The 72,089-nt window shown below is 35.8% G+C and overlaps 1 protein-coding gene and 1 pseudogene across 1 annotated transcript; both read left to right on the top strand.

Annotated features, from left to right (window-relative positions):
• The first annotated feature begins 37,861 nt into the window (after positions 1-37,861).
• LOC128651644 (bombinin-like peptides 1) lies at positions 37,862-40,095 on the top strand (annotated as a pseudogene).
• Positions 40,096-63,436: 23,341 nt separating this feature from the next.
• LOC128651643 (bombinin-like peptides 1) lies at positions 63,437-65,774 on the top strand. The gene is made up of 2 exons (XM_053704645.1): positions 63,437-63,496; positions 65,270-65,774. Exons 1-2 carry the CDS (start codon positions 63,438-63,440, stop codon positions 65,622-65,624), a joined length of 414 nt encoding a protein of 137 aa, XP_053560620.1. The 5' UTR covers position 63,437; the 3' UTR covers positions 65,625-65,774.
• The last annotated feature ends 6,315 nt before the right edge of the window (positions 65,775-72,089 follow it).

The raw sequence follows: 72,089 nt of genomic DNA, 5'->3' as shown, positions 1-72,089 counted from the left end.
TGAAATCAAAAGCTATTTCAATCAAACTTTGAACAACATTTTAACTTTTTAAACATTTTAACAGGTCACGTTACATTTTAACATAGGACCCCTTATTTGATAGCAGCTTCACAAGTCTTGCATCCATTGAACTTGTGAGTTTTTGGACCGTTTCTGCTTGAATTTGTTTGCAAGATGTCAGAATAGCCTCCCAGAGCTGCTATTTGGATGTAAACTGCCTCCCATCCTCATAGATCTTTTGATTGAGGATGCTCCAAAGGTTCTCAATAAGATTGAGGTCAGGGGATTATGGAGGCCACACCATGACTTTCTCTCCTTTTATCCCCATAGCAGCCATTGATGCAGAGGTATTCTTTGCAGCATGAGATGGTCATGCATGAAGATGATTTTATTACGGAAAGAATAGTTCTTCCTTCTGTACCAGGGAAGGAAGTGGTCAGTCAGGAACTCCACATACTTTGCAGAGGTCATCTTTACACCTTCGGGGACCCTAAAGGGGCCGACCAGCTCTCTTCCCATGATTCTGGCACAAAACATGACTCCACCACCGCCTTGCTGACGTTGCAGCCTTGTTGGAACAGGGTGGCCATCCACCAACCATTCACTACTCCATTCATCTGGACCATCCAGGGTTGCACGGCACTCATCAGTGAACAGGACTGTTTGAAAATTAGTCTTCATGTTTTTTTCTGCCCAATGCAACCATTTCGGCTTGTGAGCATTGGTTAGTGGTGGCCAAATGGAAGGTTTATGCACAGTTGCAAGACTCTGGAGGACTCTACACCTTGATGTCCGTGGGACTCCAGAGGCACCAGCAGCTTCAAATATCTGTTTGCTGCTATGTAATGGTATTTTAGCAGCTGCTCTCTTGATCCGATGCATGGATCTGGCAGAAATCTTCCTCAATGTGCCTTTATCTGCACAAACCCGTCTGTGCTCTGAATGAGCCACAAATCTCTTAATAGTGCGATGATTACGCTTAAGTTTTTGTGAATTATCTAATGCTTTCATACCTCGTTCAAGGCATTGAACTATTTCACTCTTTTCGGCAGCAGAGAGATCCTTTTTCTTCCCCATATTGCTTGAAAATGGTGCTCTGCTTAATAATGTGGAACACCCTCCTTTAATAGTTTTTCCTTTAATTGGGCTCACCTGGCAATCTAATTATCACAGGTGTCCGAGATTGTTTTCAATGATCCAAAGAGCCCTGAGACACAAAGCCATCCATGAGTTAAACTGAAAAAAAAAATATTTAATCTTTGTGACACTGAAATAGAATTTGCATAATAATTTGGAACAGGGTGTATTAACAATACTGTTACAATAACTATGATTGGTGTAACTAGTTGGCAAGTGGGCCTTGCACACAGGCTGGCACTAGTGGTGGCAGGCTGGCCTGTGAACTAATATTAAATAACACTCGAAGAGTGATGTAAAAGTTTTTTTTTACAAGATTTAATGTTATGTTACAACAGATAGGAGTGGTGGACTGGCACTGAGGATGGAAGTAGGCACAGTATATGCTGGCAGCCTGACACACAGGCTGGCACTAATGGCAGCCTGGCAACTAAAATTTAATAACACTAGAAGAGGACTGATGTTAAAAAAACATTTACATAAAATTTACACTAATGTTGTTACACCAGATATAAATGGTGGAAAAATAATAATAATAATCTGTGCAACACTATATGATGTGGGGCAGAAACACACAGGCCTGATGGAAAAAGAAATTAAATTACACTAGCAAAATGATTTACATTTTTTTTAACTTTAAAATAATGTAAAGCAGATATGAGTCGTAGCTGGTAGGTAGGGCAGCAATTTACCACAGTATGCTGTGTAAGTGAGAAACACACAGGCCGGATAGAAAATTCAATTAGATTACACTAGCAAAATAATTTAAAAGCTTATCTTTTAAATTTAAAATAATGTTAAACAGATATGAGTGGTGGCACTGGCTGGCTGCTACGTAGGGCAGCAATTAACAACAGTATGCTCTGTAAGTCAGATACACACAGGCCTGATAGAAAATAAAATTAGATTACACTAGCATAATGATTTAAAGATTTTTTGGGGGAATTTAAAAAAAGGTTAAACACATATGAGTCATGGCTGATAGACTAGGGAGGGCAGCAATTAAAAACAGTATGCTCTGTAAGTCAGCAAAACACACAGGCCTGATAGAAAATGAAATTAGATTACACTAGCAAAATTATTTAAAAGTTTTTTTTTAAAATTTAAAATAATGTTATAAGCGGATATGAGTGGTGGCTGGCACAGAGCAATGAACCAGAGTATATGCTGTGTGAGCCTGAGAGACACAGGCCTGATAGAAAATGAAAATAAATTACACTAGCAAAATATTTTCAAATTTTTGTTGGTTAAATTTAAACTAATGTTGTTAGGCAGATATCAGTGGTGGCACTAATCACAGCATATGCTGTGAGCCTCACACACAGGCTGAAAGCCAGGCAAATGCAAATAAAAATACAAACAAAAAAAAAAAAAACGACTGAAGTTATAGCCCTAAAAAGGGCTTTTTGGGGTGCTGTCCTTGCAGCAGAGATGAGATGAGTCCTTCAGGACTGTAGTGGACACTAAATACACTAACCTAGCTATCTATTTCCCTATAATATCAGCACAAGCAACACAAAAGGTCCTCTCTCTAACAAAGCAAAATCGTTATGAGTCTAAAATGGCTGCTGCCAAGAAGCTGGGAGGGTCTGTGAGGGAGTGTCTGATGCTGATTGGCTCTAATGTGTCAGAAGGCTGTGACATACAGGGTCAAAGTTTCCTCAATGATGACACATAGGGGGTGGATCGAACATCACATATGTTCGCTCACAGCGGCGAACGCGAACAAGCTATGTTCGCCAGGAACTGTTCACGGGCGAACAGTTCGGGACATCACTATTCAGGACTACGATGCCTCCCCCCTTATCCGCAGGTTTTATGACCAGTCCTTTATTATTCTCCAAGGTTTTGATGGTTTGAATTTGGCGTTTGGATAAATTCTGTTTATGTTTAATAAGCTTGGTATAATTCAAGTTTTTCAGTTCACTACAAACAATGGTCTCAAATTACTCTATTGCACTCCCTTTACTCATTGTCGGATGGAATGTAGACTTTGTTTTTAAATCTGTGTGCTGATATGGATCAGTACCTGATTGTGTACTTGTCCCGAAGACTCTCTGTTGATGTTCCAGAGGTGATCTCATAAAGTGTCGTTTCAGTGTTAATTTTCTCACAAATTCTTTAACATTGATAAATGTCTCAAATGTATTGAGACTTTTAGAAGGGGCAAATGATAGCCCATAATTCAAGATAGAAGTTTCATTTTCTGACAGAGTGGTTGAGCTTAAATTGTATATCCCTTTAGTTGTGATATTGTCATCTATCGGCTTGGGATGTTCTTGTTTCTTCCCTCCATTTATTCTTTTTCCACCTCTCTTCCTCTGTGATTTTTCTTTTTTCGGTGGGGGTCTGAGATTCGTCTGTGTTTGACATCTTTCTTTTTGTGGATGTCCGTTCCAGTTCCTTGGTGGTTTTTTGATGTAATTCTAATAAAATGATCTTTAGATGTGGAGGCGATAGGACTGTCACTTGGGTTCTTAAAACCTACTCTGTTGTTTGGGGTCCTATTCCCCTGTGTATATTCTGGACGGGGAGTATTCCAATCTGTGGCAGCATCATTAGATCTTTTATTATAAGTATTAGGTGTCTCATTATGATTCTGGTAATTTCTATTTTTATAATGAGAATTCTGATTTTGATAGTTGGACTTATGATAGGTATTCTGATGATTGGGATGATAATGGTGTCGTGGTTCATAGAGATCCTTGGTGGTTTGTGACTCACCACTGAATCTTTCCTCCCGATTTCCATCACGGAAATGATGATAATGCTTGTTTTTATTGAAGAATCTTTCATTCCTGTTCCATCTTGGAGATTGATGATATCCATACGAGAACCTATCATCTTGATTCCATCTGGGAGGTTGGAAGCCATCCCTATAGTGGTGTGGTCCCTCATAGTTGGAGTGATAGCGCTCCCTGTTATGTTGTCTCATCCTATTATATGGGCCTGAGTTTCTATTCCCTTCCCAACCATTCCTAGTCTTATGTTGATGGTAGGTGTTCCACTGACCTCTATTATCATATCTATTTGGGGTTTGGCAATGGTTGTCTGTGTCCCGTCTATGGTTAGTAATAGGTTGTCTGGGATTGGGTTGATCATAAGTCTCTCTGATTATATTGTGTGCTTGTGTTATTGTGTCCCTCTCTTTTATGTTTTCGGGGTTGTGGTCTGTCTTTTTTATATGATACTGTAGTCCATTCTCCTTCATTTCTATGTGTACTGTTATTCAGATTATCCAACTGTGGGGGCTCTGTATTCGGGTCATTGGTGGTAGAGTTAACATCTTTATCCATGTTTTTAATAAGGTTAAGTTCCCTATTGAGTTTCTTACTTTTTTTCATTATAATATTGTCTCTAATCTTAGTGATTTTTTTATCAAGATTCTCTTTCTTATCCAAAATTTCTTTTGTCTCAATCACTAAACCATCTGGTCCAATCAGGTCATCCTCATTCTTTTTGATGTCTATATCTACCTGATGGAGTATGGCTTCCCTATGTTCTATAATAGCTAGCATAAGGGACCTAGATGCTGTGATTAATGTGTCAGACCATTTTTTTAAGGAAGATTTCATTGTTGGTCTGGTAGGCACACTCTTTCTTAATAATCAGCCCTTTCGGGATGATGTTGAGTTCTAAACATTTTTTGTAGGAAAGTTATTTCTGCTTTATACTTCACTTCTTGGATTAAAAGTTTTTCTAAGTTTTTGAAGATTGTGATATAATCAACCCTGTCTGAACCATCTGGATTTTCTGATGTTAATTGGACATTTATGTCCAATGTGATATCTTTTCTCATAGAATGAGTGATGTGAAACATTCTTGAAATTATGCTTAAATATATCTTAAAGATAATATAAAATGGTTTAAAAATAGTATATGGGTGTATACAAGATTGGATAAGTAAATAGAAGGAGGCGGCTAAAGGATACACTAGGGATGGGAGGTACAGATAAGAAAAAGGGGTATATCCAACAGCGCTAACTATTAATTGACCTCTGGCTCCTGGAACTAATGGGTCCCTAGTTACCCATGGGAAACAGAAAACTGCTAATTAGTAAGTAGTAGGAGCGCCTAAACTAAGGCCAGGTCTGTTACGATAAATATCGTAGGATACAAAAAGCGTAGAAACCAGTGAGTGAAGGTGAAAAATATGTAACGCTAGTTACAATGGATAACAATAGACAACAAATGATAGCCAATATAAATGTAATAACAGATATATTAAAAATGTAATATATATATAAATATAAAAACACGTCTATAGATAATTCAATTTAATAACAAATTCTACATGGATCCATGTTACAATAAAAAATAAAAATTAAATACAACAAATCAAAACAAATGCCAATGTTAAGAACAATAATTATGGGTTAAAAACGATAAATTGGGCAAAGGAGCACAATCCAATAAGATATGAAAAACGAGGGTGCACAATAAATACTACTCTAGAACAGAGCTTTCCAAACTTTTCATGTTGGTGACACACTTTGTAGACCTACATAATTTCGCGACACAGTAGTTCAGTTGTACTAGCAAACAGGAGGTTAAACTAACTTGTTTTAAGAGATACGGACACATACATAAATTATATAATAACAAAATGCATTTACAAGTAACAGTATGTATGTGCAAGAATTAAAAAAAAGTTTAATAACACCAATAGCTACTTACTATTTTAATGGGATGTATGAGGTTGATGGGATGAACACAGTTTTGGAATATTTGGTGTAATATTAGATAAAGACACTCACATTTCATCATCAAGCATTTTTAAGCTTCCACTTCCTATCCATAAATCAAGAGCAGGAGCAGCAATGCACAAAAAATCCCACTGACTTCTGACTTCAGCTCAGCATTTAAGCTGCCACCCTCAGAGCTCTGTGAGTCCGACTGACTACTGCCCGCGCTGCAAACACACTGCTGTCCCACTCACTGACTACACTTGCAGTCACAAGCCAATTAAGGAGACTAAACGTGCAGTCAGGAGCCAATGTGCCGCCAAATCCGCCAATGGGAATAGTTTCAGTTCCCACTGAGCTGTGCCAATTGGTTAAGATGATCTGTGACCCACTAGGTATCAATCACGTGTCAACCATGTGATATGCGTAGCAGGCAGGTGGAAAGTCAGAAACCAAAAAACAATTTAAAAAAAAATGTAAATTTAAAAAAATTGTGCTGAAGCAGTGACACACCTACACACTGCTGCCGACACACTAGTGTGTCCCGACACACAGTTTGGAAAGCACTGCTCTAGAAGGTTCTAAAGTGCATAAGAGTCTAAAATAATAAAATACAGTGCAATATGTTAAAATACAGTAAAATGTGTTAATCAATACGGATAATACAATACAATAGCACTCCAAATTAAAAAAGTGATAAAAGTGAATAGTTCATCGTGAAAATTCCAATTCAATTGAGTCCAAAATGTTCAAATATATCCAAATGTTCCAAAGATGGAGTGTAAAAAATAACGATTGAGAAATGATATAATAATATATCCAAGTGGGTCCAAGTTAAGAGTAGAGAAAAATGTGTATTAAAAAATGTATATTAAAAATATAAAAATACAAGAAAAAAGAAAAAATATATAAAAAATACATATAAAAATCAAAATCAAAAAATGTAAAAGGAGAAAAAGGAGTGTAGTGTGATAAAAACCTTGATTGTGATCAAATAGATAAAAATAGATAAAACAAAAAAAAGATAAATAAATCTAAATAATATTTCTCTTATTAACTAAATTAATCCTATTTAAAACTAAATACTTACCTTTAAAATAAACCCTAATATAGCTACAATATAAATAATAATTATATTGTAGCTATTTTAGGATTTATTTTTATTTTGCAGGCATCTTTCAATTTATTTTAACTAGGTACAATAGCTATTAAATAGTTATTAACTTTTTAATAGCTACCTAGCTAAAATAAAGAGAAATTTACCTGTAAAATAAAAACTAACCTAAGTTACAATTACACCTAACACTACACTATACTTTAATAAATTATTCCTATTTAAAACTAAATACTTACCTGTAAAATAAACCCTAAGATAGCTACAATATAATTAATAATTACATTGTAGCTATTTTAGGATTTATATTTATTTTACAGGTATCTTTGTATTTATTTTAGCTAGTTAGAATAGTTATTAAATAGTTATTAACTATTTAATAACTACCTAGCTAAAAGAAATACAAAATTACCTGTAAAATAAATGCTAACCTAAGTTACAATTAAACCTAACACTACACTATCATTAAATTAATTAAATAAATTAGCTACAAATAACTACAATTAAATTAAATTAAATATACTAACTAAAGTACAAAAAATAAAAAAAGCTAAGTTACAAAAAATAAAAAAAATAAGTTACAAACATTTAAAAAATATTACAACAATTTTAAGCTACTTACACCTAATCTAAGCCCCCTAATAAAATAACAAAGCCCCCCAAAATAAAAAAATTCCCTACCCTATTCTAAATTAAAAAGTTACCAGCTCTTTTACCTTACCAGCCCTTAAAAGGGCCTTTTGTGGGGCATGCCCTAAAGAATTCTGCTCTTTTGCCTGTAAAATAAAAATACAACCCCCCCAACATTAAAACCCACCACCCACATACCCCTAATCTAACCCAAACCCCCCTTAAATAAACCTAACACTACCCCCTGAAGATCATCCTACCTTGAGTCGTCTTCAGCCAGCCGACCACCGATGGAACCGAAGAGGAGATCCGGAGCGGCAGAAGTCATCATCCAAGGGGCGCTGAAGAAGTCTTCCATCTGATGAAGTCATCATCCAGGCGGCGCTGAAGAGGTCTTCCAAATGGGCGATGTCTTCTTCCAAGAGGCATCTTCAATCTTCTTTCTTCCGGATCCATCTTCATCCCGCCAACGCGGAACATCCTTCTTCCCCGACGGACTAACGATGAATGAAGGTTCCTTTAAGGGACGTCATCCAAGATGGCGTCCCTTCAATTCTAATTGGCTGATAGGATTCTATCAGCCAATCGGAATTAAGGTAGGAAAAATCTGATTGGCTGATTGAATCAGCCAATCAGATTGAAGTTCAATCCGATTGGATGATCCAATCAGCCAATCAGATTGAGCTTGCATTCTATTGGCTGTTCCGATCAGCCAATAGAATGCGAGCTCAATCTGATTGGCTGATTGGATCAGCCAATCGGATTGAACTTCAAACTGAAAACCAGGTACGCTGGGCCGGAAAAGTGCCGAGCGTAGCTGCTAGTTTTTTGATAACTAGCAAAAGTAGTCAGATAGTGCCGCACTTGTGTGCGGAACATCTGTAGTGACGTAAGAATCGATCTGTTTCAGACTGAGTCCGGCGGATCGAAGCTTGCGTCACTAAATTCTACTTTTGCCGGTATCTAGGGCTTGATAACTAAGGCGAATCAGCCTCGCCACAAATACGCTGCGGAATTCCAGCGTATTTGAGGTTGACGGCTTGATAACTAGGGGCCCATATATGTAATGTATATGTTTTATATATGCCCATTTTTTTTATTTTTTTTTACATATATATACTATATGTATTGTATATATATTCTTTTCATCACTAAAATCATCCTTTACAACTGCTGAAGATTACCCACAGTTAACTTGCCGGAATTGATTACAGCTTAGAGTTGTGAAAACAACATGACAATAATGAAATACCCTTTTAAGCGTCTGTCTCAAAATACTACCCTAAGAAATTGTAACCAATAGAATTACATGGAACTTGACCAATAGGAACTAACACACAGGTATGTAAAGGTGAGTCATCACAGCTGACAAATACTCTTGAAAAAGCCCCATAAAACAATGAAACACATTGAAGCACTGTCAGCAATTACCTGTGACCCATTCTGGAGACATTTACAGCATCTTGGAAGAGAGTTTGGCCAAACTCGTGACAAGTTTTTTGCAAATCGGCATACACCTGAATTGCATCAGGAACACAGCGAAAAACAATTTTAATCTGGTATCCGTTTGAAGACTGCGTGCATTGCGCACTAAGTGCAGAGTTCAACACACCTGAGAACCAGACGCCACAAGAAGCCTTCTCAAAAATCTCTAAAAGCGGAATCAGTAAAGAGAAAAAGGCCTCCGGAGTTCGCAATCAAGGACAAGAATTTTTACAAGGACATTTGAGCTGAAGGTATCCCGTATCATCTATTATTTATGGAAGGGTGAGTACCGTGCATTTGTATTGTTATGGATCGTCATAAAGAAACAAAGTTACTGATAAATATCACACCAAAGAACTGTGAGTTGAAGCAATTAACGGCACACAGATATGCACTGTGAATGACAGCACAAATGAATGCACTGATATATTTGCTAAAGTAAACTGAAATATCCAAGATGGTAACTTATATAGAAATTTTAAGACCCGAACTTTGAGCTCTTCTATAATATTGAATTTTATACATATATTTTTATATTTTTTCAAAAGAGTCGACATTCTTTGTACTTTTTTAATATTAAAAGTTGGTATATGCAATTTTTGGGAGACGCCCCCATATAATCTCTTATATATTATTTTCATGCAGGAATAAAATGTATTTTAATGCAGGGAGATAATTGTACCCTAACCCTTACCCTTATACTTAGTGCAAGTTGGTATTAGTACATTTACACATTTGGAGCCCTATGTCTGAAACGTATAGCATGCTGGTATAATTAATTTTAATAGTGAGATATTCAAATTCCGGTATTGTCTGGAATCACTTGTTTGCATCAGTTTTTAACAATTTTGTACCAATTCTGTTTATTAAAACATTTTTTACTCTAAATTACATGGGAGTTTGAAAGTAATTAATACACAATCACACATTGTTAGTTAAGATATCACCATTTGTGAACCTTCTTTGTAAGATTTAAGAATCTTATCTTTACACACTTATATACATTTTTTCGTTTCTTAAATTGATCGATTAACATATATACTAATTTTATATATATATTTGTATTTCACACTTTGCTGAATCACTTTTGCTTCAGCAAATTAATCAAGAGAATAAAGCAAATTAGATAATAGAAGTAAATTAGAAAGTTGTTTAAAATGGCACGCTCTTTCTAAATCAAGAATGAAAAAATGTGGGTTTCATGTCCTTTTAATAACACAAATCATGTTCAATAAATTCTTTTTATAACACTTATGAATCAATATTTTATTCTTTATATGTCAGATTTTAATGGAAATAAATAAATGTATTAAAGTTATTTAATAAAATGATCATCCATCTAATCTATCTATCATCTATTTATTCTATCTATCTATCTGTCTATCTATCATCCATCTATTTATCTGTAACACACACAAATAGTTAAAGACACATACTAAAACACACATGGACAAAAAGCTAACTAATCATACACTCTTTGCAATACAAATATATGAAACAAATCATAGTCATTTGTTACATCATGCTTTTTAATAAAAATCTGAATCTGTAATGTTTGGCTTTAATTAAGGTGATGCTATTATTTGCTTTTATAAAGTGAATGACTTTGCTAAAATCATTTAACACAAATATTAATTTACAATATTATTAGAAAATGTGTTCAGGACAATTTGAATATATATTACTAATTAGACACAGATACTGTATATAAGGTGTAAATCCCTCACACCTAAGAGATTATCACATCAAGATATCTGATAACCTATAACAATATCCTGAGATCCTGGTAAGCAAATGTTATATCTTATACTTATATATTTGTAACAACTTTATTTATACTTCTTATGAGAGTGACCTTTATTTTAAATTTAGTATAGATTTTTAATACTGGTAACTCACTTTTTTTATGGCACCAGAGTAAAGAAACAACACAATATTAATAACAATTAAATTAATCAAATGCTTATTTATAACATTACACTGAATACTAAACATTATAAGGCTTTGTGGTGTAATCATGAAAATAATTAGCAATAAGGGATATAGTAATCTTGTAGTTGTACATGACAGAACAATATCTATCTATAAATTAATACTGACATGATCTATGGAATTGTAATCAGACTAAGTGCTATTGCATTGTCTTGTTATCTTGCATTTGTTGATTATGCAAATCTACTGTGTTGACTGGTCCTTTAAGCTCAGTATTATGTTAAAAATACACTTCAGATAGGCCAGGTCTCTCCTCCTTGTAGTCTGACTGCCTGGAAGTTTTGTTAAAGTGTTTTCCAGGAGAATTTTGTTTACGTTGGGTGTGCGGCCTGGGAGCGATCCCTATTTTTGTATTTTTCTTTATCACTACTATGTATACCACTAGAGAGGATTCTTGAGAAATCCTCATTCCTCTTAATATTATGTGTACAATGATCTTTAGTTGGATGCAGTTTTTTTTTTCCTTTACATCGCTTTACAATAACCCCTGGACTTTAATAAGACTATCAACTTTGGTCCAAGTGTGACCTAACATATGGTTATAAGGGGATGTAAAATGAGGACTTTACCCAAATTTGCACAATCTTTTTCAGATATGACGTGAATATTTTCATAATGCCTATTTCATGTATGATGTATGTTATTATCTTTATGTCCTCAATTTAAAAAAAAATACACTTCAGATAATAGAATAAAACAGTTTGCAAATATCATAAACATTATTTTGTACAACTGAATGATTAAAAATCTATTTCATTAAAGGGACATGAAACCCCTAATCTCATGTAAATGCATTTTTAAACATCTTTGCAATTTACTTCTAATATCAATTTAGCTTTATTTTATTGGTATCCTTTATTGAAGGAGTAGCAGTGCACTATTTGGAGCTAGTTGAACACATCGGTAAGCCAATGACAACAGCCATATTTGTGCAGCCACCAATCAGCAGCTAGCTCCAGTCCCTGAGCCTACTTAGGTATGCTTATCAACAATGGATACCAAGTAAACAAAGCAACAGCAGTAAAATGGAAAGCAGTTTAGAATTGCATATGCTCTATCTGAATCATGATATTTTAATTTTGACTTGAATGTAATTGTGTTTTAATGTTTCTTTAATGAGATTTAAATCAACACATTTAGTAAAAATGTGATATGGTTCTAATTGTTTTTTTTTTCTTTACTTTTAACAGGTAAAGATGAATTTTAAGTACATAGTTGCAGTGTCCATTTTAATAGCATCTGCATATGCACGAAGGTAAAATAAATATTCAAGGAAAGAACTATCAAAACTATTTATTTTAGATATGAATATTTTATTTCAGAGAAACTACTAAATATTCAAAAGAGATACTAAATTCTTAAAAATGCAATGGTCATATTTCCATATGTGGTAATAATTTGGTGACATAAAGCTTTCAAAAAATGTGTCTAATGTAAAGTGCTATCTGCTTCCATTTTCCATCCATTACAAATACACATTACATTATATCAGAGCACAAAAATGTAGTAAGATGTTAAAAGGAAGCTAACTTTTTACTTTCAACTTGTAAAAAAAAGCTAAGCCACCCACTTAAAAAATGTACTCCCAGCGGTGTGCACTTGAACAGGAGAGCTAAATAGTGAGAGTGAGAGAGAGAGAGAGAGAGAGAGAGAGAGAGAGAGAGAGAGATAAATAATCAGTTTTTATTAACTTAAACTAATTTGGTACAAATACAAATGCCTAAATACCCAATTTAACCCCTTAAAGGACTGGGCATTTCAGACAAAAACTTTCCCAAAAGACCAGAGCATTTTTGGCATCACTACATTTAAACAGAAATAGAGCATTTTTTTATATTTACCTATCAAAACTATATATTTTTTTTAGAAGACAAACCTAATATTAACCTATGCCCATTTTGGTATATTTCATGCCACCATTTCACCAACAAATGTGACCAATTAAAAAAAAAATTGTTACCTTTTTTACAATTTTAGGCTACTCACTGAAATTATTTACAAACATCTTGTGCAATCATGGCACTAATCATTGTAAATGCTTCTCTTGGATCCCCTTTGTTCAGAAATAGCAGACATACATGACTTTGGCATTGCTTTTGGTAATTAGAAGGCTGCTAAATTCTGCTGTGCACCACACTTGTATTATGCCCAGCAGTGAAGAGGTTAATTAGGTAGCTTGTAGGGTTAATTTTAGCTTTAGTGTACAGGTTACCCTCCCACCTGACACATCCCCCCTCCCTGATCCACCCCTAATTACCCCCTATTGCCTCTCAAACAGCTCTCTTCCCTCTCCCACCACACAATGGTCACCCCCATCTAAAGTACTGGCAGAAAGTCTGCCAGTACTAAAATAAAAGGCTTTTTTATATATATAATTTTTTTTTATATATCTTTTCTGCAGTGTAGAATCCCCCCTTACCCCCAACCCTCCCTGATCCCCCCGAACAGTTCTCTAACCCTCTACCTATTAGACACCATCTTAGGTACTGGCAGCTGTCTGCCAGGTACCCAGTTTGACCTCATTTTAATTTATGTCACCCATTTTTTTCTGTAGTGTAGCTGCCCCCACTTATTACCATACCCCCTCCCCTTCCCAGATCTCTTTCCCTCAACGGATCCCACATAGGATCCCCCTCATTGCCCCTCCTCCCCTCCGTCCCCTTCTCTGACGCAGCTTTTTTTTCCCCCTCTCTGCATCGGTAACTCTGCAACTCTATTTTAGCAGTGCCCAATGTACCCCATGTGATCTCGCTATTTTTAGTGACATCGAGAGAGAAGCCCAGGACTGCAGCGACGTAGAGGGTACGGCGCTGGTTGTTAAGGGGTTAAAAAATGTAACTGTTTTTTTATAAGCAATTACTGATGTCTGTTATTTGCTCAGTGGTTACTACAGACTAAGCAAAAGCCCTCAGAGCACCAGGTGTGTCCGTCTGTCCTAATTAGGTAGAACTGTGCTTCAGAAAATAAAATATATTTTAAAAAAACAATAAGTAGTTTAATCTTAAAATGTTAAAGTCATAACATTAGTTTACCAATCTGATTTATTTATTTATTTATTTTTAGTGAAGAGAACGACATACAGTCTCTGAGTCAGAGGGATGTTTTAGAAGAAGAATCACTGAGGGAAATCAGAGGTATAGGAGCATCCATCCTAAGTGCTGCTAAAGTAGGTTTAAAAGGCTTGGCTAAAGGATTGGCTGAGCATTTTGCAAATGGGAAGAGAACAGCTGAAGAACGTGAAGTGATGAAAGACTGGAAGCCGCAATGCGTGATCTAGATTCCTTTCGAACATCCAGAGGAAGCTTCTGAAAAGGAAACCAGAGGCTTCAATCAAGAGGAAAAAGAGAAACGCATTATAGGGCCAGTATTAGGTTTGGTTGGTAGTGCACTTGGAGGTTTACTTAAAAAGATTGGATAATTATAACCAGTAAAATTTTGCTTTCATGAATATTTGTAAAATGATGCTAATCAGATAACATATAATAAAGCATAAATAAAGCACAAAAAAGCTATTTAAACAAGCTGCATGTTCTCTACTCTGCTATTAAATAAAAATCATATGAGCAAAACTTGTTTATCATTTGAAAGTATCATTAGCATTTCTGCTTAATATTTATGTAGTAAAGTTTATCTAATGATTTTTCTACAAAAAGCCCAACATAAAATCTATGGAAATATTTGTAGATAATAATTATATAATATTCTCTACAGGATTGTGTTTCACCCCAACATGTCGATACCTGAAAACTAGTTAATCAAACAATAAGAAGCATATGATATTTATTTACATGATTTTCATGCACCCTATTTTCTTATGCACACTTGTTCCTCTATATCTTAATATAAAAACAATGTAACAAACATGACCAAAATGTTAATAATTAAGCAGCTATACCTAAAAAACAGCAAAAAATGTAGGACAGGAAAATATATTAACATTTTCATTGATTTTCACATTGTTTAATTAGTATTTATCTCTTAAAAGCCCATTTATACCTATAATGAGTTGCATTTTTGTTGGTTTGCACAGCTTTTGTTCAATTTTAAATCTCTGGAGGAAATCTCGGAATTCTGCTGACTTTCTTCACTATAGTTCATCTTGAACTCTTACTATTCTGCCCTTAAAAGGACACTGAACCCACATTTTTTCTTTCGTGATTCAGATAGAGCATAGAATTTTTAACCACTTTCTAATTTACTCCTTTTAAAAAAAATTATTTATTCTCGTGGTATATTTATTTAAAAATGCAAGAATGGAAGTTTAGATGCCGCGGACCCATCCCCCTCACAACTACTCCCCTCCCTCTTTTCTACCCTTACCCCTATACTCACACTACATCTTCAACCTCTCCCTCAGCACTGGTATAGTTCCCACAATCTCCTAAACATGCATTAGTCACACCTATCCTCAAAAAACCTTCTCTCGATCCAACCTCCCTATCCAAATTCTGCTCTTTTTCCCTATTCCATCTTGCCTCAAAGCTTCTTAAAAAGCTAGTATATGCCACAGCTTTTCCATTTCCTTACATTAAACTCCCTCCTTGATCCACTGCAATCTGGATTTCACCCCCTGCACTCAATAGAGACAGCAATTGTTAAGGTTACCAATGACCTACTTACAGCAAAATCCATAGGCCACCTTTGTCTATTTATCCTCCATGATCTGTCCTGCAACCTTTGATACTGTTGACCACCCTCTTTTGCTCCAATCCTTCGTTACCTGTGACACAGCTCTCTCTTGGTTCTCTTCCTATCTGTCTAACCGTACCTTTAGTGTAGCCTTCTCTGGGGCAACCTCTGCCCCATTACCTCTTTCTGTTGGGGTACCGCAAGGCTCTGTCCTCTGTCTTCTTCTCTTCTCAATCTACACGCCCTCATTAGTCCCACAGGTTTCCACTATCATTTGTATGCCGATGATACCCAAATCTACCTCTCTGCACCAGAACTATCTCTTTCCTTGCTAACCCATGTCACTAACTGTCTCTCTCATATCTCATCTTGGATTTCCTCTCACTGCCTCAAGCTAAATCTCTCCAAAACTGAGCTCCTTATTTTCCACCCTTCTTCCAAAATCTCCACCCCCATATCTCTATAACTGTTGATAACTCAATCATTACCCCAACCTCACGATGCCCGATGTCTTGGGTTCACACTTGACTCATATCTTTTCTTTCACTCCTCACATTCAGTCCTTGGCTAAAGCCTGCCGCTTCCACCTTAAAAAATTGCTAAAATCAGACAATTTTCTTACACAAGACAACAACTAATATTTTAATCCACTGTCTCATCCTTTCCCACCTCTACTACTGCAACTTCATCCTCTCTGGTCTCCCTAGCTGCCACCTAGCTTCTTTACAATCCATAATGAATGCCTCTGCCAGGCTCATCTTCCTTACATGTCACTCTTCATCTGCTGCACCTCTCTGCCAATTCCCTTCACTGGCTTCCTCTTGCCTCCAGGATTAAACACAGATTCTCACTCTGACACACAAAGCCCTCAATTGCATTGCTCCCCCCTACATCTCAGACCTTGTCCCCAGATACTCTCCCTCCTGACCCCTTCTCTCCGCTCATGATCTACTACTTTCCTCTCTTGTTACCTCCTCACATTCCGGTTTACAAGATTTCTCCAGACTGGCTCCCATCTTATGGAACTCTCTGCCTTGCTCCACAAGACTCTCCCATAGTTTTGAAAGCTTCAAGTGCTCCTAAAGACTCTACTATTCAGGGATGCATACAACCGTACACTAACCTTCCTATCTCCACTGCTATCCCCTTAAACCCCATAGCATGTAAGCCTATGAGCCCAGCTGTTTGTAGTCCACCTTCATAAGAGCCGACTACAACAGTGCAACTCTCGGCAGGACCCTCTACTCATTTGATCCCTGTAATTGTTTTTTATTACCACCTATGTTCATAGCGTTTAGGAACCTGTTAGCGCTCTGCAAATACCTGATGATAATAATAATAATCTCTTGAGCACGCTCACACTATTTTTGAATTATTGAAATAGTTACTTAAGTTTACTTACATTTGAAATATAGCTCAAACACACAATTAAACTTTTACAAAACTTATTAATATTTGAAAAACTACATTTAAGGATTTTGGATATGGATCGGGGCGGAACTACCATTAGTGCAGCAGGATAAAATTGGAGTAAAATGTAGATAATTAAAAGGACAGTATACAATCTTAACTAACTCCGCCGGGCGTGAACACAATGTTATCGATATGGCCCCACATGAACTAGCAGTCTCCTGTTGTTAAATGCAAATAAGAACGCATGTGATAAAAGGCTGACTTTAGTGGTTTAGAAATAGGCAGAAATTTAGAGGTTTAAATTTTATATATATATATATATATATATATATAATATATATATATATATATATATTTATATTAATATAAACAATGGTGGGCTGTGCAAAACTGTGGAATGGAAAGTAAAGGCAATATCTATCTTTTTAAACAATAACAATTTTAGCGTAGACTGTCCCTTTAAGCAGCTATACTAATAAACAGAAAAAAACATAGTGCAGAATTATATAACATTATATTAGCGCAAACATTATACAACATAATTTCCCCTTTGAATTTTTTAAAAAACTGCTGTTTTACAGACCCGCTCTCTGTGATCTTCTGAGCGGGTCTGTTTTTTTTCAAACAGCGCATCGGGCCAGCTGTATAGTCAGAGCCCGGCCCGACCGCGCCATAACACTAAGTGCAGCTCACTCCTGCTGTCTGACAAAGCAGGAGCGAGCTGCACTTAGTGTTATGGCGCGGTCGGGCCGGGCCGGGCTGTGACTATACAGCGGGCCCGATGCGCTGTTTGAAAAAAACAGACCCGCTCAGAAGATCACAGAGAGCGGGTCTGTAAAACAGCAGGTTTTTTTTTTTTAAATTCAAAGGGGAAATTATGTTTTATAATGTTTGCGCTAATATAATGTTATATAATTCTGCACTATGTGCAGAATTATATAACATTATTTTTAAGGTTTACTGTCCCTTTAAGTTTACTTACATTGAAATATAGCTCAAACACACAGTTAAAGGAACACTCAAATAAAATTAAACTTTCATTTACACTGAGATAGAGCATTAAATTTTAATCAACTTTCCAATTTACTTCCCATTAACAAAGTGTGCAGTCTTTTTATATTTAAACTTTTTGTCACCAGCTCCTACTGAGCATGTGCAAGATTTCACAGAATAAACGTATATGCATTTGTAATTGGCTGATGGCTGTCACATGGTACGTATATGTATATATGTATTTGTGATTGGCTGATGGCTGTCACATGATACAGTGGGAGTGGAAATAGACATAACTCAAATATACTGTGTTTACTGGTCATTTAAGCTTTTGCACAAATTAAATATCAGAATTTGAAAATTACATTTATGGATTTTAATGAAGTGTTTGGATTAAAAAAACAATTAAAAATCTTGAACAAAATTATATTGAAATTAAATAAAATTGTTATTTGATTTTATTATTGGTTAAACAAAAATAAAAAAAACAAAAAAACAAGACATGCTTATTCTTTTATGCATATCTTATTTTACAATCTTGATTGACATAACGGGGAACTCTTTACACTATCATTAGAAAAAATATCATATTGCATGAGCTTCAGTTACACAGAAACAGCTCCGGCCTACATACAAATTAGTGCATCAGATTCTTAAGATAAGGGTACTTTCTTTTAAAAAACTTTTTTTTCATGTATAATTATGAAACTCCTTTCAACAATGACTCTCTCCCCAGAAATATATTAATTTTTTTTTTTTAACAAGGCCATCATACCAGACCTACCCACCTGTACACCGGATATTATAGTATAAAGCCACTCTCTAATTTAATAATAATAATAATAATGAGTTAAAAGGACAGTCAACCCAAAAATAGTTTTAACTTATATCTATAAAGTTGCCATAGATTATTTTTTACAAATATAGCCCAGTTTTTTTTACAGATATTCCGTTTGCAAGTAAAATCACTTACTTTTGCCGTTGCTGCCGTTTGAAAATGTCTGGCTGGCCCCGCCCCTTTTTTGTCATCTGTGACATCATGATCTTCTCGTTATCCCTGTAATTTTTCTAACTTACTCGTAACCGGCTTTAGCGCATGTGCAATCTGCCTATTGTACTGTTGGGGAACTTTTTACACAGGAACAAAAACGCTGGCTCATTATTTGAGCGGATCATAGTTGCAGCGGTATTAGTGTCCTGTGCTCCCCTCCGGCAGCAGTTCCCAGCAGTTATCAGTTCCCACATTGGATTATATTGCAAAGTGTATGGTAATTCTCTTCCACGTTGTTCTACTTATTTGCAGCACTGTTTAAAGCAGTATAACACAGGTGTCCCCAAGAACCATGTTAGAGGATCGTCAAAATAACTGTAAACTTGGTAGGAAAGATTTTCTATAATAGAGCAATCCTATTTGCTTCCATTTGCTGCTAGCCAGCCATTCCCCTCAACTGTTAGACATTAAAGGCTGTGACACACTGCAAGCGGAGCGGTGCGCAGCATGTAGATGCAGCTGTGCGCGCTCAGTGTGTCCTGCCTTTTCATCTCTGAGCACTCTGCTGCGTCAGGTCACGTAGCTGAGCAATCAGAGAGGAAATAATTGAACTTCAGAAGCGATGCGACGCGGTGCGAAGCAGCTGCATCGTCTCGCGCCGCATCGCTTGCAGTGTGTCACAGCCTTTACACTAACTGATAGCCATGCTTGTTTAACTAGAAACAAGTCCCCTGGGATTGAGCACATTACCATTTCACTAAACAAATAACCTATTTTTGTGCTTATTTTGTAAAATATCTGTTTATAAACCTACTGGTAGAATGGTCTGCTCCTATTTAGAGTTACTGGAGATACTGAAAGATAAAGCTGTTATTCAGATTTTTATATTAATTTGTTTTCCTATACTTGTATTTAAATACCAGCAATGAGTAATAATTATTGAAAAGTTAATAATGCATATAGAAAGTGTACCATATTTATGTATTATTTAATAATAACAACAAGTAAATGGCGTGTTTGCACACCCCAAAAAGTCATATAGCTCTACCCGTATGTTGAAATTTAAATGATACATGTTTATGTAGCCTTTGACTCAAGAATGAGCTACAGTTTTAACGTGTTATTTAAAAATAAATCACTGAAATATACTGACATAACTGTATGTTAGACATCCTCCAAACTAAGATAGGGGTAGACTCCTATCTAATTTGAGAAGCATATCCAGGTATCAGATAATATGTCTAAATAATTCTCACAGACAATTTCAGAGAATATAGCCCAGTAATAGTTCAGATGAACTACAATTGTTTATATCTATCTGATTTACTGTTGCTGATTTAAAGGGACATGAAACCCACATTTTTTCTTTTGTGATTTAGAAAGAGCATGTCATTTTAAACAACTTTCTAATTTACTTCTATTATCTAATTTGCTTCATTCTCTTGATATCACTTGCTGAAAAGCATATCTAGATATGCTCAGTAGCTGCTTATTGGTTGCTGCACATAGAGGCCTCATGTGATTGGCTCACACATGTGCATTGCTATTTCTTCAACAAAGGATATCTAAAGAATTTAGCAAAATAAGATAATAGAAGTAAATTATAAAGTTGTTAAAATTACATGCCCTATCTGAATCATGAAAGTTAATTTTGACTAGACTGTCCCTTTAATATAATATTACACACATACAAACACATAAATACACATACATACACACCACATAAATACACATACATAAATACACACACACATACAACACACACATACATACACACACACATACATATATACACATAAATTTACACACTCACACTACATACATACATACACATACACACACATAAATACACACACACACATACAGTACATACATATATACACATAAATACACACACACATAAATACATACATACACATGCATACACACACATAAATACACAAATATACACACACAAATAAACACATCAGCAAGTGTTGCATAATTATTCAAAAGTTGGACGTTTCACTTTACAATATTTTTAAGCATCAATAAATAGAAAGAGTCCTCTGCTGCCATTTTAAAGGGACACTGAGCCAAATTTTTTCTTTTGTGATTAAGATAGAGCATGAAATTTTAAGCAACTTTCTAATTTACTCCTATTATCAAATTTTCTTCATTCTCTTGCTATCTTTATTTGAAATGCAAGAATGTAAGTTTAGATACCAGCCCATTTTTGGGTGAACAACCTGGGTTGTTCTTGCTGATTGGTGGAAAAATGTATATCCACCATAAAAAGTGCTGTCCAGAGTCCTGACGAAAAAAAAGCTTAGATGCCTTCTTTTTCAAATAAAGATAGCAAGAGAACAAAGAAAAAATTGATACTAGGAGTAAATTAGAAAGTTTAATTTTAAATATTAACAATACTGTTACAAACAATTATGATTGGTGGCAGGAGGGAAACTGCAATTCAATGGCACTAGGAGACTGAAGATTCACAGTCAAAAAAGTTATGATTTAAAAAAAAATTCTATACTGTTACAAGAAATATGATTGGTGGCTCTAGTGGCTAGTGGGCCTGGCACACACGCTGGCAGGCAGGAGGAGGAGGAAAGTGCAATTCAATGGCACGAGCAAACTGATGATTCACAATCTAACAATTTTTCATTTTAAATATTAAAAATACTGTTACAAAAATTATGATTGGTGTAACTAGTTGGCAAGTCGGCCTGGCACACAGGCTGGCAGGCAGGAGGAAACTGCAATTAAATGGCACTAGGAGACTGAAGATTCACAGTCAAAAAAGTGATGATTTACAATTTTTTAAATACTGTTACAAGAAATATGATTGTTGGCACTAATTGGCTAGTGGGCCTGGCACACAGGCTGGCAGGCAGGAGGAAAGTGCAATTCAATGGCATGAGCAAACTGATGATTCACAATCTAACAATTTTTAATTTAAAATATTAACAATACTGTTACAACAACCATGATTGGTGTAACTAGTTGGCAAGTGGCGCCCTGGACACATAGGCTGGGAGGCAGGAGGAAAACTGCAATTCAATGGAACTATGAGACTGAAGATTTGCAGTCAAAAAGTGATGATTTACAATTTTTTAAATACTGTTGCAAGGAAATTTGATTGGTGGCACTAATTGGCTAGTTTGCTGGCACACAGGCTGGCAGGCAGGAGGAAAGTGCAATTCAATGGCACGAGCAAACTGATGATTCACAATCTAACAATTTTTAAATTTAATATTAACAATACTGTTACAACAACTATGATTGGAGTAATCTAGGTTGGCAAGTGGGCCTGGCACACAGGCTGGCCGGCTGGAGGAAACTGCAATTCAATGGCACTTGGAGACTGAAGATTCACAGTCAAAAAAGTTATAATTTAAAAAAATTCTATACTGTTACAAGAAATATGATTGGTGGCTCTAGTGGGCTAGTAGGCCTGGCACACACGCTGGCAGGTAGTGAGGAGGAGGAAAGTGCAATTCAATGGCACGAGCAAACTGATGATTCACAATCTAACAATTTTTAATTTTAAATATTAACAATACTGTATACAACAATTATGATTGGTGTAACTAGTTGGCAAGTGGGCTGGCACACAGGCTGGCAGGCAGGAGGAAACTGCAATTCAATGGCACTAGGAGGATGAAGATTCGCAGTCAAAAAAGTGATGATTTACAATTTTTTTAAATACTGTTACAAGATATATGATATGGTGGCACTAATTGGCTAGTGGGCCTGGCACACAGGCTGGCAGGCAGGAGGGAAAGTGCAATTCGAATGGCTAGAGCAAACTGATGATTCACAATCTAAACAATTTGTAATTTTAAATAGTAACAATACTGTTATAACAATTATGATTGGTGTAACTAGTTGGCAAGTGGGCCTGGCACACAGGCAGGCAGGAGGAAACTGCAATTCAATGGCACTAGGAGACTGAAGATTCACAGTCAAAAAAGTTATTATTTACAATTTTTTCAATACTGTTACAAGAAATATGATAGTGCACTAAGTGGCTAGTGGGCCTGGCACACAGGCTGGCAGCAGGAGGAAAATGCATTCAATGGCACGAGCAAACTGATGATTCACAATCAAACAATTTTAATTTTTAAATATTAACAATACTGTTACAACAACTATGATTTGCTGTAACTAGTTGGCAAGTGGCCTGGCACACAGGCTGGCAAGCAGGAGGAACTGCAATTCAATGGCACTAGGAGACTGAAGATTCACAGTCAAAAAAGTTATGATTTAAAAAAAATTCTATACTGTTACAAGAAATATGATTGGTGGCTCTAGTGGCTAGTGGCCTGGCACACTTGCTGTCAGCAGGAGGAGGAGAAAGTGCATTCATGCACGAGCAAACTGATGATCTCACAATCAACAATTTTTAATTTTAAATATTAACAATACGGTTACAACATATATGATTGGTGTAACTAGTTGGCAAGTGGGCCTGCACAACAGGCTGGCAGGCAGGAGGAAACTGCAATTCAATTGCACTAGGAGACTGAAGATTCACAGTCCAAAAAGTGATGATTTAAAACATTTTCAATACAGTTGCAAGAATATGATTGTTGGCCTGGCACACAGGCTGGCAGGCAGGAGGAAACTGCAATTCAATGGCACTAGGAGACTGAAGATTTCACAGTCAAAATTGATGATTAAATTTTTTTCAAATACTGTTACAAGAAATATGATTGGTGGCACTAATTGGCTAGTGGGCCTGGCACACAGGCTGGCAGGCAGGAGGAAACTGCAATTCAATGGCACGAGCAAACTGATGATTCACAATCTAACAATTTTTAATTTTAAATATTAACAATACTGTTACAACAACTATGATTGGTGTAACTAGTTGGCAAGTGGGCCTGGCACACAAGCTAGCAGGCAGGGGGAAACTGCAATTCAATGGCACTAGGAGACTGAAGATTCACAGTCAAAAAAGTTATGATTTAAAAAAAATTCTATACTGTTACAAGAAACATGATTGGTGGCTCTAGTGGCTAGTGGGCCTGGCGCACACGCTGGCAGGCAGGAGGAGGAGGAAAGTGCAATTCAATGGCACGAGCAAACTGATGATTCACAAATCTAACAATTTTTAATTTAAATATTATCAATACTGTTACAACAACTATGATTGGTGTAACTAGTTGGCAAGTGGGCCTGGCACACAGGCTGGCAGGCAGGAGGAAACTGCAATTCAATGGCACTAGGAGACTGAAGATTCGCAGTCAAAAAAGTGATGATTTACAATTTTTTCAATACTGTTACTAAGAAATATGATTGGTGGCACTAATTGGCTAGTGGGCCTGGCACACAGGCTGCAGGCAGGAAGGAAAGTGCAATCAATGGCACGAGCAAACTGATGATTCACAATCAAACAATTTTTAATTTTAAAATATTCAATGGCACTAGGAGACTGAAGATTCACAGTCAAAAAAGTTATGATTTAAAAAAATTCTATACTGTTACAAGAAATATGATTGGTGGCTCTAGCGGCTAGTGGGCCTGGCACACACGCTGGCAGGCAGGAGGAGGAGGAAAGTGCAATTCAATGGCACAAGCAAACTGATGATTCACAATCCAACAATTTTAATTTTAAATATTAACAATATTGTTACAAGAAATATGATTGGTGTAACTAGTTGGCAAGTGGGCCTGGAACACAGGCTGGCAGGCAGGAGAAACTGCAATTCAATGGCACTAGGAGACTGAAGATTCACAGTCCAAAAAGTGATGATTTAAAAAAATGTCAACACAGTTACAAGAAATATGATTGTTGGCACTGGTTGGCTAGTGGGCCTGGCACACACGCTGGCAGGCAGGAGGAAAGTGCAATTCAATGGCACGAGCAAACTGATGATTCACAATCTAACAATTTTTTATTTTAAATATTAACAATACTGTTACAACAAATATGATTGGTGTAACTAGTTGGCAAATCAGCCTGGCACACAGGCTGGCAGGCAGGAGGAAACTGCAAATTCAATGGCACTAGGAGACTGAAGATTCACAGTCAAAAAAGTGATGATTTAAAAAATGTCAATACTGTTACAAGAAATATGATTGGTGGCATTAATTGGCTAGTGGGCCTGGCACACAGACTGGCAGGCAGGAGGAAGAGTGCAATTCGAATGGCACGAGCAAACTGCTGATTCACAATCTAACAATTTTTTAATTTTAAATATTAACAATACTGTTACAAACAAATATTATTGTGTAACTAGTTGGCAAGTGGGCCTGGCACACAGGCTGGCAGGCAGGAGGGAAACTGCTATTCAATGGCCCTAGGAGACTGAAGATTCACAGTCAAAAAAGTTATGATTTAAACATTTTTCAATACTGTTACAAGAAATATGATGGTGGCACTAGTTGGCTAGTGGGCCTGGCACACACGTTGGCAGGCAGGAGGAAAGTTCAATTCAATGGTACAAGCAAACTGATGATTCACAATCTAACAATTTTTAATTTTAAATATTAACAATACTGTTACAACAAATATGATTGGTATAACTACTTGGCAAGTGGGCCTGGCACACAGGCTAGCAGGCAGGAGGTAACTGCAATCAATGGCACTAGGAGACTGAAGATTCACAGTCCAAAAAGTGATGATTTAAATATTTTTCAATACACTCACAAGAAATATGATTGTTGGCACTAGTTGGCTAGTGGGCCTGGCACACACGCTGGCAGGCAGGAGGAAACTGCAATTCAATGGTAACTAGCAAACTGGTGATTCACAATCTAAGAATTTTTTATTTTAAATATTAACAATACTGTTACAACAACTATGATTGGTGTAACTATGTGGCAAGTGGGCCCTGGCACAACAGTCTGGCAGGCAGGAGGAAACTGCAATCAATGGCACTAGGAGACTGAAGATTCACAGTCAAAAATGTTATGATTTAAAAAAATTCTATACCTGTTACAAGAAATATGATTGGTGGCACTAATTGGCTAGTGGGCCTGGCACACAGTCTGGCAGGCAGGAGAAAAGTGCAATTCAATGCACGAGCAAACTGATGATTCACAATCTAACAATTTTTAATTTTAAATACACCCTGTTCCAAATTATTATGCCAATGATATCTTTCTCATTTACCTAAATAATTGATGTAAACAACAGTCAGCATAATTTTCATGTTATCAACTATTAAGAGTACAAATCAAAATTTTATTGAACAAACCTCCTAATGATAACAGTATTTTTTTCAAATAAAAACTTACAATGCACTGTTCCAAATTATTATGCACAGTAAGTTTCAAAACACTTTATAGGTTGTAAGAACTGAAATGGTCATTTGTTGTGTTTGCAGCATATTTACTGAAATCAAAAGCTATTTCAATCAAACTGTTGAACTAACATTTAACTTTTAACATTTTAACAGGTCACGTTACATTTTAACATAGGACCCCTTATTGATAGCAGCTTCACAAGTCTTGCATCCATTGAACTGTGAGTTTTTGGACCGTTTCTGCTTGAATTTGTTTGCAAGATGTCAGAATAGCCTCCCAGAGCTGCTATTTGGATGTAAACTGCCTCCCAACCTCATAGATCTTTGATTGAGGATGCTCCAAAGGTTCTCAATAAGATTGAGGTCAGGGGATGATGGAGGCCACACCATGACTTTCTCTCCTTTATCCCCATAGCAGCCATTGATGCAGAGGTATTCTTTGCAGCATGAGATGGTCATGCATGAGATGATTTTATTACGGAAAGAATAGTTCTTCCTTCTGTACCAGGAAGGAAGTGGTCAGTCAAGAACTCCACATACTTTGCAGAGGTCATCTTTACACCTTCGGGGACCCTAAAGGGGTCCGACCAGCTCTCTTCCCATGATTCTGGCACAAAACATGACTCCACCACCGCCTTGCTGACGTTGCAGCCTTGTTGGAACAGGGTGGCCGTCCACAACCATTCACTACTCCCATTCATCTGGACCATCCAGGGTTGCACGGCACTCATCAGTGAACAGGACTGTTTGAAAATTAGTCTTCATGTTTTTTTCTGCCCAATGCAACCATTTCTGCTTGTGAGCATTGGTTAGTGGTGGCCGAATGGAAGGTTTATGCACAGTTGCAAGACTCTGGAGGACTCTACACCTTGATGTCCGTGGGACTCCAGAGGCACCAGCAGCTTCAAATATCTGTTTGCTGCTATGTAACGGTATTTTAGCAGCTGCTCTCTTGATCCGATGCATGGATCTGGCAGAAATCTTCCTCAATGTGCCTTTATCTGCACAAACCCGTCTGTGCTCTGAATGAGCCACAAATCTCTTAATAGTGAGATGATTACGCTTAAGTTTTTGTGAAATATCTAATGCTTTCATACCTCGTCCAAGGCATTGAACTATTTCACTCTTTTCGGCAGCAGAGAGATCCTTTTTCTTCCCCATATTGCTTGAAAATGGTGCTCTGCTTAATAATGTGGAACACCCTCCTTTAATAGTTTTTCCTTTAATTGGGCTCACCTGGCAATCTAATTATCACAGGTGTCGAGATTGTTTTCAATGATCCAAAGAGCCCTGAGACACAAAGCCATCCATGAGTTAAAACTGAAAAAAATATAAATTAATCTTTGTGACACTGTAATAGAATTTGCATAATAATTTGGAAACAGGGTGTATTAACAATTCTGTTACAATAACTATGATTGGTGTAACTAGTTGGCAAGTGGGCCTTGACACAGGCTGGCACTAGTGTGGTGCAGGCTGGCCTGTGAACTAATATTAAATAACACTCGAAGAGTGATGTAAAAGTTTTTTTTTACAAGATTTAATGTTATGTTACAACAGATAGGAGTGGTGGACTGGCACTGAGGTTGGAAGTAGGCACAGTATATGCTGGCAGCCTGACACACAGGCTGGCACTAATGGCAGCCTGGCAACTAAAATTTAATAACACTAGAAGAGGGACTGATGTTAAAAAAACATTTACATAAATTTTACACTAATGTTGTTTACAACCAGATATAAATGGTGGAAAAATAATAATAATAATCTGTGCAACACTAATATGATGTGGGGCAGAAACACACAGGCCTGATGGAAAAAGAAATTAAATTACACCTAGCAAAATGATTTACATTTTTTTTAACTTTAAAATAATGTAAAGCAGATATGAGTCGTAGCTGGGAGGTAGGGCAGCAATTTACCCACAGTATGCCTGTGTAAGTGAGAAAACACACAGGTCGGATAGAAAATTCAATTAGATTACACTAGCAAAATAATTTAAAAGCTTTTCTTTTAAATTTAAAATAATGTTAAGCAGATATGAGTGGTGGCACTGGCCTGGCTGCTACGTAGGGCAGCAATTAACAACAGTATGCTCTGTAAGATACACACAGGCCTGATAGAAATAAAATTAGATTACACTAGCAATAATGATTTAAAGATTTTTTGGGGGAATTTAAAAAAAGGTTAAACACATATGAGTCATGGCTGATAGACTAGGGAGGGCAGCAATTAAAAAACAGTATGCTCTGTAAGTCAGCAAAACACACAGGCCTGATAGAAAATGAAATTAGATTACACTAGCAAAATTATTTAAAAGTTTTTTTTTAAATTTAAAATAATGTTATAAGCGGATATGAGTGGTGGCTGGCACAGAGCAATGAACCAGAGTATATGCGGTGTTGTGAGCCCTGAGAGACACAGGCCTGATTGAAAATGAAAATAAATTACACTAGCAAAATATTTTCAAATTTTTGTTGGTTAAATTTAAAACTAATGTTGTTAGGCAGATATCAGTGGTGGCACTAATCACAGCATATGCTGTGAGCCTCACCACACAGCTGAAAGCCAGGCAAATGCAAATAAAATACAAAGAAAAAAAAAAAAAAAAACGACTGAAAGTTATAGCCCCTAAAAGGGCTTTTTGGGGTGCTGTCCCTTGCAGCAGAGATGACGATGAGTCCTTCAGGACTGTAGTGGACACTAAATACACTAACCTAGCTATCTATTTCCCCTATAATATCAGCACAAGCAACACAAAGGTCCTCTCTCTAACAAAGCAAAATCGTTATGAGTCTAAAATGGCTGCTGCCAAGAAGCTGGAGGGTCTGTGAGGGAGTGTCTGATGCTGATTGGCTCTAATGTGTCAGAAGGCTGTGACATACAGGGTCAAAGTTTCCTCAATGATGACACATAGGGGGTGGATCGAACATCACATATGTTCGCCTCACAGCGGCGAACGCGAACCCAACGCTATGTTCGCCAGGAACTGTTCACACGGGCGAACAGTTCGGGACCATCACTATTCAGGACACGATGCCTCCCCCTTATCCGCAGGTTTTTATGACCATTCCTTTATTATCTCCAAGGTTTTGATGTTTGAATTTGGCGGTTTGGATAAATTCTGTTTATGTTTACATAAAGCTGGTATAATTCAAGTTTTTCAGTTCACTACAAACAATGGTCTCAAAATTACTCTATTGCACTCCCTTACTCATTGTCGGATGGAATGTAGACTTTGTTTTTAAATCTGTGTGCTGATATGGATCAGTACCTGATTGTGTACTTGTCCCGAAGACTCTCTGTTGATGTTCCAGAGGTGATCTATAAAGTGTTGTTTCAGCGTTAATTTTCTCACAAATTCTTTAACATTGATAAATGTCTCAAATGTATTGAGACTTTTAGAAGGGGCAATGATAGCCCCATAATTCAAGATAGAAGTTTTCATTTTCTGACAGAGTGGTTGAGCTTAAATTGTATATCCCTTTAGTTGTGATATTGTCATCTATCGGCTTGGGATGTTCTGGTTTCTTCCCTCCATTTATTCTTTTTCAACCTCTCCTTCCCTCTGTGATTTTTCTTTTTTTCGTGGGGGTCTGAGATTCGTCTGTGTTTGACATCTTTTCTTTTTGATGGATGTCCGTTCCAGTTCCTTGGTGGTTTTTTGATGTAATTCTAATAAAATGATCTTTAGATGTGGGAGGCGATAGGACTGTCACTTGGGTTCTTAAAACCTACTCTGTTGTTTGGGTCTATTCCCCTGTGTATATTTCTGGACGGGGAGTATTCCAATCTGTGGCAGCATCATTAGATCTTTTATTATAAGTATTAGGTGTCTCATTATGATTCTGGTAATTTCTATTTTTTTAATGAGAATCTGATTGTGATAGGTTGGACTTATGATAGGTATTCTGATGATTTGGGATGATAATGGTGGTCGTGGTTCATAGAGATCCTTGGTGGTTTGTGACTCACCACTGAATCTTTCCCTCCCGATTTCCATCACGGAAATGATGATAATGCTTGTCTCTTTATTGAAGGAATCTTTCATTCCTGTTCCATCTTGGAGATGATGATATCCATACGAGAACCTATCATCTTGATTCATCTGGGAGGTTGGAAGCATCCCTTAGTGGTGTGGTCCCTCATAGTTGGAGTGATAGCGCTCCCTGTTATGTTGTCTCATCCTATTATATGGGCCTGAGTTTCTATTCCCTTCCCAACCATTCCTAGTCTTATGTGATGGTAGGTGTTCCACTGACCTCTATTATCATATCTATTTGGGGTTTGGCAATGGTTGTCTGTGTCCCGTTCTATGGTTAGTAATAGGTTGTCCTGGGATTGGGTCGATCATAAGTCTCTCTGATTATATTGTGTGCTTGTGTTATTGTGTCCCTCTCTTTATGTTTTCGGGTTTTGGTCTGTCTTTTTTATATGATACTGTAGTCCATTCTCCTTCATTTCTATGTGTACTGTTATTCAGATTATCCAACTGTGGGGGCTCTGTATTCGGGTCATTGGTGGTAGAGTTAACATCTTTATCCATGTTTTTAATAAGGTTAAGTTCCCTATTGAGTTTCTTACTTTTTTTCATTATATATTGTCTCTAATCTTAGTGATTTTTTTATCAAGATTCTCTTTCTTATCCAAAATTTCTTTTGTCTCAATCACTAAACCATCTGGTCCAATCAGGTCATCCTCATTCTTTTTGATGTCTATATCTACCTGATGGAGTATGGCTTCCCCTATGTTCTATATTAGCTAGCATAAGGGACCTAGATGCTGTGATTAATGTGTCAGACCATTTTTTTAAGGAAGATTTCATTGTTGGTCTGGGTAGGCACACTCTTCTTAATAATCAGCCCTTTCAGGATGATGTTGAGTTCTAAACATTTTTTGTAGGAAAGTTATTTCTTCTTTATACTTCACTTCTTGGATTAAAAGTTTTTCTAAGTTTTTGAAGATTGTGATATAATCAACCCTGTCTGAACCATCTGGATTTTCTGATGTTAATTGGACATAAATGTCCAATGTGATATCTTTTCTCATAGAATGAGTGATGTGAAAACATTCTTGAAATTATGCTTAAATATATCTTAAAGATAATATAAATGGTTTAAAAATAGTATATGGGTGTATACAAGATTGGATAAGTAAATAGAGGAGGCGGCTAAAGGATACACTAGGGATGGGAGGTACAGATAAGAAAAAAGGGGTATATCCAACAGCGCTAACTATAAATTGACCTCTGGCTCCTGGAACTAATGGGTCCCTAGTTACCCATGGGAAACAGGAAAACTGCTAATTAGTAAGTAGTAGGAGCGCCTAAACTAAGCCAGGTCTGTTACGATAAATATCGTAGGATACAAAAAGCGTAGAAACCAGTGAGTGAAGGTGAAAAAATATGTAACGCTAGTTACAATGGATAACAATAGACAACAAATGATAGCCAATATAAATGTAATAACAGATATATTAAAAATGTAATTATTATATATAAATATAAAAACACGTCTATAGATAATTCAATTTGATAACAAATTCTACATGGATCCATGTTACAATAAAAAATAAAAATTAAATACAACAAATCAAAACAAATGCCAATGTTAAGAACAATAATTATGGGTTAAAAACGATAAATTGGGCAAAGGAGCACAATCCAATAAGATATGAAAAACGAGGGTTGCACAATAAATACTCACTCTAGAAGGTTCTAAAGTGCATAAGAGTGTAAAATAATAAAATACAGTGCAATATGTTAAAATACAGTACAATGTGTTAATCAATACGGATAATACAATACAATAGCACTCCAAATTAAAAAAGTGATAAAAGTGAATAGTTCATCGTGAAAATTCCAATTCAATTGAGTCCCAAAATGTTCAAATATAACCAAATGTTCCAAAGATGGAGTGTAAAAATAACGATTGAGAAATGATTATAATAATATATCCAAGTGGGTCCAAGTTAAGAGTAGAGAAAAATGTGTATTAAAAAATGTATATTCTAAAATATAAAAATACAAGAAAAAAGAAAAAAATATATAAAAAATACATATAAAAATCAAAATCAAAAAATGTAAAAGGAGAAAAGGAGTGTAGTGTGATAAAAACCTTGATTGTGATCAAATAGATAAAAATAGATAAAACAAAAAAAAGATAAATAAATCTAAATAATATTTTCTCTTATTAAACTAAATTAATCCTTATTAAAACTAAATACTTACCTTTAAAATAAACCCTAATATAGCTACAATATAAATAATAATTATACTTGTAGCTATTTTAGGATTTATTTTTATTTTGCAGGCATCTTTCAATTAATTTAACTAGGTACAATAGCTATTAAATAGTATTAACTTTTTAATAGCTACCTAGCTAAAATAAAGAGAAATTTACCTGTAAAATAAAAACTAACCTAAGTTACAATTACACCTAACACTACACTATACTTTAATAAATTATTTCCTATTTAAAACTAAATACTTACCTGTAAAATAAACCCTAAGATAGCTAAATATAATTAATAATTACATTGTAGCTATTTTAGGATTTATATTTATTTTACAGGTATCTTTGTATTTATTTTAGCTAGTTAGAATAGTTATTAAATAGTTATTAACTATTTAATAACTACCTAGCTAAAAGAAATACAAAATTACCTGTAAATAAATCCTAACCTAAGTTACAATTAAACCTAACACTACACTATCATTAAATTAATTAAATAAATTAGCTACAAATAACTACAATTAAATTAATTAATTATACTAACTAGAAGTACAAAAAATAAAAAAAGCTAAGTTACAAAAAATAAAAAAAATAAGTTACAAACATTTAAAAAAATATTACAACAATTTTAAGCTACTTACCACCTAATCTAAGCCCCCCTAATAAAATAACAAAGCCCCCCAAAATAAAAAAATTCCCTACCCTTTGTCTAAATTAAAAAGTTACCAAGCTCTTTTACCTTACCAGCCCTTAAAAGGGCCTTTTGTGGGCATGGCCCTAAAGAATTCTGCTCTTTTGGCCTGTAAAATAAAAATACAACCCCCCCACATTAAAACCCACCACCCACATACCCCTAATCTACACCCAAACCCCCCTTAAATAAACCTAACACTACCCCCCTGAAGATCATCCTACCTTGAGTCGTCTTCAGCCAGCCGACACCGATGGAACTGAAGAGGAGATCCGGAGCGGCAGAAGTCATCATCCAAGGGGCGCTGAAGAAAGTCTTCCATCTGATGAAGTCATCATCCAGGCGGCGCTGAAGAGGTCTTCCAAATGGGCGATGTCTTCTCCAAGAGGCATCTTCAATCTTCTTTCTTCCGGATCCATCTTCATCCCGCCAACGCGGAACATCCTTCTTCCCCGACGGCTAACGATGAATGAAGTTCCTTTAAGGGACGTCATCCAAGATGTACGTCCCTTCAATTCCAATTGGCTGATAAGGATTCTATCAGCCAATCGGAATTAAGGTAGGAAAAATCTGATTGGCTGATTGAATCAGCCAATCAGATTGAAGTTCAATCCGATTGGATGATCCATCAGCCAATCAGATTGAGCTCGCATCTATTGGCTGTTCTGATCAGCCAATAGAAAGCGAGCTCAATCTGATTGGCTGATTGGATCAGCCAATCGGATTGAACTTCAAACTGAAAAAACCAGTACGCTGGGCCGGAAAAGTGCCGAGCGTAGCTGCTAGTTTTTTGATAACTAGCAAAAGTAGTCAGATAGTGCCGCACTTGTGTGCAGAACATCTGTAGTGACGTAAGAATCAATCTGTGTCAGACTGAGTCCGGTGGATCGAAGCTTACGTCACTAAATTCTACTTTTGCCGGTATCTAGGGCTTGATAACTAAGGCGAATCAGCCTCGCCACAAATACGCTGCGGAATTCCAGCGTATTTGGAGGTTGACGGCTTGATAACTAGGGGCCCATATATGTAATGTATATGTTTTATATATGCCCATTTTTTTATTTTTTTTTACATATATCTACTATATGTATTGTATATATAATCTTTTCATCACTAAAATCATCCTTTACAACTGCTGAAGATTACCCACAGTTAACTTGCCGGAATTGATTACAGCTTAGAGTTGTGAAAACAACATGACAATAATGAAATACCCTTTTAAGCGACTGTCTCAAAATACTACCACTAAGAAATTGTAACCAATAGAATTACATGGAACTTGACCAATAGGAACTAACACACAGGTATGTAAAGGTGAGTCATCACAGCTGACAAATACTCTTGAAAAAGCCCCATAAAACAATGAAACACATTGAAGCTCTGTCAGCAATTACCTGTGACCCATTCTGGAGACATTTACAGCATCTTGGAAGAGAGTTTGGCCAAACTCGTGACAAGTTTTTTGCAAATCGGCATACACCTGAATTGCATCAGGAACACAGCGAAAAACAATTTTAATCTGGTATCCGTTTGAAAGACTGCGTGCATTGCACACTAAGTGCAGAGTTCAACACACCTGAGAACCAGACGCCCACAAGAAGCCTTCTCAAAAATCTCTAAAAGCGGAATCAGTAAAGAGAAAAAGGCCTCCGGAGTTCGCAATCAAGGACAAGAATTTTTACAAGGACATTTGAGCTGAAGGTATCCCGTATCATCTATTATTTATGGAAGGGTGAGTACCGTGCATTGTATTGTTATGGATCGTCATAAAGAAACAAAGTTACTGATAAATATCACACCAAAGAACTGTGAGTTGAAGCAATTAACGGCACACAGATATGCACTGTGAATGACAGCACAAATGAATGCACTGATATATTTGCTAATGTAAACTGAAATATCCAAGATGGTAAACTTATATAGAAATTTTAAGACCGAACTTTGAGCTCTTCTATAATATTGAATTTTATACATATATTTTTATATTTTTTCAAAAGAGTCGACATTCTTTGTACTTTTTAATATTAAAAGTTGGTATACTGCAATTTTTGGGAGACGCCCCATATAATCTCTTATATATTATTTGCATGCAGGAATAAAATGTATTTTAATGCAGGAGATAAGGGTATCCTAACCCTTACCCTTATACTTAGTGCAAGTTGGTATTAGTACATTTACACATTTGGAACCCTATGTCTGAAACATATAGCATGCTGGTATAATAATTTTAATAGTGAGATATGCAAATTCCGGGTATTGTCTGGAATCCACTTGTTTGCATCAGTTTTTAAACATATTTTGTACAATTCTGTTTATTAAAACATTTTTTACTCTAAATCACATGGGAGTTTGAAAGTAATTAATACACAATCACACATTGTTAGTTAAGATATCACCATTGTGAACCTTCTTTGTAAGATTTAAGAATCTTATCTTTACACATTTATATACATTTTTCGTTTCTTAAATGATCGATTAACATATATACTAATTTTATATATATATTTGTATTTCACACTTTGCTGAAGCACTTTGCTTCAGCAAATTAATCAAGAGAATAAAGCAAATTAGATAATAGAAGTAAATTAGAAAGTTGTTTAAAATGGCACGCTCTTTCTAAATCAAGAATGAAAAAATGTGGGTTTCATGTCCTTTTAATAACACAAATCATGTTCAATAAATTCTTTTTATAACACTTATGAATCAATATTTTATTCTTTATATGTCAGATTTTAATGGAAATAAATAAATGTATTAAAGTTATTTAATAAAATGATCATCCATCTAATCTATCTATCATCTATTTATTCTATCTATCTATCTGTCTATCTATCATCCATCTATTTATCTGTAACACACACAAATAGTTAAAGACACATACTAAAACACACATGGACAAAAAGCTAACTAATCATACACTCTTTGCAATACAAATATATGAACAAATCATAGTCATTTGTTTACATCATGCTTTTTATAAAAATCTGAATCTGTAATGTTTGGCTTTAATTAAGGTGATGCTATTATTTGCTTTTATAAAGTGAATGACTTTGCTAAAATCATTTAACACAAATATTAATTTACAATATTATTAGAAAATGTGTTTCAGGACAATTTGAATATATATTACTAATTAGACACAGATACTGTATATAAGGTGTAAATCCCTCACACCTAAGAGATTATCACATCAAGATATTCTGATAACCTATAACAATATCCTGAGATCCTGGTAAGCAAATGTTATATCTTATACTTATATATTTGTAACAACTTTATTTATACTTCTTATGAGAGTGACCTTTATTTTAAATTTAGTATAGATTTTTAATACTGGTAACTCACTTTTTTTATGGCAACCAGAGTAAAGAAACAACACAATATTAATAACAATTAAATTAATCAAATGCTTATTTATAACATTACACTGAATACTAAACATTATAAGGCTTTGTGGTGTAATCATGAAAATAATTAGCAATAAGGGATATTAGTAATCTTGTAGTTGTACATGACAGAACAATATCTATCTATAAATTAATACTGACATGATCTATGGAATTGTAATCAGACTAAGTGCTATTGCATTGTCTTGTTATCTTGCATTTGTTGATTATGCAAATCTACTGTGTTGACTGGTCCTTTAAGCTCAGTATTATGTTAAAAATACACTTCAGATAGGCCAGGTCTCTCCTCCTTGTAGTCTGACTGCCTGGAAGTTTTGTTAAAGTGTTTTCCAGGAGAATTTTGTTTACGTTGGGTGTGCGGCCTGGGAGCGATCCCTATTTTTGTATTTTTCTTTATCACTACTATGTATACCACTAGAGAGGATTCTTGAGAAATCCTCATTCCTCTTAATATTATGTGTACAATGATCTTTAGTTGGATGCAGTTTTTTTTTCCTTTACATCGCTTTACAATAACCCCTGGACTTTAATAAGACTATCAACTTTGGTCCAAGTGTGACCTAACATATGGTTATAAGGGGATGTAAAATGAGGACTTTACCCAAATTTGCACAATCTTTTTCAGATATGACGTGAATATTTTCATAATGCCTATTTCATGTATGATGTATGTTATTATCTTTATGTCCTCAATTTAAAAAAAAAATACACTTCAGATAATAGAATAAAACAGTTTGCAAATATCATAAACATTATTTTGTACAACTGAATGATTAAAAATCTATTTCATTAAAGGGACATGAAACCCCTAATCTCATGTAAATGCATTTTTAAACATCTTTGCAATTTACTTCTAATATCAATTTAGCTTTATTTTATTGGTATCCTTTATTGAAGGAGTAGCAGTGCACTATTTGGAGCTAGTTGAACACATCGGTAAGCCAATGACAACAGCCATATTTGTGCAGCCACCAATCAGCAGCTAGCTCCAGTCCCTGAGCCTACTTAGGTATGCTTATCAACAATGGATACCAAGTAAACAAAGCAACAGCAGTAAAATGGAAAGCAGTTAGAATTGCATATGCTCTATCTGAAATCATGATATTTTAATTTTGACTTGAATGTAATTGTGTTTTAATGTTTCTTTAATGAGATTTAAATCAACACATTTAGTAAAAATGTGATATGGTTCTAATTGTTTTTTTTTTCTTTACTTTTAACAGGTAAAGATGAATTTTAAGTACATAGTTGCAGTGTCCATTTTAATAGCATCTGCATATGCACGAAGGTAAAATAAATATTCAAGGAAAGAACTATCAAAACTATTTTATTTTAGATATGAATATTTTATTTCAGAGAAACTACTAAATATTCAAAAGAGATACTAAATTCTTAAAAATGCAATGGTCATATTTCCATATGTGGTAATAATTTGGTGACATAAAGCTTTCAAAAATGTGTCTAATGTAAAGTGCTATCTGCTTCCATTTTCCATCCATTACAAATACACATTACATTATATCAGAGCACAAAAATGTAGTAAGATGTTAAAAGGAAGCTAACTTTTTACTTTTCAACTTGTAAAAAAAAAGCTAAGCCACCCACTTAAAAAATGTACTCCCAGCGGTGTGCACTTGAACAGGAGAGCTAAATAGTGAGAGTGAGAGAGAGAGAGAGAGAGAGAGAGAGAGAGAGAGAGAGAGAGAGAGAGAGAGATAAATAATCAGTTTTTATTAACTTAAACTAATTTGGTACAAATACAAATGCCTAAATACCCAATTTAACCCCTTAAAGGGACTGGGCATTTCAGACAAAAACTTTCCCAAAAGACCAGAGCATTTTTGGCATCACTACATTTAAACAGAAAATAGAGCATTTTTTATATTTACCTATCAAAACTATATATTTTTTTTTAGAAGACAAACCTAATATTAACCTATGCCCATTTTGGTATATTTCATGCCACCATTTCACCAACAAATGTGACCAATTAAAAAAAAAAATTGTTACCTTTTTTTACAATTTTAGGCTACTCACTGAAATTATTTACAAACATCTTGTGCAATCATGGCACTAATCATTGTAAATGCTTCTCTTGGATCCCCTTTGTTCAGAAATAGCAGACATACATGACTTTGGCATTGCTTTTGGTAATTAGAAGGCTGCTAAATTCTGCTGTGCACACACTTGTATTATGCCCAGCAGTGAAGAGGTTAATTAGGTAGCTTGTAGGGTTAATTTTAGCTTAGTGTACAGGTTACCCTCCCACCTGACACATCCCCCCTCCCGATCCACCCCTAATTACCCCCTATTGCCCTCTCAATACAGCTCTCTTCCCTCTCCACCACACAATGGTCACCCCCATCTAAAGTACTGGCAGAAGTCTGCCAGTACTAAAATAAAAGGCTTGTTTATATATATAATTTTTTTTTATATATCTTTTCTGCAGTGTAGAATCCCCCCCTTACCCCCAACCTCCCTGATCCCCCCGAACAGTTCTCTAACCCTCTACCTATTAGACACCATCTTAGGTACTGGCAGCTGTCTGCCAGTACCCAGTTTGACCTCATTTTTAATTTATGTCACCCATTTTTTTCTGTAGTGTAGCTGCCCCCACTTATTACCATACCCCCCTCCCCTTCCCAGATCTCTTTCCCTCAACGGATCCCACATAGGATCCCCCTCATTGCCCCTCCTCCCTCCTTCCCCTTCTCTGACGCAGCTTTTTTTCCCCCCTCTCTGCATCGGTAACTCTGCAACTCTATTTTAGCAGTGCCCAATGTACCCCTTGTGATCTCGCTATTTTTAGTGACATCGAGAGAGAGCCCAGGACTGCAGCGACGTAGAGGGTACGGCGCTGGTTGTTAAGGGGTTTAAAAAATGTAACTGTTTTTTTATAAGCAATTACTGATGTCTGTTATTTGCTCAGTGGTACTACAGACTAAGCAAAAGCCCTCAGAGCACCAGGTGTGTCCGTCTGTCCTAATTAGGTAGAAACTGTGCTTTCAGAAAATAAATATATTTTAAAAAACAATAAGTAGTTTAATCTTAAAATGTTAAAGTCATAACATTAGTTTACCAATCTGATTTATTTATTTATTTATTTTTAGTGAAGAGAACGACATACAGTCTCTGAGTCAGAGGGATGTTTTAGAAGAAGAATCACTGAGGGAAATCAGAGGTATAGGAGCATCATCCTAAGTGCTGCTAAAGTAGGTTTAAAAGGCTTGGCTAAAGGATTGGCTGAGCATTTTGCAAATGGGAAGAGAACAGCTGAAGAACGTGAAGTGATGAAAAGACTGGAAGCCGCAATGCGTGATCTAGATTCCTTCGAACATCCAGAGGAAGCTTCTGAAAAGGAAACCAGAGGCTTCAATCAAGAGGAAAAGAGAAACGCATTATAGGGCCAGTATTAGGTTTGGTTGGTAGTGCACTTGGAGGTTTACTTAAAAAGATTGGATAATTATAACCAGTAAAATTTTGCTTTCATGAATATTTGTAAATGATGCTAATCAGATTACATATAATAAAAGCATAAATAAAGCACAAAAAAGCTATTTAAACAAGCTGCATGTTCTCTACTCTGCTATTAAATAAAAATCATATGAGCAAAACTTGTTTATCATTTGAAAGTATCATTAGCATTTCTGCTTTATATTTATGTAGTAAAGTTTATCTAATGATTTTTCTACAAAAGCCAACATAAAATCTATGGAAATATTTGTAGATAAAATTATATAATATTTTCTACAGGATTGTGTTTCACCCCAACATGTCGATACCTGGAAAACTAGTTAATCAAACAATAAGAAGCATATGATATTTATTTACATGATTTTCATGCACCCTATTTTCTTATGCACACTTGTTCCTCTAATCTAATATAAAAAACAATGTAACAAACATGACCAAAATGTTAATAATTAAGCAGCTATACTAAAAAACAGCAAAAAATGTAGGACAGGAAAATATATTAACATTTTCATTGATTTTCAACATTGTTTTAATTAGTATTTATCTCTTAAAAGCCCATTTATACCTATAATGAGTTGCATTTTTTGTTGGTTTGCACAGCTTTTGTTCAATTTTAAATCTCTGGAGGAAATCTCGGAATTCTGCTGACTTTCTCACTATAAGTTCATCTTGAACTCTTACTATTCTGCCCTTAAAAGGACACTGAACCCACATTTTTTTCTTTCGTGATTCAGATAGAGCATAGGAATTTTAACCAACTTTCTAATTTACTCCTTTTAAAAAAAATTATTTATTCTCGTGTATATTTATTTAAAATGCAAGAATGGAAGTTTAGATCCGGACCCCATCCCTCACAACTACTCCCCTCCCTCTTTTCTACCCTTACCCCTATACTCACACACATCTTCAACCTCTCCCTCAGCACTGGTATAGTTCCCACATCTCCTAAACATGCATTAGTCACACCTATCCTCAAAAAACCTTCTCTCGATCCAACCTCCCTATCCAAATTCTGCTCTTTTTCCCTATTCCATCTTGCCTCAAAGCTTCTTAAAAAGCTAGTATATGCACAGCTTTTCCATTTCCTTACATTAAACTCCCTCCTTGATCCACTGCAATCTGGATTTCACCCCCTGCACTCAATAGAGACAGCAATTGTTAAGGTTACCAATGACCTACTTACAGCAAAATCCATAGGCCACCTTTGTCTATTTATCCTCCATGATCTGTCTGCAACCTTTGATACTGTTGACCACCCTCTTTTGCTCCAATCCTTCGTTACCTGTGACACAGCTCTCTCTTGGTTCTCTTCCTATCTGTCTAACCGTACCTTTAGTGTAGCCTTCTCTGGGGCAACCTCTGCCCCATTACCTCTTTCTGTTGGGGTACCGCAAGGCTCTGTCCTCTGTCTTCTTCTCTTCTCAATCTACACGCCCTCATTAGTCCCACAGGTTTCACTATCATTTGTATGCCGATGATACCCAAATCTACCTCTCTGCACCAGAACTATCTCTTTCCTTGCTAACCCATGTCACTAACTGTCTCTCTCATATCTCATCTTGGATTTCCTCTCACTGCCTCAAGCTAAATCTCTCCAAAACTGAGCTCCTTATTTTCCACCCTTCTTCCAAAATCTCCACCCCCATATCTCTATAACTGTTGATAACTCCATCATTACCCCAACCTCACATGCCCGATGTCTTGGGTTCACACTTGACTCATATCTTTCTTTCACTCCTCACATTCAGTCCTTGGCTAAAGCCTGCCGCTTCCACCTTAAAAACATTGCTAAAATCAGACATTTTCTTACACAAGACACAACTAATATTTTAATCCACTGTCTCATCCTTTCCCACCTCTACTACTGCAACTTCATCCTCTCTGGTCTCCCTAGCTGCCACCTAGCTTCTTTACAATCCATAATGAATGCCTCTGCCAGGCTCATCTTCCTTACATGTCACTCTTCATCTGCTGCACCTCTCTGCCAATCCCTTCACTGGCTTCCTCTTGCCTCCAGGATTAAACACAAGATTCTCACTCTGACACACAAAGCCCTCAATTGCATTGCTCCCCCCTACATCTCAGACCTTGTCCCCAGATACTCTCCCTCCTGACCCCTTCTCTCCGCTCATGATCTACTACTTTCCTCTCTTGTTACCTCCTCACATTCCGGTTTACAAGATTTCTCCAGACTGGCTCCCATCTTATGGAACTCTCTGCCTTGCTCCACAAGACTCTCCCATAGTTTTGAAAGCTTCAAGTGCTCCATAAAGACTCTACTATTCAGGGATGCATACAACCTACACTAACCTTCCTATCTCCACTGCTATCCCCTTAAACCCCATAGCATGTAAGCCTATGAGCCCAGCTGTTTGTAGTCCACCTTCATAAGAGCCGACTACAACAGTGCAACTCTCGGCAGGACCCTCTACTCATTTGATCCCTGTAATTGTTTTTTATATACCACCTATGTTCATAGCGTTTCGGAACCTGTTAGCGCTCTGCAAATACCTGATGATAATAATAATAATCTCTTGAGCACGCTCACACTATTTTTGAATTATTGAAATAGTTACTTAAGTTTACTTACATTTGAAATATAGCTCAAACACACAATTAAACTTTTACAAAACTTATTAATATTTGAAAACTACATTTAAGGATTTTGGATATGGATCGGGGCGGAACTACCATTAGTGCAGCAGGATAAAATCGGAGTAAAATGTAGATAATTAAAAGGACAGTATACAATCTTAACTAACTCCCCGGGCGTGAACACAATGTTATCGATATGGCCCACATGAACTAGCAGTCTCCTGTTGTTAAATGCAAATAAGAACGCATGTGATAAAAGGCTGACTTTAGTGGTTTAGAAATAGGCAGAAATTTAGAGGTTTAAAATTATATATATATATATATATAGTATATATATATATATATATATATTTATATTAATATAACAATGTTGGCTGTGCAAAACTGTGGAATGGAAAGTAAAGGCAATATCTATCTTTTTAAACAATAACAATTTTAGCGTAGACTGTCCCTTTAAGCAGCTATACTAATAAACAGAAAAAAACATAGTGCAGAATTATATAACATTATATTAGCGCAAACATTATACAACATAATTTCCCCTTTGAATTTTTTAAAAAAACTGCTGTTTTACAGACCCGCTCTCTGTGATCTTCTGAGCGGGTCTGTTTTTTTTCAAACAGCGCATCGGGCCAGCTGTATAGTCAGAGCCCGGCCCGACCGCGCCATAACACTAAGTGCAGCTCACTCCTGCTGTCTGACAAAGCAGGAGCGAGCTGCACTTAGTGTTATGGCGCGGTCGGGCCGGGCCGGGCTGTGACTATACAGCTGGCCCGATGCGCTGTTTGAAAAAAACAGACCCGCTCAGAAGATCACAGAGAGCGGGTCTGTAAAACAGCAGGTTTTTTTTTTTAAATTCAAAGGGGAAATTATGTTTTATAATGTTTGCGCTAATATAATGTTATATAATTCTGCACTATGTGCAGAATTATATAACATTATTTTTAAGGTTTACTGTCCCTTTAAGTTTACTTACATTTGAAATATAGCTCAAACACACAGTTAAAGGAACACTCAAATAAAATTAAACTTTCATTTACACTGAGATAGAGCATTAAATTTTAATCAACTTTCCAATTTACTTCCATTAACAAAGTGTGCAGTCTTTTTATATTTAAACTTTTTGTCACCAGCTCCTACTGAGCATGTGCAAGATTTCACAGAATAAACGTATATGCATTTGTAATTGCTGATGGCTGTCACATGGTACGTATATGTATATATGTATTTGTGATTGGCTGATGGCTGTCACATGATACAGTGGGAGTGGAAATAGACATAACTCAAATATACTGTGTTTACTGGTCATTTAAGCTTTTGCACAAATTAAATATCAGAATTTGAAAATTACATTTATGGATTTTAATGAAGTGTTGGATTAAAAAACAATTAAAAATCTTGAACAAAATTATATTGAAATTAAATAAAATTGTTATTTGATTTTATTATTGGTTAAACAAAAATAAAAAAAAACAAAAAAACAAGACATGCTTATTCTTTATGCATATCTTATTTTACAATCTTGATTGACATAACGGGAACTCTTTACACTATCATTAGAAAAAATATCATATTGCATGAGCTTCAGTTACACAGAAACAGCTCCGGCCTACATACAATTAGTGCATCAGATTCTTAAGATAAGGGTACTTTCTTTTAAAAAACTTTTTTTCATGTATAATTATGAAACTCCTTTCAACAATGACTCTCTCCCCAGAAATATATTAATTTTTTTTTTAACAAGGCCATCATACCAGACCTACCCACCTGTACACCGGATATTATAGTATAAAGCCACTCTCTAATTTAATAATAATAATAATAATGAGTTAAAAGGACAGTCAACCCAAAAATAGTTTTAACTTATATCTATAAAGTTGCCATAGATTATTTTTACAAAATATAGCCCAGTTTTTTTTACAGATATTCCGTTTGCAAGTAAAATCACTTACTTTTGCCGTTGCTGCCGTTTGAAAATGTCTGGCTGGCCCCGCCCCTTTTTGTCATCTGTGACATCAATGATCTTCTCGTTATCCCTGTAATTTTTCTAACTTACTCGTAACCGGCTTTAGCGCATGTGCAATCTGCCTATTGTACTGTTGGGGAACTTTTTACACAGGAACAAAAACGCTGGCTCATTATTTGAGCGGATCATAGTTTGCAGCGTATTAGTGTCCTGTGCTCCCCTCCGGCAGCAGTTCCCAGCAGTTATCAGTTCCCACATTGGATTATATTGCAAAGTGTATGTAATTCTCTTCCACGTTGTTCTACTTATTTGGCAGCACTGTTTAAAAGCAGTATAACACAGGTGTCCCCAAGAACCATGTTAGAGGATCGTCAAAATAACTGTAAACTTGTAGGAAAGATTTTCTATAATAGAGCAATCCTATTTGCTTCCATTTGCTGCTAGCCAGCCATTCCCCTCAACTGTTAGACATTAAAGGCTGTGACACACTGCAAGCGGAGCGGTGGCGCAGCATGTAGATGCAGCTGTGCGCGCTCAGTGTGTCCTGCCTTTTCATCTCTGAGCACTCTGCTGCGTCAGGGTCACGTAGCTGAGCAATCAGAGAGGAAATAATTGAACTTCAGAAGCGATGCGACGCGGTGCGAAGCAGCTGCATCGTCTCGCGCCGCATCGCTTGCAGTGTGTCACAGCCTTTACACTAACTGATAGCCATGCTTGTTTAACTAGAAACAAGTCCCTGGGATTGAGCACATTACCATTTCACTAAACAAATAACCTATTTTTGTGCTTATTTTGTAAAATATCTGTTTATAAACCTACTGGTAGAATGGTCTGCTCCTATTTAGAGTTACTGGAGATACTGAAAGATAAAGCTGTTATTCAGATTTTTATATTAATTTGTTTCCTATACTTGTATTTAAATACCAGCAATGAGTAATAATTATTGAAAAGTTAATAATGCATATAGAAAGTGTACCATATTTATGTATTATTTAATAATAAAATTCAACAAAGTAAATGGCTGTTTGCACACCCAAAAAGTCATATAGCTCTACCCGTATGTTGAAATTTAAATGATACATGTTTATGTAGCCTTTGACTCAAGAATGAGCTACAGTTTTAACGTGTTATTTAAAAATAAATCACTGAAATATACTGACATAACTGTATGTTAGACATCCTCCAAACTAAGATAGGGGTAGACATCCTATCTAATTTGAGAAGCATATCCAGGTATCAGATAATATGTCTAAATAATTCTCACAGACAATTTCAGAGAATATAGCCCAGTAATAGTTCAGATGAACTACAATTGTTTATATCTATCTGATTTACTGTTGCTGATTTAAAGGGACATGAAACCCACATTTTTTCTTTTGTGATTTAGAAAGAGCATGTCATTTTAAACAACTTTCTAATTTACTTCTATTATCTAATTTGCTTCATTCTCTTGATATCACTTGCTGAAAAGCATATCTAGATATGCTCAGTAGCTGCTTATTGGTTGCTGCACATAGAGGCCTCATGTGATTGGCTCACACATGTGCATTGCTATTTCTTCAACAAAGGATATCTAAAGAATTTAGCAAATAAGATAATAGAAGTAAATTATAAAGTTGTTTAAAATTACATGCCCTATCTGAATCATGAAAGTTTAATTTTGACTAGACTGTCCCTTTAATATAATATTACACACATACAAACACATAAATACACATACATACACACACATAAATACACATACATAAATACACACACACATACATACACACACATACATACACACACACATACATATATACACATAAATTTACACACACACATACATACATACATACACATACACACACATAAATACACACACACACATACAGTACATACATATATACACATAAATACACACACACATAAATACATACATACACATGCATACACACACATAAATACACAAATATACACACACAAATAAACACATCAGCAAGTGTTGCATAATTATTCAAAAGTTGGACGTTTCACTTTACAATATTTTTAAAGCATCAATAAATAGAAAGAGTCCTCTGCTGCCTTTAAAGGGACACTGAGCCCAAATTTTTTCTTTTGTGATTAAGATAGAGCATGAAATTTTAAGCAACTTTCTAATTTACTCCTATTATCAAATTTTCTTCATTCTCTTGCTATCTTTATTTGAAATGCAAGAATGTAAGTTTAGATGCCAGCCCATTTTTGGTGAACAACCTGGGTTGTTCTTGCTGATTGGTGGAAAAATGTATCCACCAATAAAAAGTGCTGTCCAGAGTCCTGAACGAAAAAAAAGCTTAGATGCCTTCTTTTTCAAATAAAGATAGCAAGAGAACAAAGAAAAATTGATAATAGGAGTAAATTAGAAAGTTTAATTTTAAATATTAACAATACTGTTACAACAATTATGATTGGTGGCAGGAGGAAACTGCAATTCAATGGCACTAGGAGACTGAAGATTCACAGTCAAAAAAGTTATGATTTAAAAAAAAATTCTATACTGTTACAAGAAATATGATTGGTGGCTCTAGTGGCTAGTGGGCCTGGCACACACGCTGGCAGGCAGGAGGAGGAGGAAAGTGCAATTCAATGGCACGAGCAAACTGATGATTCACAATCTAACAATTTTTCATTTTAAATATTAAAAATACTGTTACAAAAATTATGATTGGTGTAACTAGTTGGCAAGTCGGCCTGGCACACAGGCTGGCAGGCAGGAGGGAAACTGCAATTAAATGGCACTAGGAGACTGAAGATTCACAGTCAAAAAAGTGATGATTTACAATTTTTTAAATACTGTTACAAGAAATATGATTGTTGGCACTAATTGGCTAGTGGGCCTGGCACACAGGCTGGGCAGGCAGGAGGAAAGTGCAATTCAATGGCATGAGCAAACTGATGATTCACAATCTAACAATTTTTAATTTAAAATATTAACAATACTGTTACAACAACCATGATTGGTGTAACTAGTTGGCAAGTGGGCCTGGCACATAGGCTGGGAGGCAGGAGGAAACTGCAATTCAATGGAACTAGGAGACTGAAGATTCGCAGTCAAAAAAGTGATGATTTACAATTTTTTAAATACTGTTGCAAGAAATTTGATTGGTGGCACTAATTGGCTAGTTTGCCTGGCACACAGGCTGGCAGGCAGGAGGAAAGTGCAATCAATGGCACGAGCAAACTGATGATTCACAATCTAACAATTTTTAAATTTAAATATTAACAATACTGTTACAACAACTATGATTGGTGTAACTAGTTGGCAAGTGGGCCTGGCACACAGGCTGGCCGGCTGGAGGAAACTGCAATTCAATGGCACTAGGAGACTGAAGATTCACAGTCAAAAAAGTTATAATTTAAAAAAAAATTCTATACTGTTACAAGAAATATGATTGGTGGCTCTAGTGGCTAGTAGGCCTGGCACACACGCTGGCAGGTAGGAGGAGGAGGAAAGTGCAATTCAATGGCACGAGCAAACTGATGATTCACAATCTAACAATTTTTAATTTTAAATATTAACAATACTGTTACAACAATTATGATTGGTGTAACTAGTTGGCAAGTGGGCCTGGCACACAGGCTGGCAGGCAGGAGGAAACTGCAATTCAATGGCACTAGGAGACTGAAGATTCGCAGTCAAAAAAGTGATGATTTACAATTTTTTAAATACTGTTACAAGATATATGATTGGTGGCACTAATTGGCTAGTGGGCCTGGCACACAGGCTGGCAGGCAGGAGGAAAGTGCAATTCAATGGCAGGAGCAAACTGATGATTCACAATCTAACAATTTGTAATTTTAAATATTAACAATACTGTTATAACAATTATGATTGGTGTAACTAGTTGGCAAGTGGGCCTGGCACACAGGCAGGCAGGCAGGAGGAAACTGCAATTCAATGGCACTAGGAGACTGAAGATTCACAGTCAAAAAAGTTATTATTTACAATTTTTTCAATACTGTTACAAGAAATATGATAGGTGGCACTAATTGGCTAGTGGGCCTGGCACACAGGCTGGCAGGCAGGAGGAAAATGCAATTCAATGGCACGAGCAAACTGATGATTCACAATCAAACAATTTTTAATTTTAAATATTAACAATACTGTTACAACAACTATGATTGCTGTAACTAGTTGGCAAGTGGGCCTGGCACACAGGCTGGCAAGCAGGAGGAAACTGCAATTCAATGGCACTAGGAGACTGAAGATTCACAGTCAAAAAAGTTATGATTTAAAAAAAATTCTATACTGTTACAAGAAATATGATTGGTGGCTCTAGTGGCTAGTGGGCCTGGCACACATGCTGTCAGGCAGGAGGAGGAGGAAAGTGCAATTCAATGGCACGAGCAAACTGATGATTCACAATCCAACAATTTTTAATTTTAAATATTAACAATACTGTTACAACAAATATGATTGGTGTAACTAGTTGGCAAGTGGGCCTGGCACACAGGCTGGCAGGCAGGAGGAAACTGCAATTCAATTGCACTAGGAGACTGAAGATTCACAGTCCAAAAAGTGATGATTTAAAACATTTTCAATACAGTTGCAAGAAATATGATTGTTGGCCTGGCACACAGGCTGGCAGGCAGGAGGAAACTGCAATTCAATGGCACTAGGAGACTGAAGATTCACAGTCAAAATTGATGATTTAAAATTTTTTCAATACTGTTACAAGAAATATGATTGGTGGCACTAATTGGCTAGTGGGCCTGGCACACAGGCTGGCAGGCAGGAGGAAAGTGCAATTCAATGGCACGAGCAAACTGATGATTCACAATCAAACAATTTTTAATTTTAAATATTAACAATACTGTTACAACAACTATGATTGGTGTAACTAGTTGGCAAGTGGGCCTGGCACACAGGCTGGCAGGCAGGAGGAAACTGCAATTCAATGGCACTAGGAGACTGAAGATTCACAGTCAAAAAAGTTATGATTTAAAAAAAATTCTATACTGTTACAAGAAACATGATTGGTGGCTCTAGTGGCTAGTGGGCCTGGCGCACATGCTGGCAGGCAGGAGGAGGAGGAAAGTGCAATTCAATGGCACGAGCAAACTGATGATTCACAATCTAACAATTTTTAATTTAAAATATTATCAATACTGTTACAACAACTATGATTGGTGTAACTAGTTGGCAAGTGGGCCTGGCACACAGGCTGGCAGGCAGGAGGAAACTGCAATTCAATGGCACTAGGAGACTGAAGATTCGCAGTCAAAAAAGTGATGATTTACAATTTTTTCAATACTGTTACAAGAAATATGATTGGTGGCACTAATTGGCTAGTGGGCCTGGCACACAGGCTGGCAGGCAGGAGGAAAGTGCAATTCAATGGCACAAGCAAACTGATGATTCACAATCAAACAATTTTTAATTTTAAATATTCAATGGCACTAGGAGACTGAAGATTCACAGTCAAAAAAGTTATGATTTAAAAAAATTCTATACTGTTACAAGAAATATGATTGGTGGCTCTAGCGGCTAGTGGGCCTGGCACACACGCTGGCAGGCAGGAGGAGGAGGAAAGTGCAATTCAATGGCACAAGCAAACTGATGATTCACAATCCAACAATTTTTAATTTTAAATATTAACAATATTGTTACAAGAAATATGATTGGTGTAACTAGTTGGCAAGTGGGCCTGGCACACAGGCTGGCAGGCAGGAGGAAACTGCAATTCAATGGCACTAGGAGACTGAAGATTCACAGTCCAAAAAGTGATGATTTAAAAAAATGTCAATACAGTTACAAGAAATATGATTGTTGGCACTGGTTGGCTAGTGGGCCTGGCACACACGCTGGCAGGCAGGAGGAAAGTGCAATTCAATGGCACGAGCAAACTGATGATTCACAATCTAACAATTTTTTATTTTAAATATTAACAATACTGTTACAACAAATATGATTGGTGTAACTAGTTGGCAAGTCAGCCTGGCACACAGGCTGGCAGGCAGGAGGAAACTGCAATTCAATGGCACTAGGAGACTGAAGATTCACAGTCAAAAAAGTGATGATTTAAAAAAATGTCAATACTGTTACAAGAAATATGATTGGTGGCATTAATTGGCTAGTGGGCCTGGCACACAGGCTGGCAGGCAGGAGGAAAGTGCAATTCAATGGCACGAGCAAACTGATGATTCACAATCTAGCAATTTTTAATTTTAAATATTAACAATACTGTTACAACAAATATTATTGGTGTAACTAGTTGGCAAGTGGGCCTGGCACACAGGCTGGCAGGCAGGAGGAAACTGCTATTCAATGGCACTAGGAGACTGAAGATTCACAGTCAAAAAAGTTATGATTTAAACATTTTTCAATACTGTTACAAGAAATATGATTGGTGGCACTAGTTGGCTAGTGGGCCTGGCACACACGTTGGCAGGCAGGAGGAAAGTTCAATTCAATGGTACAAGCAAACTGATGATTCACAATCTAACAATTTTTAATTTTAAATATTAACAATACTGTTACAACAAATATGATTGGTATAACTACTTGGCAAGTGGGCCTGGCACACAGGCTGGCAGGCAGGAGGTAACTGCAATTCAATGGCACTAGGAGACTGAAGATTCACAGTCCAAAAAGTGATGATTTAAATATTTTTCAATACACTCACAAGAAATATGATTGTTGGCACTAGTTGGCTAGTGGGCCTGGCACACACGCTGGCAGGCAGGAGGAAACTGCAATTCAATGGTACTAGCAAACTGGTGATTCACAATCTAAGAATTTTTTATTTTAAATATTAACAATACTGTTACAACAACTATGATTGGTGTAACTAGTTGGCAAGTGGGCCTGGCACACAGTCTGGCAGGCAGGAGGAAACTGCAATTCAATGGCACTAGGAGACTGAAGATTCACAGTCAAAAATGTTATGATTTAAAAAAAATTCTATACTGTTACAAGAAATATGATTGGTGGCACTAATTGGCTAGTGGGCCTGGCACACAGTCTGGCAGGCAGGAGAAAAGTGCAATTCAATGGCACGAGCAAACTGATGATTCACAATCTAACAATTTTTAATTTTAAATACACCCTGTTCCAAATTATTATGCCAATGATATCTTTCTCATTTACCTAAATAATTGATGTAAACAACAGTCAGCATAATTTTCATGTTATCAACTATTAAGAGTACAAATCAAATTTTATTGAACAAACCTCCTAATGATAACAGTATTTTTTTCAAAATAAAAAACTTACAATGCACTGTTCCAAATTATTATGCACAGTAAGTTTCAAAACACTTTATAGGTTGTAAAGAACTGAAAATGGTCATTTGTTGTGTTTGCAGCATATTTACTGAAATCAAAAGCTATTTCAATCAAACTTTGAACAACATTTTAACTTTTAAACATTTTAACAGGTCACGTTACATTTTAACATAGGACCCCTTATTTGATAGCAGCTTCACAAGTCTTGCATCCATTGAACTTGTGAGTTTTTGGACCGTTTCTGCTTGAATTTGTTTGCAAGATGTCAGAATAGCCTCCCAGAGCTGCTATTTGGATGTAAACTGCCTCCCAACCTCATAGATCTTTTGATTGAGGATGCTCCAAAGGTTCTCAATAAGATTGAGGTCAGGGGATGATGGAGGCCACACCATGACTTTCTCTCCTTTTATCCCCATAGCAGCCATTGATGCAGAGGTATTCTTTGCAGCATGAGATGGTCATGCATGAAGATGATTTTATTACGGAAAGAATAGTTCTTCCTTCTGTACCAGGGAAGGAAGTGGTCAGTCAAGAACTCCACATACTTTGCAGAGGTCATCTTTACACCTTCGGGGACCCTAAAGGGGCCGACCAGCTCTCTTCCCATGATTCTGGCACAAAACATGACTCCACCACCGCCTTGCTGACGTTGCAGCCTTGTTGGAACAGGGTGGCCGTCCACCAACCATTCACTACTCCATTCATCTGGACCATCCAGGGTTGCACGGCACTCATCAGTGAACAGGACTGTTTGAAAATTAGTCTTCATGTTTTTTTCTGCCCAATGCAACCATTTCTGCTTGTGAGCATTGGTTAGTGGTGGCCGAATGGAAGGTTTATGCACAGTTGCAAGACTCTGGAGGACTCTACACCTTGATGTCCGTGGGACTCCAGAGGCACCAGCAGCTTCAAATATCTGTTTGCTGCTATGTAACGTATTTTAGCAGCTGCTCTCTTGATCCGATGCATGGATCTGGCAGAAATCTTCCTCAATGTGCCTTTATCTGCACAAACCCGTCTGTGCTCTGAATGAGCCACAAATCTCTTAATAGTGAGATGATTACGCTTAAGTTTTTGTGAAATATCTAATGCTTTCATACCTCGTCCAAGGCATTGAACTATTTCACTCTTTTCGGCAGCAGAGAGATCCTTTTTCTTCCCCATATTGCTTGAAAATGGTGCTCTGCTTAATAATGTGGAACACCCTCCTTTAATAGTTTTTCCTTTAATTGGGCTCACCTGGCAATCTAATTATCACAGGTGTCCGAGATTGTTTTCAATGATCCAAAGAGCCCTGAGACACAAAGCCATCCATGAGTTAAACTGAAAAAAAAAAAAATTAATCTTTGTGACACTGAAATAGAATTTGCATAATAATTTGGAACAGGGTGTATTAACAATACTGTTACAATAACTATGATTGGTGTAACTAGTTGGCAAGTGGGCCTTGCACACAGGCTGGCACTAGTGGTGGCAGGCTGGCCTGTGAACTAATATTAAATAACACTCGAAGAGTGATGTAAAAGTTTTTTTTTACAAGATTTAATGTTATGTTACAACAGATAGGAGTGGTGGACTGGCACTGAGGATGGAAGTAGGCACAGTATATGCTGGCAGCCTGACACACAGGCTGGCACTAATGGCAGCCTGGCAACTAAAATTTAATAACACTAGAAGAGGACTGATGTTAAAAAAACATTTACATAAAATTTACACTAATGTTGTTACACCAGATATAAATGGTGGAAAAATAATAATAATAATCTGTGCAACACTATATGATGTGGGGCAGAAACACACAGGCCTGATGGAAAAAGAAATTAAATTACACTAGCAAAATGATTTACATTTTTTTTAACTTTAAAATAATGTAAAGCAGATATGAGTCGTAGCTGGTAGGTAGGGCAGCAATTTACCACAGTATGCTGTGTAAGTGAGAAACACACAGGCCGGATAGAAAATTCAATTAGATTACACTAGCAAAATAATTTAAAAGCTTTTCTTTTAAATTTAAAATAATGTTAAGCAGATATGAGTGGTGGCACTGGCTGGCTGCTACGTAGGGCAGCAATTAACAACAGTATGCTCTGTAAGTCAGATACACACAGGCCTGATAGAAAATAAAATTAGATTACACTAGCATAATGATTTAAAGATTTTTTGGGGGAATTTAAAAAAAGGTTAAACACATATGAGTCATGGCTGATAGACTAGGGAGGGCAGCAATTAAAAACAGTATGCTCTGTAAGTCAGCAAAACACACAGGCCTGATAGAAAATGAAATTAGATTACACTAGCAAAATTATTTAAAAGTTTTTTTTTAAATTTAAAATAATGTTATAAGTGGATATGAGTGGTGGCTGGCACAGAGCAATGAACCAGAGTATATGCTGTGTGAGCCTGAGAGACACAGGCCTGATTGAAAATGAAAATAAATTACACTAGCAAAATATTTTCAAATTTTTGTTGGTTAAATTTAAACTAATGTTGTTAGGCAGATATCAGTGGTGGCACTAATCACAGCATATGCTGTGAGCCTCACACACAGGCTGAAAGCCAGGCAAATGCAAATAAAAATACAAAGAAAAAAAAAAAAAACGACTGAAGTTATAGCCCTAAAAAGGGCTTTTTGGGGTGCTGTCCTTGCAGCAGAGATGAGATGAGTCCTTCAGGACTGTAGTGGACACTAAATACACTAACCTAGCTATCTATTTCCCTATAATATCAGCACAAGCAACACAAAAGGTCCTCTCTCTAACAAAGCAAAATCGTTATGAGTCTAAAATGGCTGCTGCCAAGAAGCTGGGAGGGTCTGTGAGGGAGTGTCTGATGCTGATTGGCTCTAATGTGTCAGAAGGCTGTGACATACAGGGTCAAAGTTTCCTCAATGATGACACATAGGGGGTGGATCGAACATCACATATGTTCGCTCACAGCGGCGAACGCGAACAAGCTATGTTCGCCAGGAACTGTTCACGGGCGAACAGTTCGGGACATCACTATTCAGGACTACGATGCCTCCCCCCTTATCCGCAGGTTTTATGACCAGTCCTTTATTATTCTCCAAGGTTTTGATGGTTTGAATTTGGCGTTTGGATAAATTCTGTTTATGTTTAATAAGCTTGGTATAATTCAAGTTTTTCAGTTCACTACAAACAATGGTCTCAAATTACTCTATTGCACTCCCTTTACTCATTGTCGGATGGAATGTAGACTTTGTTTTTAAATCTGTGTGCTGATATGGATCAGTACCTGATTGTGTACTTGTCCCGAAGACTCTCTGTTGATGTTCCAGAGGTGATCTCATAAAGTGTTGTTTCAGCGTTAATTTTCTCACAAATTCTTTAACATTGATAAATGTCTCAAATGTATTGAGACTTTTAGAAGGGGCAAATGATAGCCCATAATTCAAGATAGAAGTTTCATTTTCTGACAGAGTGGTTGAGCTTAAATTGTATATCCCTTTAGTTGTGATATTGTCATCTATCGGCTTGGGATGTTCTTGTTTCTTCCCTCCATTTATTCTTTTTCCACCTCTCTTCCCTCTGTGATTTTTCTTTTTTCGGTGGGGGTCTGAGATTCGTCTGTGTTTGACATCTTTCTTTTTGTGGATGTCCGTTCCAGTTCCTTGGTGGTTTTTTGATGTAATTCTAATAAAATGATCTTTAGATGTGGAGGCGATAGGACTGTCACTTGGGTTCTTAAACCTACTCTGTTGTTTGGGGTCCTATTCCCCTGTGTATATTCTGGACGGGGAGTATTCCAATCTGTGGCAGCATCATTAGATCTTTTATTATAAGTATTAGGTGTCTCATTATGATTCTGGTAATTTCTATTTTTATAATGAGAATTCTGATTTTGATAGTTGGACTTATGATAGGTATTCTGATGATTGGGATGATAATGGTGTCGTGGTTCATAGAGATCCTTGGTGGTTTGTGACTCACCACTGAATCTTTCCTCCCGATTTCCATCACGGAAATGATGATAATGCTTGTTTTTATTGAAGAATCTTTCATTCCTGTTCCATCTTGGAGATTGATGATATCCATACGAGAACCTATCATCTTGATTCCATCTGGGAGGTTGGAAGCCATCCCTATAGTGGTGTGGTCCCTCATAGTTGGAGTGATAGCGCTCCCTGTTATGTTGTCTCATCCTATTATATGGGCCTGAGTTTCTATTCCCTTCCCAACCATTCCTAGTCTTATGTTGATGGTAGGTGTTCCACTGACCTCTATTATCATATCTATTTGGGGTTTGGCAATGGTTGTCTGTGTCCCGTCTATGGTTAGTAATAGGTTGTCTGGGATTGGGTCGATCATAAGTCTCTCTGATTATATTGTGTGCTTGTGTTATTGTGTCCCTCTCTTTTATGTTTTCGGGGTTGTGGTCTGTCTTTTTTATATGATACTGTAGTCCATTCTCCTTCATTTCTATGTGTACTGTTATTCAGATTATCCAACTGTGGGGGCTCTGTATTCGGGTCATTGGTGGTAGAGTTAACATCTTTATCCATGTTTTTAATAAGGTTAAGTTCCCTATTGAGTTTCTTACTTTTTTCATTATAATATTGTCTCTAATCTTAGTGATTTTTTTATCAAGATTCTCTTTCTTATCCAAAATTTCTTTTGTCTCAATCACTAAACCATCTGGTCCAATCAGGTCATCCTCATTCTTTTTGATGTCTATATCTACCTGATGGAGTATGGCTTCCCTATGTTCTATAATAGCTAGCATAAGGGACCTAGATGCTGTGATTAATGTGTCAGACCATTTTTTTAAGGAAGATTTCATTGTTGGTCTGGTAGGCACACTCTTTCTTAATAATCAGCCCTTTCAGGATGATGTTGAGTTCTAAACATTTTTTGTAGGAAAGTTATTTCTGCTTTATACTTCACTTCTTGGATTAAAAGTTTTTCTAAGTTTTTGAAGATTGTGATATAATCAACCCTGTCTGAACCATCTGGATTTTCTGATGTTAATTGGACATTTATGTCCAATGTGATATCTTTTCTCATAGAATGAGTGATGTGAAACATTCTTGAAATTATGCTTAAATATATCTTAAAGATAATATAAAATGGTTTAAAAATAGTATATGGGTGTATACAAGATTGGATAAGTAAATAGAAGGAGGCGGCTAAAGGATACACTAGGGATGGGAGGTACAGATAAGAAAAAGGGGTATATCCAACAGCGCTAACTATAAATTGACCTCTGGCTCCTGGAACTAATGGGTCCCTAGTTACCCATGGGAAACAGAAAACTGCTAATTAGTAAGTAGTAGGAGCGCCTAAACTAAGGCCAGGTCTGTTACGATAAATATCGTAGGATACAAAAAGCGTAGAAACCAGTGAGTGAAGGTGAAAAATATGTAACGCTAGTTACAATGGATAACAATAGACAACAAATGATAGCCAATATAAATGTAATAACAGATATATTAAAAATTTAATATATATATAAATATAAAAACACGTCTATAGATAATTCAATTTGATAACAAATTCTACATGGATCCATGTTACAATAAAAAATAAAAATTAAATACAACAAATCAAAACAAATGCCAATGTTAAGAACAATAATTATGGGTTAAAAACGATAAATTGGGCAAAGGAGCACAATCCAATAAGATATGAAAAACGAGGGTGCACAATAAATACTACTCTAGAAGGTTCTAAAGTGCATAAGAGTGTAAAATAATAAAATACAGTGCAATATGTTAAAATACAGTACAATGTGTTAATCAATACGGATAATACAATACAATAGCACTCCAAATTAAAAAAGTGATAAAAGTGAATAGTTCATCGTGAAAATTCCAATTCAATTGAGTCCAAAATGTTCAAATATATCCAAATGTTCCAAAGATGGAGTGTAAAAAATAACGATTGAGAAATGATATAATAATATATCCAAGTGGGTCCAAGTTAAGAGTAGAGAAAAATGTGTATTAAAAAATGTATATTAAAAATATAAAAATACAAGAAAAAAGAAAAAAATATATAAAAAATACATATAAAAATCAAAATCAAAAAATGTAAAAGGAGAAAAAGGAGTGTAGTGTGATAAAAACCTTGATTGTGATCAAATAGATAAAAATAGATAAAACAAAAAAAAGATAAATAAATCTAAATAATATTTCTCTTATTAACTAAATTAATCCTATTTAAAACTAAATACTTACCTTTAAAATAAACCCTAATATAGCTACAATATAAATAATAATTATATTGTAGCTATTTTAGGATTTATTTTTATTTTGCAGGCATCTTTCAATTTATTTTAACTAGGTACAATAGCTATTAAATAGTTATTAACTTTTTAATAGCTACCTAGCTAAAATAAAGAGAAATTTACCTGTAAAATAAAAACTAACCTAAGTTACAATTACACCTAACACTACACTATACTTTAATAAATTATTCCTATTTAAAACTAAATACTTACCTGTAAAATAAACCCTAAGATAGCTAAAATATAATTAATAATTACATTGTAGCTATTTTAGGATTTATATTTATTTTACAGGTATCTTTGTATTTATTTTAGCTAGTTAGAATAGTTATTAAATAGTTATTAACTATTTAATAACTACCTAGCTAAAAGAAATACAAAATTACCTGTAAAATAAATCCTAACCTAAGTTACAATTAAACCTAACACTACACTATCATTAAATTAATTAAATAAATTAGCTACAAATAACTACAATTAAATTAAATTAAATATACTAACTAAAGTACAAAAAATAAAAAAAGCTAAGTTACAAAAAATAAAAAAAATAAGTTACAAACATTTAAAAAATATTACAACAATTTTAAGCTACTTACACCTAATCTAAGCCCCCTAATAAAATAACAAAGCCCCCCAAAATAAAAAAATTCCCTACCCTATTCTAAATTAAAAAGTTACCAGCTCTTTTACCTTACCAGCCCTTAAAAGGGCCTTTTGTGGGGCATGCCCTAAAGAATTCTGCTCTTTTGCCTGTAAAATAAAAATACAACCCCCCCAACATTAAAAACCCACCACCCACATACCCCTAATCTAACCCAAACCCCCCTTAAATAAACCTAACACTACCCCCTGAAGATCATCCTACCTTGAGTCGTCTTCAGCCAGCCGACCACCGATGGAACCGAAGAGGAGATCCGGAGCGGCAGAAGTCATCATCCAAGGGGCGCTGAAGAAGTCTTCCATCTGATGAAGTCATCATCCAGGCGGCGCTGAAGAGGTCTTCCAAATGGGCGATGTCTTCTTCCAAGAGGCATCTTCAATCTTCTTTCTTCCGGATCCATCTTCATCCCGCCAACGCGGAACATCCTTCTTCCCCGACGGACTAACGATGAATGAAGGTTCCTTTAAGGGACGTCATCCAAGATGACGTCCCTTCAATTCCAATTGGCTGATAGGATTCTATCAGCCAATCGGAATTAAGGTAGGAAAAATCTGATTGGCTGATTGAATCAGCCAATCAGATTGAAGTTCAATCCGATTGGATGATCCAATCAGCCAATCAGATTGAGCTCGCATTCTATTGGCTGTTCTGATCAGCCAATAGAATGCGAGCTCAATCTGATTGGCTGATTGGATCAGCCAATCGGATTGAACTTCAAACTGAAAACCAGGTATGCTGGGCCGGAAAAGTGCCGAGCGTAGCTGCTAGTTTTTTGATAACTAGCAAAAGTAGTCAGATAGTGCCGCACTTGTGTGCAGAACATCTGTAGTGACGTAAGAATCAATCTGTGTCAGACTGAGTCCGGTGGATCGAAGCTTACGTCACTAAATTCTACTTTTGCCGGTATCTAGGGCTTGATAACTAAGGCGAATCAGCCTCGCCACAAATACGCTGCGGAATTCCAGCGTATTTGAGGTTGACGGCTTGATAACTAGGGGCCCATATATGTAATGTATATGTTTTATATATGCCCATTTTTTTATTTTTTTTTACATATATATACTATATGTATTGTATATATATTCTTTTCATCACTAAAATCATCCTTTACAACTGCTGAAGATTACCCACAGTTAACTTGCCGGAATTGATTACAGCTTAGAGTTGTGAAAACAACATGACAATAATGAAATACCCTTTTAAGCGTCTGTCTCAAAATACTACCCTAAGAAATTGTAACCAATAGAATTACATGGAACTTGACCAATAGGAACTAACACACAGGTATGTAAAGGTGAGTCATCACAGCTGACAAATACTCTTGAAAAAGCCCCATAAAACAATGAAACACATTGAAGCTCTGTCAGCAATTACCTGTGACCCATTCTGGAGACATTTACAGCATCTTGGAAGAGAGTTTGGCCAAACTCGTGACAAGTTTTTTGCAAATCGGCATACACCTGAATTGCATCAGGAACACAGCGAAAAACAATTTTAATCTGGTATCCGTTTGAAGACTGCGTGCATTGCACACTAAGTGCAGAGTTCAACACACCTGAGAACCAGACGCCACAAGAAGCCTTCTCAAAAATCTCTAAAAGCGGAATCAGTAAAGAGAAAAAGGCCTCCGGAGTTCGCAATCAAGGACAAGAATTTTTACAAGGACATTTGAGCTGAAGGTATCCCGTATCATCTATTATTTATGGAAGGGTGAGTACCGTGCATTTGTATTGTTATGGATCGTCATAAAGAAACAAAGTTACTGATAAATATCACACCAAAGAACTGTGAGTTGAAGCAATTAACGGCACACAGATATGCACTGTGAATGACAGCACAAATGAATGCACTGATATATTTGCTAATGTAAACTGAAATATCCAAGATGGTAACTTATATAGAAATTTTAAGACCCGAACTTTGAGCTCTTCTATAATATTGAATTTTATACATATATTTTTATATTTTTTCAAAAGAGTCGACATTCTTTGTACTTTTTAATATTAAAAGTTGGTATATGCAATTTTTGGGAGACGCCCCATATAATCTCTTATATATTATTTGCATGCAGGAATAAAATGTATTTTAATGCAGGGAGATAATTGTACCCTAACCCTTACCCTTATACTTAGTGCAAGTTGGTATTAGTACATTTACACATTTGGAGCCCTATGTCTGAAACGTATAGCATGCTGGTATAATTAATTTTAATAGTGAGATATTCAAATTCCGGTATTGTCTGGAATCACTTGTTTGCATCAGTTTTTAACAATTTTGTACCAATTCTGTTTATTAAAACATTTTTTACTCTAAATCACATGGGAGTTTGAAAGTAATTAATACACAATCACACATTGTTAGTTAAGATATCACCATTTGTGAACCTTCTTTGTAAGATTTAAGAATCTTATCTTTACACACTTATATACATTTTTCGTTTCTTAAATTGATCGATTAACATATATACTAATTTTATATATATATTTGTATTTCACACTTTGCTGAAGCACTTTTGCTTCAGCAAATTAATCAAGAGAATAAAGCAAATTAGATAATAGAAGTAAATTAGAAAGTTGTTTAAAATGGCACGCTCTTTCTAAATCAAGAATGAAAAAATGTGGGTTTCATGTCCTTTTAATAACACAAATCATGTTCAATAAATTCTTTTTATAACACTTATGAATCAATATTTTATTCTTTATATGTCAGATTTTAATGGAAATAAATAAATGTGTTCTACTGAAGTTATTTAATAAAATGATCATCCATCTAATCTATCTATCATCTATTTATTCTATCTATCTATCTGTCTATCTATCATCCATCTATTTATCTGTAGCACACACAAATAGTTAAAGACACATACTAAAACACACATGGACAAAAAGCTAACTAATCATACACTCTTTGCAATACAAATATATGAAACAAATCATAGTCATTTGATACATCATGCTTTTTAATAAAAATCTGAATCTGTAATGTTTGGCTTTAATTAAGGTGATGCTATTATTTGCTTTTATAAAGTGAATGACTTTGCTAAAATCATTTAACACAAATATTAATTTACAATATTATTAGAAAATGTGTTCAGGACAATTTGAATATATATTACTAATTAGACACAGATACTGTATATAAGGTGTAAATCCCTCACACCTAAGAGATTATCACATCAAGATATCTGATAACCTATAACAATATCCTGAGATCCTGGTAAGCAAATGTTATATCTTATACTTATATATTTGTAACAATTTTATTTATACTTCTTATGAGAGTGACCTTTATTTTACATTTAGTATAGATTTTTAATACTGGTAACTCACTTTTTTATGGCACCAGAGTAAAGAAACAACACAATATTAATAACAATTTAATTAATCAGATGCTTATTTATAACATTACACTGAATACTAAACATTATAAGGCTTTGTGGTGTAATCAGGAAAATAATTAGCAATAAGGGATATTAGTAATCTTGTAGTTGTACATGACAGAACAATATCTATCTATAAATTAATACTGACATGATCTATGGAATTGTAATCAGACTAAGTGCTATTGCATTGTCTTGTTATCTTGCATTTGTTGATTATGCAAATCTACTGTGTTGACTGGTCCTTTAAGCTCAGTATTATGTTAAAAATACACTTCAGATAGGCCAGGTCTCTCCTCCTTGTAGTCTGACTGCCTGGAAGTTTTGTTAAAGTGTTTTCCAGGAGAATTTTGTTTACGTTGGGTGTGCGGCCTGGGAGCGATCAATATTTTTGTATTTTTCTTTATCACTACTATGTATACCACTAGAGAGGATTCTTGAGAAATCCTCATTCCTCTTAATATTATGTCTACAATGATCTTTAGTTGGATGCAGTTTTTTTTTCCTTTACATCGCTTTACAATAACCCCTGGACTTTAATAAGACTATCAACTTTGGTCCAAGTGTGACCTAACATATGGTTATAAGGGGATGTAAAATGAGGACTTTACCCAAATTTGCACAATCTTTTTCAGATATGACGTGAATATCTTCATAACGCCTATTTCATGTATGATGTATGTTATTATCTTTATGTCCTCAATTAAAAAAAAAAATACACTTCAGATAATAGAATAAAACAGTTTGCAAATATCATAAACATTATTTTGTACAACTGAATGATTAAAAATCTATTTCATTAAAGGGACATGAAACCCCTAATCTCATGTAAATGCATTTTTAAACATCTTTGCAATTTACTTCTAATATCAATTTAGCTTTATTTTATTGGTATCCTTTATTGAAGGAGTAGCAGTGCACTATTTGGAGCTAGTTGAACACATCGGTAAGCCAATGACAACAGCCATATTTGTGCAGCCACCAATCAGCAGCTAGCTCCAGTCCCTGAGCCTACTTAGGTATGCTTATCAACAATGGATACCAAGTAAACAAAGCAACAGCAGTAAAATGGAAAGCAGTTTAGAATTGCATATGCTCTATCTGAATCATGATATTTTAATTTTGACTTTAATGTAATTGTGTTTTAATGTTTCTTTAATGAGATTTAAATCAACACATTTAGTAAAAATGTGATATGGTTCTAATTGTTTTTTTTTTCTTTACTTTTAACAGGTAAAGATGAATTTTAAGTACATAGTTGCAGTGTCCATTTTAATAGCATCTGCATATGCACGAAGGTAAAATAAATATTCAAGGAAAGAACTATCAAAACTATTTATTTTAGATATGAATATTTTATTTCAGAGAAACTACTAAATATTCAAAAGAGATACTAAATTCTTAAAAATGCAATGGTCATATTTCCATATGTGGTAATAATTTGGTGACATAAAGCTTTCAAAAATGTGTCTAATGTAAAGTGCTATCTGCTTCCATTTTCCATCCAGTACAAATACACATTACATTATATGAGAGCACACAAATGTACTAAGATGTTAAAAGGAAGCTAACTTTTTACTTTCAACTTGTAAAAAAAAGCTAAGCCACCCACATAAAAAATGTACTCCCAGCGGTGTGCACTTGAACATGAGAGCTAAATAGTGAGAGTGAGAGAGAGAGAGAGAAATAATCAGTTTTTATTAACTTAAACTAATTTGGTACAAATACAAATGCCTAAATACCCAATTTAACCCCTTAAAGGACTGGGCATTTCAGACAAAAACTTTCCCAAAAGACCAGAGCATTTTTGGCATCACTACATTTAAACAGAAATAGAGCATTTTTTTATATTTACCTATCAAAAATATAACTTTTTTTTAGTAGACAACCCAAATTTTAATCTATGCCCATTTTGGTATATTTCATGCCACCATTTCACCAACAAATGTGACCAATTAAAAAAAAAAAATCGTTACCTTTTTTACAATTTTAGGCTACTCACTGAAATTATTTACAAACATCTTGTGCAATCATGGAACTAATCATTGTAAATGCTTCTCTTGGATCCCCTTTGTTCAGAAATAGCAGACATATATGACTTTGGCATTGCTTTTGGTAATTAGAAGGCTGCTAAATTCTGCTGTGCACCACACTTGTATTATGCCCAGCAGTGAAGAGGTTAATTAGGTAGCTTGTAGGGTTAATTTTAGCTTTAGTGTACAGGTTACCCTCCCCCCTCCCGATCCACCCCTAATTACCCCCTATTGCCTCTCAAACAGCTCTCTTCCCTCTCCCACCCCACAATGGTCACCCCCATCTAAAGTACTGGCAGAAAGTCTGCCAGTACTAAAATAAAAGGCTTTTTTTATATATATAATTTTTTTTTAAATATCTTTTCTGCAGTGTAGAATCCCCCCTTACCCCCAACCTCCCTGATCCCCCCGAACAGTTCTCTAACCCTCCACCCTCTACCTATTAGACACCATCTTAGGTACTGGCAGCTGTCTGCCAGTACCCAGTTTGACCTCATTTTTAATTTATGTCACCCATTTTTTTTCTGTAGTGTAGCTGCCCCCACTTATTACCATACCCCCCTCCCCTTCCCAGATCTCTTTCCCTCAACGGATTCCACATAGGATCCCCCTCATTGCCCCTCCTCCCTCCTTCCCCTTCACTGACGCAGCTTTTTTTTCCCCCTCTCTGCATCGGTAACTCTGCAACTCTATTTCAGCAGTGCCCAATGTACCCCATGTGATCTCGCTATTTTTAGTGACATCGAGAGAGAAGCCCAGGAATGCAGCGACGTAGAGGGTACGGCGCTGGTTGTTAAGGGGTTAAAAAATGTAACTGTTTTTTTATAAGCAATTACTGATGTCTGTTATTTGCTCAGTGGTACTACAGACTAAGCAAAAGCCCTCAGAGCACCAGGTGTGTCTGTCTGTCCTAATTAGGTAGAACTGTGCTTTCAGAAAATAAAATATATTTTAAAAAACAATAAGTAATTTAATCTTAAAATGTTAAAGTCATAACATTAGTTTACCAATCTGATTTATTTATTTATTTATTTTTAGTGAAGAGAACGACATACAGTCTCTGAGTCAGAGGGATGTTTTAGAAGAAGAATCACTGAGGGAAATCAGAGGTATTGGAGGAGCCCTCCTAAGTGCTGCTAAAGTAGGTTTAAAAGGCTTGGCTAAAGGATTGGCTGAGCATTTTGCAAATGGGAAGAGAACAGCTGAAGAACGTGAAGTGATGAAAAGACTGGAAGCCGCAATGCGTGATCTAGATTCCTTCGAACATCCAGAGGAAGCTTCTGAAAAGGAAACCAGAGGCTTCAATCAAGAGGAAAAAGAGAAACGCATTATAGGGCCAGTATTAGGTTTGGTTGGTAGTGCACTTGGAGGTTTACTTAAAAAGATTGGATAATTATAACCAGTAAAACTTTGCTTTCATGAATATTTGTAAATGAAGCCAATCAGATAACATATAATAAAACATAAATAAAGCACAACAAAGCTATTTAAACAAACTGCATGTTCTCTACTCTGCTTTTAAATAAAAATCATATGAGCAAAACTTGTTTATCATTTGAAAGTATCATTAGCATTTCTGCTTAATATTTATGTAGTAAAGTTTATCTAATGATTTTTCTACAAAAGCCAACATAAAATCTATGGAAATATTTGTAGATAATAATAATATAATATTCTCTACAGGATTGTGTTTCACCCCAACATGTCGCTACCTGGATAACTAGTTAATCAAACAATAAGAAGCATATGATATTTATTTACATGATTTTCATGCACCCTATTTTCTTATGCACACTTGTTCCTCTAATCTTAATATAAAAACAATGTAACAAATATGACCAAAATGTCAATAATTAAGCAGCTATACTAAAAAACAGCAAAAAATGTAGGACAGGAAAATATATTAACATTTTCATTGATTTTCAACATTGTTTAATTAGTATTTATCTCTTAAAAGCCCATTTATACCTATAATGAGTTGCATTTTTTGTTGGTTTGCACAGCTTTTGTTCAATTTTAAATCTCTGGAGGAAATCTCGGAATTCTGCTGACTTTCTTCACTATAAGTTCATCTTGAACTCTTACTATTCTGCCCTTAAAAGGACACTGAATCCACATTTTTTTTCTTTCGTGATTCAGATAGAGCATAGAATTTTAAACAACTTTCTAATTTACTTCTTTTAAAAATTTTTATTTATTCTCGTGGTATATTTATTTAAAATGCAAGAATGGAAGTTTAGATGCCGGACCCCATCCCCTCACAACTACTCCCCTCCCTCTTTTCTACCCTTACCCCTATACTCACACACATCTTCAACCTCCCACTGGTATAGTTCCCACATCTCTTAAACATGCATTAGTCACACCTATCCTCAAAAAACCTTCTCTCGATCCAACCTCCCATTCCAAATTCTGCCCTTTTTCCCTATTCCATCTTGCCTCAAAGCTTCTTAAAAAGCTAGTATATGCACATCTATTCCATTTCCTTACATTAAACTCCCTCCTTGATCCACTGCAATCTGGATTTCACCCCTTGCACTCAACAGAGACAGCAATTGTTAAGGTTACCAATGACCTACTTACAGCAAAATCCATAGGCCACCTTTGTCTATTTATCCTCCATGATCTGTCTGCAACCTTTGATACTGTTGACCACCCTCTTTTGCTCCAATCCTTCGTTACCTGTGACACAGCTCTCTCTTGGTTCTCTTCCTATCTGTCTAACCGTACCTTTAGTGTAGCCTTCTCTGGGGCAACCTCTGCCCCATTACCTCTTTCTGTTGGGGTACCGCAAGGCTCTGTCCTCGGTGCCCTTCTCTTCTCAATCTACATGCCCTCATTAGTCCCACAGGTTTCACTATAATTTGTATGCCGATGATACCCAAATCTACCTCTCTGCACCAGAACTATCTCCTTCCTTGCTAACCCATGTCACTAACTGTCTCTCTCATATCTCATCTTGGATTTCCTCTCACTGCCTCAAGCTAAATCTCTCCAAAACTGAGCTCCTTATTTTCCACCCTTCTTCCAAAATCTCCACCCCCATATCTCTATAACTGTTGATAACTCCATCATTACCCCAACCTCACATGCCCAATGTCTTGGGTTCACACTTGACTCATATCTTTCTTTCACTCCTCACATTCAGTCCTTGGCTAAAGCCTGCTGCTTCCACCTTAAAAACATTGCTAAAATCAGACATTTTCTTACACAAGACACAACTAAGATTTTAATCCACTGTCTCATCCTTTCCCACCTCTACTACTGCAACTCCATCCTCTCTGGTCTCCCTAGCTGCCACCTAGCTTCTTTACAATCCATAATGAATGCCTCTGCCAGGCTCATCTTCCTTACATGTCACTCTTCATCTGCCGCACCTCTCTGCCAATCCCTTCACTGGCTTCCTCTTGCCTCCAGGATTAAACACAAGATTCTCACTCTGACACACAAAGCCCTCAATTGCATTGCTCCCCCCTACATCTCAGACCTTGTCTCCAGATACTCTCCCTCCTGACCCCTTCGCTCCGCTCATGATCTACTACTTTCCTCTCTTGTTACCTCCTCACATTCCCGTTTACAAGATTTCTCCAGACTGGCTCCCATTTTATGGAACTCTCTGCCTTGCTCCACAAGACTCTCCCCTAGTTTTGAAAGCTTCAAGTGCTCCATAAAGACTCTACTATTCAGGGATGCATACAACCTACACTAACCTTCCTATCTCCACTGCTATCCCCTTAAACCCCATAGCATGTAAGCCTATGAGCCCAGCTGTTTGTAGTCCACCTTCATAAGAGCCGACTACAACAGTGCAACTCTCGGCAGGACCCTCTACTCATTTGATCCCTGTAATTGTTTTTTATATACCACCTATGTTCATAGCGTTTCGGAACCTGTTAGCGCTCTACAAATACCTGATGATAATAATAATAATCTCTTGAGCACGCTCACACTATTTTTGAATTATTGAAATAGTTACTTAAGTTTACTTACATTTGAAATATAGCTCAAACACACAATTAAACTTTTACAAAACTTAAGTATTAATATTTGAAAACTACATTTAAGGATTTTGGATATGGATCAGGGGCGGAACTACCATTAGTGCAACAGGATAAAATCGGAGTAAAATGTAGATAATTAAAAGGACAGTATACAATCTTAAATAACTCCCCGGGCGTGAACACAATGTTATCGATATGGCCCACATGAACTAGCAGTCTCCTGTTGTGAAATGCAAATAAGAACGCATGTGATAAAAGGCTGACTTTAGTGGTTTAGAAATAGACAGAAATTTAGAGGTTTCAATTTTATAAATATATATATATATATATATATATATATATATATTTATTTATATTAATATAACAATGTTGGCTGTGGAATGGAAAGTAAAGGCAATATCTATCTTTTTAAGCAATAACAATTTTAGCGTAGACTGTCCCTTTAAGCAGCTATACAAATAAACAGAAAAAAACAGTGCAGAATTATATAACATTATATTAGCGCAAACATTATACAACATAATTTCCCCTTTGAATTTTTTTAAAAAACTGCTGTTTTACAGACCCACTCTCTGTGATCTTCTGAGCGGGTCTGTTTTTTTCATCGGGCCAGCTGTATAGTCAGAGCCTGGCCCGACCGCGCCATAACAAAGCAGGAGCGAGCTGCACTTAGTGTTATGGCGCGGTCGGGCCGGGCCGGGCTGTGACTATACAGCTGGCCCGATGCGCTGTTTGAAAAAAACAGACCCGCTCAGAAGATCACAGAGAGCGGGTCTGTAAAACAGCAGGTTTTTTTTTTAAATTCAAAGGGGAAATTATGTTTTATAATGTTTGCGCTAATATAATGTTATATAATTCTGCACTAAGTGCAGAATTATATAACATTATTTTTAAGGTTTACTGTCCCTTTAAGTTTACTTACATTTGAAATATAGCTCAAACACACAGTTAAAGGAACACTCAAATCAAAATTAAACTTTCATTTACACTGAGATAGAGCATCAAATTTTAATCAACTTTCCAATTTACTTCCATTAACAAAATGTGCAGTCTTTTTATATTTAAACTTTTTGTCACCAGCTCCTACTGAGCATGTGCAAGATTTCACAGAATAAACGTATATGCATTTGTAATTGGCTGATGGCTGTCACATGGTACGTATATGTATATATGTATTTGTGATTGGCTGATGGCTGTCACATGATACAGTGGGAGTGGAAATAGACATAACTCAAATATACTGTGTTTACTGGTCATTTAAGCTTTTGCACAAATTAAATATCAGAATTTGAAAATTACATTTATGGATTTTAATGAAATGTTTGGATTAAAAAACAATTAAAAATCTTGAACAAAATTATATTGAAATTAAATAAAATTGTTATTTGATTTTATTATTGGTTAAACAAAAATAAAAAAATACAAAAAAACAAGACTTATGCTTATTCTTTTATGCATATCTTATTTTACAATCTTGATTGACATAACGGGGAACTCTTTACACTATCATTAGAAAAAATAGCATATTGCATGAGTTTCAGTTACACAGAAACAGCTCCGGCCTACATACAATTAGTGCATCAGATTCTTAAGATAAGGGTACTTTCTTTTAAAAAAAACTTTTTCATGTATAATTATGAAACTCCTTTCAACAATGACTCTCTCCCCAGAAATATATTGAATTTTTTTTTTAACAAGGCCATCATACCAGACCTACCCACCTGTACACCGGATATTATAGTATAAAGCCACTCTCTAATTTAATAATAATAATGAGTTAAAGGGACAGTCAACCTAAAAATAGTTTTAACTTATATCTATAAAGTTGCCATAGATTATTTGTTACAAATATAGCCCAGTTTTTTTTACAGATATTCCGTTTGCAAGTAAAATCATTTACTTTTGCCGTTGCTGCCGTTTGAAAATGTCTGGCTGGCTCCGCCCCTTTTTTGTCATCTGTGACATCATGATCTTCTCGTTATCCCTGTAATTTTTCTAACTTACTCGTAACCGGCTTTAGCGCATGTGCAATCTGCCTATTGTACTGTTGGGGAACTTTTTAACACAGGAACAAAAACGCTGGCTCATTATTTGAGCGGATCATAGTTGCAGCGTACCAGTGTCCTGTGCTCCCCTCCGGCAGCAGTTCCCAGCAGTTATCAGTTCCCACATTGGATTATATTGCAAAGTGTATGGTAAGTCTCTTCCACGTTGTTCTACTTATTTGGCAGCACTGTTTAAAGCAGTATAACACAGGTGTCCCCAAGAACCATGTTAGAGGATCGTCAAAATAACTGTAAACTTGGTAGGAAAGATTTTCTATAATAGAGCATTTCTATTTGCTTCCATTTGCTGCTAGCCAGCCATTCCCCTCAACTGTAAGACATTTACACTCGCTGATAGCCATGCTTGTTTAACTAGAAACAAGTCCCTGGGATTGAGCACATTACCATTTCACTAAACAAATAACCTATTTTTGTGCTTATTTTGTAAAATATCTGTTTATAAACCTACAGGTAGAATGGTTTGCTCCTATTTAGAGTTACTGGAGATAATGATAGATAAAGCTGTTATTCAGATTTTTATATTAATTTGTTTCCTATACTTGTATTTAAATACCAGCAATGAGTAATAATTATTGAAAAGTTAATAATGCATATAGAAAGTATACAATATTTATGTATTATTTAATAATAAAATTCAACAAAATAAATGGCTGTTTGCACACCCAAAAAAGTCATATAGCTCTACCCATATGTTGAAATTTAAATGATACATGTTTATGTAGCCTTTGACTCAAGGCTGAGCTACAGTTTTAACGTGTTATTTAAAAATAAATCACTGAAATATACTGATATAACTGTATGTTAGACATCCTCCAAACTAAGATAGGGGTAGACATCCTAGCTAATTTGAGAAGCATATCCAGGTATCAGATAATATGTCTAAATAATTCTCACAGACAATTTCAGAGAATATAGCCCATTAATAGTTCAGATGAACTACAATTGTTTATATCTATCTGATTTACTGTTGCTGATTTAAAGGGACATGAAATCCACATTTTTTCTTTTGTGATTTAGAAAGAGCATGTCATTTTAAACAACTTTCTAATTTACTTCTATTATCTAATTTGCTTCATTCTCTTGATATCACTTGCTGAAAAGCATATCTAAATATGCTCAGTAGCTGCTTATTGGTTGCTGCACATAGAGGCCTCATGTGATTGGCTCACACATGTGCATTGCTATTTCTTCAACAAAGGATATCTAAAGAATTTAGCAAATAAGATAATAGAAGTAAATTGGAAAGTTGTTTAAAATTACATGCCCTATCTGACTCATGAAAGTTTAATTTTGACTAGACTGTCCCTTTAATATAATATTACACACATACAAACACATAAATACACATACATACACACACATAAATACACATACATAAATACACACACACACATACATACACACACATACATACACACACACATACATATATACACATAAATTTACACACACACATACATACATACATACACATACACACACATAAATACACACACACACATACAGTACATACATATATACACATAAATACACACACACATAAATACATACATACACATGCATACACACACATAAATACACAAATATACACACACAAATAAACACATCAGCAAGTGTTGCATAATTATTCAAAAGTTGGACGTTTCACTTTACAATATTTTTAAAGCATCAATAAATAGAAAGAGTCCTCTGCTGCCTTTAAAGGGACACTGAGCCCAAATGTTTTCTTTTGTGATTCAGAAAGAGCATGAAATTTTAAGCAACTTTCTAATTTACTCCTATTATCAAATT

The sequence above is a fragment of the Bombina bombina genome, chromosome 3 (genome assembly GCF_027579735.1).
Source record: "Bombina bombina isolate aBomBom1 chromosome 3, aBomBom1.pri, whole genome shotgun sequence".
NCBI lineage: Eukaryota > Metazoa > Chordata > Amphibia > Anura > Bombinatoridae > Bombina > Bombina bombina.
This window is presented reverse-complemented; position numbering and strand designations above follow the sequence as displayed.

Coding starts and splice junctions, on each gene's coding strand:
- LOC128651643 (XM_053704645.1), top strand. CDS start 63,438: ATGAATTTTAAGTACATAGTTGCAGTGTCCATTTTAATAGCATCTGCA. Junction 63,497..65,269: donor GCATCTGCATATGCACGAAG/GTAAAATAAATA, acceptor ATTTATTTTTAG/TGAAGAGAACGACATACAGT.